This window comes from Eupeodes corollae, chromosome 3 (assembly GCF_945859685.1).
Source record: "Eupeodes corollae chromosome 3, idEupCoro1.1, whole genome shotgun sequence".
NCBI classification, from domain to species: domain Eukaryota; kingdom Metazoa; phylum Arthropoda; class Insecta; order Diptera; family Syrphidae; genus Eupeodes; species Eupeodes corollae.
This window is the reverse complement of record NC_079149.1, coordinates 26,243,796-26,307,414: the sequence shown is the minus strand read 5'-3', so window position 1 is coordinate 26,307,414 and position 63,619 is coordinate 26,243,796. Positions and strand designations below refer to the sequence as shown.

The window sequence follows — 63,619 nt, the reverse complement described above, 5'->3', positions numbered from 1 at the left end:
GCAAAGTAAGTGATCTGCGGTGCTCCAGCCGCATAAGCCGCAATCATATACATCCGCTTCCCTTGAGAGAGAGAGATGCATACAACGCAAACTTCTAGCGTCTTGAGCTTTCGCAATTCATTGTTGTATATGACTTTATAATTAATGCCTTTTCGTATAAAGAGAGCGACACCGCCCCCTTGAGTGGAATCGGGCCGGTCTCTTCTTACGATATTGTAATTTTTATGAGTCAATTTGTGTTTGTGCTTTAGCTTAGTTTCGCTAGCCATAAACACATCGGGACTGTAGTTTTTCAACAATTGAAACATATTGGCTCTTCGTTCAATCCTTATCAGTGAATTTACATTCACAGCAAGGACTTTAAGGTGCGTCTCCGGCAGCGTGCCCATTATGGTCTAACTTGCGCCAGGCCAGGCAACAAAGAGTAGAGATGATCTACCCTTTTGCCTTGCTCCTTTATCTGACTTTGCAGCCCTGTTAGTTGACCTTGAATGCTCAACAACAAGGCTACAATGTCAGGCTGACACCATTTGGGCCTAAGAGAATTTGGGATCCACGAAGTTTTGTGTTGGAGCCTGTCGAACTGTTCGACTTTTTTCGGCTTTTTGACTGGCCTGTTTTTGCTTCATTTCTTGGACCTTAGGGCAACCCCTATAGTTAGCCGGGTGCCCTTGGTTTCCACAAAGGACACACTTGAGCAGGGTCAAATCCTCAACCCGCTCCTTCCCAACTTTGCATTCTCCTTCTTTGTGGGTTTCTCCGCACCTCACACAACGCAACTGCATATTGCAATTGGCATGGCAAACCTCTGGCACTTCGTACATTGTAAAATGTCGTCGTGCCTTTTTAATGTCTCTCAGTGTACAGCTTGATTGTCGAGAGATTTGATTCTCTTGACATTCTCAAAACTGCTTTGGGGCGATAATGTTACGAGGAACATTGGCAGCCTATAACCCCCTCGTCTGGACTTCACCGTAGTGAAAGGCTTGACCCCGATAAAATCGAGATCGTCACTGGCTTTTTGGCGGAGCTCAGCTAAGAGCTCCTCCGGTTCCGTGCAGGAACTTATGCCCTTCAGAAGTACCGTCTTAAATTTGGCTGTGGCCTCTTTTAGCAACCCTTTTACTAACTTGTATTCGGCCAGTGAGAAGCACTGGACCGAATAATTCTTTTCTTTTTCGCTTAAGAGTTTAATTAAAAAATTGCCCTTAGTGGCCGACTTACATACCTGTTTTATGTCGTCCAGGTCAACTCTATGGGTCCTTATTGGTGGTATTTTTTCTTTCTTGGCTGCTGTTGCTGTTGTTGAAGTTGCTGCTGTTTATGTTGCTGCTGCTGCTTCTGCTGCCTTGGTTGTAGCTGTTGCTTGCTGCTGTGGTTGTTGTTGCTGTTGTTTTTGCTGCTGTTGTACTTGCTGCTGTAGTTTTTGGGCTGCCTCTTGTTTCAGCTTTAGCTGACTGAGGAGGGGCTCAATTTCCTCCTTGAGCTTACTGAGGCTTTGCTCGAATTGGCTGATTGCTGCCTGTTTGTCTTGCAGGGCCTGCACCAGTTCGCTTTCATGTTGGAGGTCCGCCGCTACCTCCAAAGCCTTGCTTTTCTGCGGGACTGGCTCCGATAGGATTAAATCCTTATTCGGAGACCTGAAGAGCCCCTCTCCACCTTCTGACATATATTCAGTTTTCTCAGACTCGGCGTAGTCTGAGAATTCACTCTCTGTGGTGATACCTTCCCTCTTCTCAATTTTTTTTGTTGGCCTGCCGTTTAGCCGAATTGGTTCTCTTGACCTTATTTGGGCTTTGTTTTGTCAGCTTTCTTTTGTAGGTCTTTGACGTTGAATGGTCAGATGCCTGACCTGATGTTGTTGCAGTTGTTTGCGGTACCGCTGCTGGCACCACCGTAACATCACCTGATGTGTTGGCAGAGGTATCTTTCGATACCCCTGCTTTTCTCTCCCTCTCCATCAGCTTTTCTTCCCAATCAATGAAGTCCACAATTTCTCGATTGTGGAAAAAAGCAAGAATATTTTTCGTGCACTCCGCACGGGATTCGAACCCACGACCTCTGGATACGTCTTCGGACGCCACCTCAACTAGGCTACCGATTAATTAGTAAAAATTGTGGCTTACTGTCTTCTTAAATGAAAAACCTTACAAATGCACTTTTAATTTGAAATTATCTACTATCCACTTTTAAACACTTGTTAACTCTTTGAAAGTCAAAGAACGACTGACGAGTGACGACTGACGAGTGAACGACAATTGTCATACAAATAAAACGCCTGCTACAATAGGGGTGATTGTCACAACATAAAGTAAACATTAAAGTTATCATTATTTGATTCATATTTTTGGTAATTTTCTTCGGTAGTCCTTTTGTTCGGGTGGAGGAGGTCCGAATTGGTGGAAATCAACAAAATCGCTTAAGGCTTTTTTTAGTTATAAGCGTGGTAACTAATGTCACTCTCCTTATGTACAAAAGACAAGATGATTATTGATTACAGAGATTGCAGAGTTTGTTTTAATAATAAATTTGATGACTTTTCCTACATTCGACAAATTGTTGAAATAAGATTTGACGACTCTCAAATAAATTCACACGATTGCTAAATCATATGAATGACTTTTTATTAAAAGGTGGTCCAACAATAATATAAAAAGTATTCAGATAATAATCTTAGTTTTTTCCTTAAATTTCATCTATGACAATTATGTGTGAAACTAAATATTGGCTAAGTGCTCTCCACGTGCACCCATATTTTCAATGGAGCTGAAGAACAATTAAAGTTCAACGTCATTCATTCACCTCATGATAAAAATTCCCAGGGAAATTTTATTCACAGGTAGCTTTCAAATTGTTTTAAGATAATTTTGATTCTTTAAACGTATCCTGTCATGAAATAACTTTACGGGTTTTTTAATTATCATTTCCAAAAAAAAGAAAATATATAAATATAGAATATTTTATAAAACACTTGACAAACGTACAACGCGTACAAGAACTACACATTATGCACATTATTTAATTTTGTTTTTGTTAAAAAAATGTAAAAATTAGACAAACACATTTTTTGTTTTAGACGAACGACAAAAATACTAAACATAATTTTTTTGATTTTGTTCTTAAATTTAATTATGCCTCATTCCCATATTTTGTTGTTGTTGTAGCTGCTGCTGTTGCAATTGTTGTTGTTGCATTTGCATTTGTTGTTGTTGTTGAATGTGTTGGATTTGTTGTTGGGTCAAATGTTGTTGTTGCTGCTGCTGTTGCTGTTGTTGCTGAAGTTGAAATTGTTGTTGTTGCTGTTGTAATTGTTGTTGTTGCAATTGCATTTGTTGTTGTTGTTGCATTTGCTGTTGAGCCTGGAGGTGTTGATGTTGTTGCATTTGCATTTGTTGCTGCATTTGTTGTTGAGTCATTCCAGACATAGGGTTCATTTGTGATAACTGCTGGGGTTGTTGTTGCTGTTGCTGCTGCTGCTGCTGAGGTTGCTGCTGTTGTTGTTGTTGTTGTTGTTGTTGCTGCTGCATAACTTGTTGCTGTTGTTGCTGCTGTTGTTGTTGTTGCTGTTGTTGTTGTTGAACAACTTGTGGTTGAATTTGTTGTTGCTGTTGTTGTGTTGGAATTCCCTGACTCATTTGTGACGTTGCTGGTTGATTTGCAGACAAACCAACATTGGGTTGTTGCTGTTGTTGGTTTTGCTGTTGCTGTTGCTGCTGTTGTACTTGCTCACTAGAGGGACCACAAAATATCTCTGGAGTTGAAGTGAAAATAGAGTTTAAATGAACTTACGGTTTTTCTGTATGAATATCCTCCAAATTAAGATGAGTTATAAATCTCAATCGCATTTGCAGAGCCGGCCTTAAACGCTTAATAATCGTTTCTGATTCATTTTTAATACTATCTCCAACAAAGATGTACTTTATGTGGTATCTAGTGACACAAGACAGATCTTTAACTTATAAAAGAATTGTTTTCAGAAAGAATTTAGAAGAACTTACAAGAAATCACAAATTTGGTCCATGTACTCGAGATTTTCATTCCAATTATGTTTATCCACGACTTCAAGAAGTTCGTACAAAAGTATAGCAATTCCTGCAACGGCGTTTGGCTTCTCTTGATCAATTCGTTGAAGAAACGGTCCAAAAACATGACACAAAAACACCAATTGATGTGTTGTTTTCACACAAGGTATTAACTTTTCATTTAAGTATCTTAGAAGAAAAAGAGAAAATATAATTCTAAGGCTTTAAAAGGACTAACAAAATTAATCACCTTGTCATTGTGGCTAATTTGAATCCACCCATATGATGGAAGAGGGAATGTGCCACAGCGAGAACCACGGCATACACTTTTTCTATCATTGCCTCACGAACTGTTTTGAAATTAAATAATTCAAAAGCAGAAAACCGATATGACCACTTCAACATCTTCGGTGAACTAATAACTTCCTGCAGACGATCATAGACAGTACTCCAATAAGCTTCTGGCAAAGCAGCAAGAACTATGCCAAGAGCATTGATGTAGGCATGGATTTCTTTCTGTGGTATCAATGGATAACCCTTAACTATCACATCGATGAGATTGTTGCCAACAATCTGAGGGGTAACGGGAAGACTTAGAAGCTCAACACAAGTCACATAGAGAGCGTGACTCGGGGCATTGGGGAATTCATTAAAACGCCAGTCAGTGACGTAGAAGTAGTTTTTGCCACTGATTGCTGAATAAGGGAAGATTAATAAGGAAAAAAAAACTTTGCTTGGCAAGGAACTTACTGTCAGACAAACGTCGCAGAAGACTCATATAATAATTAAGTTCCGGATTCCAGAGAGCCTCTTTACTTTGCAAATAGATTTGATATTGTTCGCTAAGAGCCCAATTCGGTGGACGAACATCAACAAGGGCCCCGGTCACTGAACTTACCAACTTCTTCTTCAATGAGGGTGTGTCCCGAAGTATCCACTCATAAAAGTGCAGGGTATTGTAGAGGTAGGTTATGGGACGATCTAGAAAAAATAACCAACTCACTATAATCCCAGGATATATATATCTTCTTCAAGAACTTACCATGGAACTTATATAGACAACCCAAATGATCAAGAATCACCTCAAGAATCTGATGAACATGTTGAATGGGAAGCTCGATAAAGCGATGGAAAACGATATCAAGAACGGGTAAAAATCTTAAACAAACATTTCCAAAGTACACTGGCAGAGGAGGATGCGATGCAGATTCATCGGGGGCAAACTTTTCGGGGTACTTTTGATGGAAAGCAAGATGCTTCTCATGCCTAAAATGTACGAACTCTTAAAATTTTATCCCCCCATCATAATTTTTGTGTGAGTCTTACCAATTATTTTGTTTCCAGTGATCTGGACTGTTGTCTTTGAAGAATTCTTGAACTCTATTTCTTAACTCCGATACTTTCAGCAGAAGTAATTGAATTATAAGGAAGCAAACCTGTGCTTCATTGCCTTCCTGGGTGCGAAGTGCTAAACACAAAACAACTCGATCAATAGTCACAACATTGTATTTCCAGATCATGTTATTGATGGTATCGACACACTTGTGAATGAAATCCTTTCCATTGGAGTTGGCAACTTCGTAAACTAAATAGTCGCACAATTTTCGCAAATGTGCTGACAATGCTCGAGCACTGATTCCTTCTAAGATTCTAGAGAACAATATTTCATCTATAAGTACCCTTCTTATGTGTACAAAAAATGCCATAGGCTATACTCACTTATAAGCTACAGGACTTATGTTTTCAGTTTCCCAGATCATTTTGAAGAGAAGACACAAGAAGAGAGGATTTGTGTTTGGTCGTATGAAATGTGCAATTATGTCATTTTCATTCGACATCGATGTCCAATTGCAATACTCTTCGTCTACTGACTTTTTAAGTTGTTGTTTATTCTCGAGGGGAGTGCTATTTTGGGTGAAGAACTCGTTTAGGGCGGGTGGGAAACACTCAAGTGAATGTTTAGCCCACGAATGGGGAGTGTTTTGCATGATATTTGAAAGAAGATCCTTACACCAAGGTTGCAATTCGTCACCTTTTTTAGAAAGAAATCGTCTATCGTTAAAGAAGAACTTGGGATCATATAAAAAAGCTAACTCTACCTGATCCAGTTATATGCATTGATCTTGCAAGGGTTAGAATTAGAACTCGATTAAGTTCTTCACTTTCACCAGATGCAAATGAGCCTGGAGTTTTTTCTGTGAAATATCGAGAAAGTTGAGGTTGGACTTCAGCAGAACCCAAGCCTGTAATGAGGCGAAGAGCAGTGGATTCGAAACTAAAAGAAAATCGTTAAGCAATAAGATTTTTAAAAAAGATGAAGCAAAAAGATAACAACTTACCATAAATTTAGTTGCATTTTGTTTGTCTGAGGAACCGATGCTAAAGAATGCAGATGGGAGAGTAACTGAACGCGATAATGAGTGGGAATATGATGAAGTCGATAGGAGAACATTTCCAGAAGAGTATGTAAAATACCCCAAGCATGGTGTTTGAAAACCGCTGGCAAAAGTTGACCTACAAGGAAATCATTGTAATTGAATTTTCAAATAAAAATAAAAAAAATGTTTACTTAAAAATCCCTTAATTCCGAGTGATTCGATTTCGGTATAGACTAAAAGTCTTGAATAAGTCTCGACTAAAGCTGGAGCTGGCACCGAACTCTTAGTTTGTGATTGTTTAATCATTTGAGTTACAAAACTATGAATTAGTGACATTTTACTATGCACAGTTAAACTATCCAGAACCACAATCGAAAAAGGTACCGAAGATATTTGTGAGACATTTGATGATCCAGGTGCTCCGACTGATTTTGAACTTCCATTCAATGCCTCAACTAAGATATTCATGGGACGCGAGAAGTATTCCTGATTGGTTGAGTAGGCATTGCAAATGAGAATTATACGGAAATCATTTCCTAAGCTCATTGACATCATTGTGTTGGGCATAACCAAGTGTTGGAGGAATCTTAATAGCAAGACAATTTTATGATTGTTTAATTTTTCAAAAATTTACTTACTCGTGATGGTTTTTAAGGGCGATGGGAATTGGTCGATTGATGGTTATATTTTCCAGTCTTGCTTTTCTCATTAAATGAATCCAGATACAAATTGGAGCCATCTAAAATGTATTGAGTATTCAATTTTTCAACTTAAAAATCAAAATGTTCGGTTTCAAAAGAAAAGCTAAATAAAGAACTAACAGCGATACAATTTTGGTGAAAATTATTTTTTGTTTTAAAGTTTGGACTTTGCCGTTTAGAGTGAAAAATAATGTCATCTCAGAGAAGATGAAGAACTGTTTCTTCCTCTTCCTCGTCCATACAGCTTCTGCAAAATTCATTTGAGAATAACTAGTCGCGTGGCGTGCTTTTCTATTATCAAGCTTATATGCGATCTGCTTAGGGGTAGCAAACACCTTGAACGTTTTGTAATCCAGTGTTGGCCAGATGTTTTTTGTGACCAGACACGTGGTTATGTTGTTCCACCTGGTGCCTGCCCAAATCACAGCTTCTTGCATTAGCAACAATTTACAAGTAGCGATTGGTATGCCAGTGTGTGCCAAACGTGGTATGATGGGCTGCACTGTACCGTTCCTGGCAATTTCATCTGCCTTACAGTTTCCTGGAATGTCTCTATGGCCCGGCACCCAGCAAAGGTGGATATTAAACTGTTGTGTTATCATTCAATCATACCTAATACTAATATACTTTCTAATAATACTTTCACTTGCATTAGCAATATTTTCGACTGAACGTGTATTCTGATGATGCACAGGAATTGCGACATTACTAACGTTTTCACTTTATTTATCGATTGTTTGCGTAGTTGGTCTATTGTGACGACCATAATCAACGCATGAAAAGTGGATACGTTTGAATCTTTTGCACTTTGGTATTTAAAATTTAAAATTAAAATCATTCAAGAGTAATTCTTGTCATGAAAATTGCTTTTTCAATTTAGCCGTTCGGGTTCGGCTTAAAACTGTAGGTGGTTTGCTTTCAGTGCTGCTGTCACTGGCTGAACTATAGTTGTAATTGTCTAGAGCGACTTTATGTCCAACACATTGTGGTTCAATGTAATTTCTAGTTGATAGCATATACTTACTTACTTACTTAAGGTGGCGCTACAGTCTTGTGTAAACTAGGGCTTCAACCAACAAACTTCTCCATCTCCAGTTTCGCACTCCAAGTTGGGTGAGGTCACTTTCCAATTGTGCGCACCACCTGATCCGCGGTCTTCCTTTACTGCGCTGTACTGTGGGTGTGGATTCGAGGACTTTTCTATGCGCTCTACGTGACCCAGCCATCGTCGTTGGATTTTTACCCTTCTGGCTGTACAGCCCGTACAGCTCGTCGTTCCATCTTCTCCTCCACTCCCCTTTGATGCATAGGGGACCGTAGATCACACGAAGAACTTTTCTCTAGAACCGACCCAAGGTGCTTTTATCCGCTTTTGTCATAGTCCATGCTTCTGCACCCTATAGCAGGTCGGGGATGATAAGGGTCTTATATAGCTACACTCTGGTCCCTCAAGAGAGGACTTTACCAATCAATTGCTTTCTTAGCCCAAAGAAACAGCGGTTAGCAAGAGTTATTTTGCGCTTGATCTCAGTGCTGGTGTTGTTTTCTGCGTTTACAGCGGAGCCTAGGTAGACGAAGTCCTTGACTACCTCAAAGTTACGTCTGTCGATGGTGACGTTTTGACCAAGACGTCGGTGTTGTATGTCCTTTCTTGACGACAGTATGTACTTTGTTTTGCCCTCATTAATCGTTAAACACATTTTTGTCGCCTCTGCCTCAATACTCACAAAGCCCCATTGACATCACGCTGAGTTCTTCCGATTATGTCAATGTCATCAGCATAGGCTAGTAATTGGACAGACTTTTGAAAGATAGTGCCTCTAGTGTTGACGTGTGAGCTCTGCACTATTCTTTCAAGCACGATGTTAAAAAAATCGCATGACAGCGCATCACCTTGTCTAAAACCTTTTTTGACATCGAAAGGTTCTGTTAAGTTGTTTCCAACCTTCATGGAGCAGCGTGAATTCTCCATGCTCATCCTGCATAAACTGATGAGTTTGGAAGGGATGCCAAAACTAGATATGGCCCTATACAGCTCGTCCTTACAGATGCTGTCATATGTGGCCTTGAAATCGATGAAAAGATGGTAGGTGTCGATTTGATGTTCTTGGTTGTTTTCCAGAATCTGCCGTAATGTGAATATTTATTCGACTGTGGACTTTGCTGGTCTAAAACCACACCGATAAGGACCTATCAGGTTGTTGACGATGGGGTTTAGACGTTCACATATTACGGCAGAGAAGATTTTGTAGGTGATGTTAAGTAAACTGATTCCTCTATAGTTGGTGCAGTTTAGAGGGTCTCCTTTTTTCAGAATCGGGCAAACAATACTGAGGTTCTATTCATCGGGCATGCTTTCTTCCGACCAAATCTTACAGATAAGTTGGAGCATGCTTCTAACCTGAGTCAGGAGGACGGGATTGTTGGCTTTCGTCGTCTATATTGAATGGATCATCCTGCCTGACAGCGGAATTCAGTTCTTCGTCGCCGTTATACAGTCTGCAGAAGTGGTCCTTCCATTTCCTTAGCATTGACTGCGCTTCCACTATGATGTTTCTACTTTCGTCTTTGCAGCCTTCAGTTCTAGGTTTATGTACCTGTGAATTTCGTTTCACCTGTTCATAAAACTTTCGAACTTCATTCCTGCTTTTAAACCTCTCAACATCTTCGGCCGCACGGTTCTCATGCCCTCTCTTTTTCCTTCTGAAAAGTCGGCGTTCCTCTCGCCTCTTCTGCTCATAGAGCTCACGAGCAGCTTATGCAGCGCCGCTTTGCGTGCCTGTTGTTTGGGTGCATTTGCCTGCTGACATTTCTCATCAAACCAGGGGTTCCTTGTTGGTGACTGCTTGAAACCCAGCACATCAGAGGCGGCTTCTCTGATTGCATTTTGGCAATGTTGCCACTGGTTTTCGATACATTGTGTTGGCGGCAGAGAACTTCGAGAGAGGTTACTTGTAACTCGGTCAGAAAAGGATTTGGCGATCTCTTGCGATTGTAGCCGTTCGACGTTGTACCTTCTCTCAGCATCTCCCTGTTTTGCCTTGGGTCTGAAAACCCGAAGTGCTACCTTGGCTACAACGAGGCATTGGTCCGAGTCGATGTTAGCTCCTCGGAAAGTTCGGACATCCATGATGCTGGAGTTGTGTCTGGCGTCGATCGCAATATGGTCAATCTGGTTGACGGTAGATTGATCTGGAGAAGTCCAAGTTCCTTTGTGGATGTTGAGGTGTGGAAACGCGTACTGGCTACCATGACGTTTCGCCCCACAGCAAAATCTATAAGCCTAGATTTGTTGTCGGAAGTGTTATCGTGCAGGCTGTTTTTCCCGATTATTCCACCAAAGATGTCTTCCCTTCCTATCTTGGCATTAATATCGTAGCTAGGACACTGCTCATATGTTTTGTCTAAGAGCTCGGAGAACAAATCTTTGGTGTTGTCATTCTTCTCTTCGATGGGGGCGTGCGCGCATATCAGGCTAATATTTCCGAATTTAGCCTTGATGCGGATGGTAATGAGACTTCTTCCCTAAGTCTGGCCCCAATGACAAAGCCGCATCCAAATAATCGCTGTTGGTTTTCTCGGAAGCAGTAACCATAGTAAATGTCGCAGTTTTTCATCCTCTTTTAGCCCGGCCTATCAGATCGTATTTCCTGGATGGCGGTGAAGTCTGCTTTATAGCAGTCTGGGGCCTCCATTAATTCTTTCCAACATTCCACGTGCATATCCGAAGCTCGTGGTCCTTAATTCGTTTGCGTAGTTTGTCAACAGTAAATCAAAAGTCCGTATCCGAGGTTTGTTGGTGCTTCCCAACTATTATAGCATATACTTGCCCTCTTTGACCGCTGAAACTATCTTCTTTGCTTATTTTGAAATGATTAAGAACGCGGCACAGTAATCATGTTATGATTTTTGAATTATGTCAATATCATCGGTGAATCCAAATAATTGAACAGACCTTTGGAAGAATTCGCATCTTTTCCAACCTTGATAGAGCAGCGTACAGTTCCCTTCGTCATTCTGCACAAAAGGATAAGTTTGACAGGGATGCCACAACTAGACATTGCTCTGTAGAGCTTTTCCCTATAGATGCTGTCATACGCGGCTTTAAAATTGATTGGGAGATAGTGGTATCGATTTGAAGTTCCTGGGTTTTTTCCGAGATCTGCCATAACGAGAATATTTGGTCAATGGTGGACATTTCTGGTCTGAACACACACTGATATGGAACTATCAGGTCGTTAACAAACAGCTTCAAGGATCGATGTTAATCTAACTAATAATGGGCAGGTTCAGACAACATAAGGGACTTCATTTGCATACAACTGCATTCTATTAACGTACATTTTGACCAAGGCAACTAGTTAGTTTGTCAAGTGTTATAAACTTTAAACTCGGAACTTTACTTCACTAACACCTACCCTCAATTGGTCGTGCAAAAACTACCAAAAATATAATTGTCTTCAAAACACTCCTCAGGTGAAGCTTGTCCAATATTACACTTATTAAGTTTGACAGGTGTCAAATGTCAGCGCTATTAACTTGAAACCACGAAATGAATTACACTATACTTATAAAAATTAAGTAGTTTTTACAGTTGGCATTTAAGTTTAAATTAAAGTCTAGACTGCTGAAAACTCATAAGGGTCTTACCTGTCTTAATGATGATGACTTATTGCAATCAGGTAGTTTAAGTGGCTCTTGTTCGGGATACAACAAATCGAAAAGTTTTAACATTGGCATGAAATTTGTGATCTAAAATTGAATTTTTAATATTTAAAAAAATTTGTATACAAAATTCAAATTATCGGCCTTAAAACTTACTGGATTCTTTTGAATACTCCCCGAAATAAATTGTAATAAAATCCACATCAACTGATCTCTCCCCTTTCGCAATTCCCTTTTCGAGAGCTATTTAAATAAAAAAAAAGAACAACAAAGAAACACCTTTTAGAATGAACTTGCGAAAAACTTTGACTATTTTCCTACCTTTTCACATAAAGACAATATTATATGTTGAAAGCTAACAAATTGAAACAAAACAAAATAAATCAATTGCGATGACAAATGCAACCAAACTGTTTCATTTGGCGATGTAGTTTCTTCTGTTGCCGTTGGATTGATGTCAGTTTCGGTCATTTCCATTGCTTTGATACACAAATTAACCAATTGCTCTTCGAGAGCATTGCATCGTTGTTTCAGTTCACGGCTCTGTTTTTGAAGATTAAGAATTATAGAAACCATTTCACGTGAGTAGGGTTGATCGAGGATATATCTCAATAATTGTGGTTGTTCTTCAAGCAGTTCGGGTTCGTAGGGTAGACTGCCTTTGAAATTGAATGTCAATGTGTTGTGATCGAGTTTCCAGGAGTTCATCATGTGATCGGCATAGCCAAAGGGTTCAACTATCGGTAGCATGTGAGGATGACCAATTATCGAGACCATTTGAGCTGTATGACGGAAATCTTCAACGAAATCGGTCATCAATTTATTGATTCTCTAAAAACATTTATTTTAAAAATTGTTGCTACATGTGGGGAAAATTTGAAGAGCATACCCAGTGAAAGGAAAATTGTTTCATGATCTCATTGGCTATTAAATACGCAGGCAGGAGGCAGTTGTTGCGATTGATTATGAAACGAAACGTATCTTCGAGAGCTAATAACTGTGGCAAGAAACTTACATTGATATTCACCGGGAAGGACTGCGACTTTTCACGACATGTCTATCCAAGAAACAGGAGCAGTTTGATGCAGTTTTGATATTTAATGTTTGTCTTAAGTTACCTTCATTATTTCTCTGACTGCTTTGTAATCCATATGAGTTATGACGCTTTTAATGAGCTTAAAACCCTCTACCCAAAAGTTCTTGTTCTCGTAGACTAGTTTCTCACATTGGAGGATCTTTTCACACAAAAGTCTACATCGAATGTGGATTTGTTAAGTTGTGAAAAACAGGGAACTTTTTTTAAAACAACTTACTTGGCCGGGATAAGATTTGCAGCAACAAGTTTAGCTAAAGTGTCCATCAGCACTTTCAATTGATTTAAATTGGCACTAGCAGCAGATCGTTGCACATACTGCCTGATTACAGTTTCTTTGGACTCCGGAGCGAGGGTATTAAAGATTGATACTATATAAGAAAGTTAGTTACGAGCGGAACACCTTTCCCATAGCAATCAAGTTTCTTACCAATATTGTTTGTAAATTTCTGAGCCTTTTCATTTTCTCCATCGGTCTTATGGACAATAACACACAAAAAAGCTTCCTCGATGTTTTCAACTTTCTATGAATCGTAGAATTAAATTTTATTTTAAAACCTAGGAAAATGTATTTCCAAACTTTTACCAGAAATTCATTTACAGCCTCCAACACTTGGGTATCCATTTTGAAGGAAAATAATGTTTTTTTTTTATTTTATAAGAAAAATAACTTTAATTTTTATTAAATTATATATTTAGCATTCTTTTAAATATTGCGGCGTTTGGTTAGTTAATAAAAAACAACATCAAATATTTTACACAAAAATTTGTTTATAATTTTGTTGAATTTTGACGTTGGTTTGGTCGCCGGGTAAGCGGTGTAAGGTGACAGATACGTGACATTTGAAATGTCACTCCAATGTGTGAGGTTAGGAACTAAAAGCGGAAGCGTTCAAATTGTTTGACGAAAAAATGAAACTATAGCACTGCCATCAGTTAAGCTCAAATTTTTTTTTTCTTTTGCAAATAAAATTCAAATAAATGAAGAATTGTAGGAAGGGCGTTTTTTCGTAGATCATGATCTAAGTTCAATGGTGTGGAGATTTGCACGTGCAATAAATGGCACCGCCATCGGTAACGTATATTATAAAAACTTTTTTGAAAATAACAAACAATACAAAAATGAATAGATTTCAAAAATAAAATTGGAGTGCTCAGGTTTTTTCCTTTTTGGCTCAAATTTCCATTACCGCAGCACGAATTTCGACTCTTGTTTTTTTTTAATTTAATATATATGTATGTATGTACAAATAAATAACAAGTTTATCAATTTTAGAGCGAGGAAACATTTATTAACTTCCCATAGGAAGTTATTGTAATGGGTCCGATTTGGCAAATTGAAAATTTTGACATTTCTCGACGTTTCAAGGTCCTACGAACGTACGTTCGTTCAATTTTTTCGTGCAATGTTTTCTATGTTTTTTTTTTTTACTGTTTTGCTAAATTAAATGTCAACTCTCAAACAAAAAATTTTAAAACTAAGACGATTCAGTACTTAATAATTTTTCCTGATCATTAGTAAAAATAATTGTGAATATTGACGTTTTCAATTTAGGAATGCTATGTTTTCTATGTTTCTTTTATTATAATTTTTTGTATTTTGCAACCCATCGGAAATAATACTAAATGGATAGAAAAAGTCTGCGTCTAATTAGCCTTCAAGTACAAAATTTCGAATTCTATGTTTTCTATGTTTTTCCAATCACCAGGGTAAGGTTAGATTGTCCGTGATGGAGTAGAACACACTTAGGGCAATTTAATGGCACATTGTGATTCCTTGAGATTTTGACCTAGAGAAGGTAATGTAAAGAGGAGGTGAAGAAGTGTTTCCTCCTCTATTACACCTGATGTTTGACTCTTTTATATTTTTTAGTGTGTGAGTGCTATTGTCAGGGATTGAGGGGACCTACAGTTTCTTATAAGCCGAATCCCAACGGCTAATTTGAGGAAGAATTTTTCATGAAAAGAATTACTCTTGGAGAATTTGTCAATTTCTCTCAAGAGGCAGAAGCGTCCTTAGTCCTTTGGGGGCCCTGAGCCCAATAGGATTTGCGGGCCAAAAAAAGTACTTATAATATTTTTTTTTTAATTTCTTTAGGTTATAAAATCATTTTATAATTAATTTGTGTTTTTTTTTTAAACACTTTTTACTTTTTAAAAAGTACTTAAAAAAAATAAAACAGATATTTTTTTGTATACTTTTATTAACTTCCCATAGGAAGTTATTGTAATGGGTCCGATTTGTCAAATTGAAAATTTTGACATTTCTCGACGTTTCAAGGTCCCTAGAGTCGAAAGAAAAGATTTTTAGAAAGATGTCTGTGCGTGCGTGTGTACGTACGTTTGTACGTCCGTACGTCCGTACGTTCGCGACGTTTTTTTCGTCGTCCATAGCTCAAGAACCAGAAGAGATATCGATTTCAAATAAATGTTGTTGTACAGATAATAAAGCAGAAAGATGCATAAAGGGCTCTCAAGAAAATTTCGTGGGTGGTTTTTTTACCAAAGCAGTTTGAAAAAAAGGTGCAAATTTTGGTTAACCCTAAATATCTTACGAACCAAAAACGCTAAAGATTTGAATTAAATTTTATATAATATATTGTAATGTGATACCAAAGAAGTATATATTTGAAAAAAATCCATTTAACGGTTTTTTTATAAATCAAAGTATGTGAAAAAAAAAAATCTGTCACCTCCTAAAAACATAAAAAAAAAATGTATCAAAAATTGTATATATTTTGTTTAAACTACTTTTATCTTTCAAGAAATATTGTTGTTAACATTCAGTAAAATTTGGAAAAAAATTGAATTGACAGTTTTTGTACAAAAAATTAAAAACCTAAAAATTATTTAACAAAAGTTGGTAAAAATGGATTTTTGACTCAAATATCGTCTAAAAAATTTGAAATATTGGCTTCAAACTAATTTTATCTTATAAGTAATATTGTTTTCAACATTCGATACAATTTTGAATAAAATCGAATTGACAGTTTATTTACAAAACTAAAACTTGGTAAAAATTTACATTCGATACAAATAGCTTTTCAAAAATTAAAAATATTGGCTTCAAACTTATTTTATTTCACAGAAAACATTGTTTTCGATATTCAGTAATTTTTTATATAAAAATCCAACAGTCCGTTTTGTCATACAAAATTTGGTAAAAATTGATACGAAAACATATATACAAACTTTTAAGCAAGACCAATCGACAGACGGGATGGGAAGTTATCAGTGTGGGTCGCATCCCAGCCTATGTTTTTATTTTAAATTAATTTTCAAAGGTCACTTTTTTACATACAAAACACGCAAAAATGGTTGATTTTGACATTTCTTAACTGTTTTTGTTCAGTTTTGCCATACTTGTTTTTTTTCTTTTGGGGATTTCTTTGATTTAAGTGTTGAAATTGCAAAAAGTACTTTGCATATACCCAAACTCGCACCCACCCCAAATCATAGAGTGATTTTAAGCAGGGGGTTGCATACCTAGTTGTTAGTACGCTGCACCGCGCTATCAATTCAAAAAAAAACTTGTTCTAAAACCTAAGCCTAAGCTCACAAAATTAAATACAAAAAAGTAGGCTTAAGTCCGAAAAAGAAAATATATATTTTTTGTGACTTAAAGGTGTTGCCTCGCCTTAATATTTAAAACATGTTTAATTGAGACCTCTACTTAACTGTAAAAAAAATCAGAAGGAAATTCGTGCTGCGGTAATGGAAAGTCGCCCCAAAAGATTTGAAATATCAAGTGAGGCCAGGATGTAGAAAAATCAAGGGAGGTCTGGAGATTTCAATTGAGGTCTGGAGATTTCATGGGAGATTTAGAGATTTCAAGGGAGGTCTGGAGATTTCAAGGGAGGTCTAGAAAAATCAAGGGACGTCTGAAGTTTTCAAGGGTAGTCTGGAAATATCAAGGGAGGTCTGGAAATATCAAAGGCGGTCTGGAAATATCAAGGGAGGTCTGCAGATTTCAAGGGAGGTGTAGAGATTTCAAGGGAGGTCTGGAAATATCAGGTAAGTCTGGAGGTATCATGGGAGATATGGAGGTTGCAAGGGAGGTCTGGAGGTTGCAAGGGAGGTCTGGAGTTGCAAGGGAGGTCTGGAAATAACAAGGAATGTCTGGAGTAATTTAAATCACATCTCGATATCTTATTGATTTCACAAGAAAACTAAAATATAAATTCTCAAAAGTAGACTTCGATATCATTTACTTAATATATATCTCTCTCTATCCGATACCCAATATCGCACTTGATGCCAAGCGTACATAATCAACCAATGAAGCAATTGTTGCAGCCATTACTTTTAATTGTTCGCAATAGTAATGTACAGCTTCTCCATATTCCCCAGATGGATCAGTATTGATTACTTTATTAACATATCCACGGAAGTCCAAGATTTTCGGAAATATTATACCAAAATCTCTAAAAAATTAAATCGTTATATTTGGCAGGAAAAGACTCACTATCATACCTTTCACCAATAAACTGAAACACCCAGTAGTAAGCCAAAATAATTGCAGTAGGGTAAATAACCGGAAATAGTATAAAAACAATCAGGCATGCTGAATATATGGCTTTTAAAAACGTAGGCACCGGCAAAGGTTCTAACCAAACCATTAAAAGATGTACGACAAATGGTTTCATGTAGTACCAAATTTTATCCGTTAGAGAATAAGTTTTCCACTGAAAATATAATAATTACATCAATAGAGTATTCGCGTATTAAATAATGAGTATTTGCTTACAATTTTTCGACGATGCGTTTGCTTGTGCCATGTTTTCCGAATCATTTTGTGTTAGTAATTTCTTGAGATGACATTTGAAAATTAAAAATTTTAATTTTTGAAAAACAAATTACTGATTTTGTTTCTGAGTTATTAAAAATAAATCGTAAACGACATCTTAGACAAAACATGATGTTTTGTGTTTTAATTAAAATATCTCTAAATATAAAATGAGGTTGAATATTTTTCAAAGTGTCAAATTGTCATGAAGTTTTGCTATTTATTGATTTCTGGCATCAACTTGATTTTTTTTTTGTTTATCAACATAACTGTCAAAAATATGTGTGATAGGAAATGTATTGTATCCACATTGCTTTTTTTCAGGTTCTAAAGGGTGATTTTTTTGAGGTTAGGATTTTCATGCATTAGTATTTGACAGATCACGCGGGATTTCAGACATGGTGTCAAAGAGAAAGATGCTCAGTATGCTTTGACATTTCATCATGAATAGACTTACTAACGAGCAATGCTTGCAAATCATTGAATTTTATTACCAAAATCAGTGTTCGGTTCGAAATGTGTTTCGCGCTTTACGTCCGATTTATGGTCTACATAATCGACCAAGTGAGCAAACAATTAGTGCGATTGTGACCAAGTTTTGCACTCAGTTTACTTTATTGGACATTAAACCAACCACACGAATGCGTACAGTGCGTACAGAAGAGAATATTGCGTCTGTTTCTGAGAGTGTTGCTGAAGACCGTGAAATGTCGATTCGTCGCCGTTCGCAGCAATTAGGTTTGTGTTTGTGTTATTCGACCACATGGAAGATTTTACGCAAAGATCTTGGTGTAAAACCGTATAAAATACAGCTCGTGCAAGAACTGAAGCCGAACGATCTGCCACAACGTCGATTTTTCAGTGAATGGGCCCTAGAAAAGTTGGCAGAAAATCCGCTTTTTTATCGACAAATTTTGTTCAGCGATGAGGCTCATTTCTGGTTGAATGGCTACGTAAATAAGCAAAATTGCTGCATTTTGAGTGAAGAGCAACCAAAAGCCGTTCAAGAACTGCCCATGCATCCCGAAAAATGCACTGTTTGGTGTGGTTTGTACGCTGGTGGAATAATTGGACCGTATTTTTTCAAAGATGCTGTTGGACGCAACGTTACGGTGAATGGCGATCGCTATCATTCAATGCTAACAAACTTTATCGAAGAACTGAACTTGGTTGACATGTGGTTTCAACAAGATGGCGCTACATGCCACACAGCTCGCGATTCTATGGCCATTTTGAGGGAAAACTTCGGAGAACAATTCATCTCAAGGAATGGAACGGTAAGTTGGCCACCAAGATCATGCGATTTGACGCCTTTAGACTATTTTTTGTGAGGCTACGTCAAGTCTAAAGTCTACACAAATAAGCCAGCAACTATTAAAGCTTTGGAAGACAACATTTCCGAAGAAATTCGGGCTATTCCGGCCGAAATGCTCGAAAAAGTTACCCAAAATTGGACTTTCCGAATGGACCACCTAAGACGCACCCGCGGTCAACATTTAAATGAAATTATCTTCAAAAAGTAAATGTCATGGACAAATCTAACGTTTCAAATAAAGAATCGATGAGATTTTGCAAATTTTATGCGTTTTTTTTTTTTTAAAGTTCTCAAGCTCTTAAAAAATCACCGTTTATTATTAGACTCGATATGAAACGCAGATGTGCAACTTAAACTTTATCCAAACAAAAATTGAGCATATTAAACATAGTGTAATAAATTTTATCAAACTTTTATTGTAAATACATTTTGGTTTAAATATTTTTGTACTTTCTAAATAAAATCCTCTTGCCTGTACAAACAAAAATTAATTCTGAAGTTTTTATATCAATTTCGCCTTTTAACTTTTATTTTAACATCTTGTTTTGTTCGAAGAACTATTCCATTTTCGAAAACTATATCATTTTCTCTTGTCACAGGAAGTAGTTCATATTGTTTAATTATATTGGCAAGCAACACTTTTATTTCCAGCATTGCAAACTTTTGTCCTGTTTAAAAGAAAAGAAACAAATCAAAAGAGATCAAATCCATTGATCCAATGAAATTTAAAAACGACATCGTTTCGATGACAGAGTTGCGTCTGTCAAAACGATATGTCAGAATGTAAATGTCATGATTATTATTTCTTACCAATACAATTTCGGGGACCAGCACTAAAAGGTATAAATGCATATGGATGGCGATTTGTGGTGTTTTGTGGCAAGAATCTATTTGGATCAAATTTCAATGGATCAGGAAAATGCCTTGGATCACGGTGTATGTGGAAAGGAAAAATATTTATTTGAGCACTTTTTGGTAAGATAATTCCATTTATGATGGTCTCTTCTACACTTTCTCGTGTAATAAAAGGTACAGATGGATACAGACGTAGGGTTTCTTTAATTACACATTCAAGATATTCCATTTTGTTGAAATCAAAAACATTTAACGATTGGAGATCATCTGAAAGTGAGAAGGGAAAATAAGTCAAACAATTTAACCTTATATTTATATAAGTTATATAAAGCCTTACCCAACTGGCTAACTTCAGCATAACATTTCTCTTGGATGTCTTTGTTAATAGCAATGTTCATGAGTGAAAATATAAGACAAGTTGATGTCGTGTCATAACCTTCGAACATAAAAGTATCGACTTCTTCACAAATTCCCTTATGGTCGATAAGATCTTTCAGTTCTGAATCGAGTAGTGTATCCAACATTGCATATCGCTTCTTTTTACCTATATCATCACTTAAGAATTTAAGGATTTTTGACATTTAGCATAAAACAGTAGAACATTTTTTTTCAACCATGATTACCTTTCGTAATTATCAAGTGCAGTTGTTTTTCGAAATTCTTCACGTTTCTTATTCACTACAGACGTAGTAAAATTATGAACTATTTTTAAGTGTTTCGAATACTCTTCGTAGTCTCCAAAGGTTTTATAAATCCAATCATAGTAATACAATGGATTAAAAGTCCTTTTAATTAATCGGGTTTCAAGCTCAGATATATGATTTCGATATTCATCACCTTCACTTAAATTGTCTAATTTCACTCCCATAGCGGTTTCTATAAAAAAAAATATATATAAAAATGCAGAATATTTAAAAAGCATACAAAATTGTTTTAAAATTACCACAAACAGTGTTGAGAGTGAATCTGGGGATTACATTAACCAAAGAAAGCTCTTTGTCAACATTGGTCTCCAAAATTTTCAGGAATTTCTGACTTTCTTCCCTTTAAAAAATTGAAATGTGAGTGGAATAAAGTTATTGTAGCCATTATTTTTTTGTAACCTACTTGAAAATTTCTATAAAAGATTGTAAGACATTAAAATGGAAGGCTGGTGTCAAAAGTTTTCTTCGTCCATGCCACTTTTTATCTAAAATTGTGCAATGTGGTTTTGATTAGTGTTGTACATTTATTTTCAATAAAAAGAAATTTAAAAGTTTTACCTGTGCTGATAAGAAGACCATCTCCAAGGAATGTACTCAGCAATGTGTAGACTACACCTTTTTTGAGTAATGCTTGACTGTTTAAAACATTTTCAGCATCTTCAGCTGTACAAACATTGTACACTGAACTTTCCAAAAACATCCAAATAAAACTTTTACCTCTGGCATATTTGACACAGTCTGTAATGTATTTGAAAGCGCCCTCTGAAAATAATAATGAATATTAAAAAATCGACAAATTTTTTAGATGGCGTTATAAGAAATTTAAAATGAAGCGCCCTCTTCATTCAAAAACATCGTTCTGCCTTGGAAAACGAAATGAATCCATATTTGTTACAATAACTCAATGCTTTTATTAATTTTATGACATTAACTTGACCAACATTTATAATAATATTTTTTTTAAAGTAATTTTGCTCAGTTCAGAGGTTTAACTTTTAATTGAGCTTTAGACATTAAATTAACTTTTATAAACAAACTCTTTGTATAAACTAACCTTTTGACAAAAATATATTAAGTGAATAACTTTATAGGCTTACTAATTACCTTTTGTAGTTAAATTATCTGTAACAAACAAAATCTACACTATGTAGACGCGTTTATATTAATCCAAACGAGACGCATGAGGTTAATGACTTTTATCTGTCCACAAGTGTTCATCAACAAAAAAACTCTAAATTATGAACAAGCAATCATGACGTATAATTTGCGTGTAGATACATACATTTTGTACGCATTCGGAATAAAATTATTTTTTAGAGAACGGTTGATTCATTAAAAAGCAAATTATTGCGTATATCTACGAGATCTGAAAGAATAAATTTAATTTCTAATTAATTCCTAGTTAGGATTGATTAGCTTAAAAAGGTTAAGGCCGAGTATAGGAAAGTAGGTGAAACATAACCGAAAGTTAATTGTTACATTAGGATTTTCCATTGGTAAACTTTGAATTAAATTTAGCAATATGGGTGAGTTTAATTTCTTGCCGGTGGAGCAAGTGTCAGAGAGTAGTTAACATGTGTTCAGTATAGTTCCTTAGGATTCTGACCTACGATTACTACCCAGCTGTCATAAAAAGTAAGATGGCTTTAGTTTAGTTTAATTCGTTTGTTTTTCTGCTGGAATTTTCCATTGGTAAAATAAGTTAAGGCAATTTTCACGTTCTATTCGATGAAATAATTTGTTTTATTAACTTCCCATATGAAGTTATTGTAATGGGTCCGATTTGTCAAATTGAAAATTTTGACATTTCTCGACGTTTTACGGTCCCTAGAGTCGAAATAAAAGATTTTTAGAAAGATGTCTGTGCGTGCGTGTGTACGTACGTTCGTCCATAGCTCAAGAACCAGAAGAGATATCGATTTCAAATAAATTTTGTTATACAGAAAGATGCAGAAAGGATCTCAAGAAATTTTGGTTAACCCTAAATATCTTACGAACCGAACACGCTAAAGACTTGAATTAAATTTATATTTATTTATACTGTAACGTGATATCAAAGAAGTTTATTTTTTGAAAAAAATCCATTTAACGGTTTTTTATAAATCAAAAAAAAACTGAAAAAAAAATTTGTCACCTCCAAAATTTAACGACTAAAATATGATTTCATCTTCAAAACAATTTTGTGCAACGAAGAATAATGTTTTTAACATCTGATACAATTTTTAGAAAAATAGAATTGACAGTTTTTTTTTTTATAAAAAATAAAAATCTAAACAAAACATTACTCAAAAGTGGTAAAAATTGAATATCGATTCAAATATCTTCTCAAAAGCTTAAAATTTAGGCTTCAAACGTATTTTATCTTATAAGAAATATTGTTTTCAATATTCTGAAAATGTTGAGAAAAATCGAAGTGACAGTTTTTTTTACAAAAAATAAAAACCTAAAAAAAATTAACAAAATTTGGTAAAAATTGATTTTCGACTCAAATATCTTTGCAAAAATTTGAAATATTGGCTTTAAACTAATTTTATCTTAAAAGAAATATTGTTTTCAACATTCGATAAAATTTTGAAAAAAATCGAATTGACAGTTTTAGTACAAAAAATAAAACTCTAAAAAAAAAACAATACTAAAACTTGGTAAAAATTTACTTTCGACTCAAATAGCTTTTCAAAAATTAAAAATATTGTCTTCAAACTTATTTTATTTCACAGAAAATAATGTTTTCGATATTCAGTAATTTTAATATAAAAATTCGTTTTTTCATAAAAAATAAAACCTACAAAAAAAAGTACGTAAAATTTGATACGAGTACAAACTTTTAAGCAAGACAAATCGACAGACGGGATGGGAAGTTATCAGTGTGGGTCGCATCTCAGCCTCTTTTTTTTGATCTCGTATTAAATGTTCAGATCCTAAGTTGAGCATACACGATTGAAAGATTGTCCAATATTGGCAGATTTCTCGTACAACATTTTAACCAAATTTCTATCAATCATGTCAAAGTCAAAAGTGACAAACAAAACATTGACAGACTAGCGTCGGCAGATTTTCTATCAAAAAATTCTCCCACTTGCAATTGTTTGTACTTGTCAAACACCTAATTGTTTGTATTTTCAAATAATTGGACTATTATCCACTAATTGGATATTGAATGATATCTTTTTTAAACACCAACAAAAGTGTACAAGATTTTGAAAATAGAAAACTATGAAAATTGAAAAAAATAAGAAGTGACCTTTTGGCAAAATAACGAAAAAGAAATTATTCGAAAATGATTTCACTTCTAAAATAAAGGTTCATATTTATTGCCATCTATAGAGAAAATTGTGTACCAATTGTTGTGTTTTCTAAAGTCTTCCGTGTAAAAATACAATTATTTCTATACAGAAAATATTTAATTGATACAAAATTGTCAATTTTTACCTAATTAGAGACTTTTAACAGTTTGTGTATACTCAGCTTAAGTTTTTAAAATCAGAAAAAGATAAAAATACTCAATTTTAAAACGATTGAAATCAAACAACAAATTAAAATATTTATACTTTTTTGTTCATTTAATGGGCCTCAATTAAATTTTAAAGTTTTTACCTTTATTAAGTAAGCTCTGAACAACTAATTATTGGCAACTGATCAGTTGCTTTCGACACCACCTGGAAGTCAGGGTAAATTGTCAAAAAGTGTTAATAAACCCTAAGAAAACAACAACCAATTTTTTTTTTAAGTTGATGTTTTCTTGCGACTGCTTACGTTTTTAAGAACAAAATAACACAAGTTGAATTATGTTTTGATACATAATTTATCTTATTTTTTAAATGATTTAATATTGATGCCCGTTGATTGAAAATTATTTTAATGAAATTAATGTTATTGGAGCCACTTTTCTCTTCTGTGAAAAACATTAAACGTCAAATCGAAAAATAATCATTGCGATTACAGAATCTGACAAATGAGTTGCGAATGGATGCAGATGGAGTTTTTGACATTTTAAATATTATAGAAAAATCAAAATTGACATTTGACTCCTTCCATAGCCTACTCATCGGATTCAGTAATCGGTGTGAATCTATGAATTTGCAATTGAAGGTTTGCCAACTGTCGTGACTCCATCTGTCAATAAACTATTTTTTAAGTTACCCGTGGATCGTCATAATTGTGAACTCTTTACTGGATTTTCGCAGTCTAATTAAAATACAGAGGCACACCCTGTGTATATTTTATTTAAAATGAAATAAAATGGTCAAAATAACTTAGGATTGAGCGATCGATAAATAGAATTAAAAGTTATCGTTATCTTTCTATCAACTACACCACTTGAAATAATAATGATGAAAAGTTCGATAAAATCCGTTTTGCAGGATCAGATGACATAAGGGACTTAAAAGTAAGGCAAGTATCTAGTATCTTTATTGGAAAGTAAGCCAAGAAAAATCTCCCTAACTATCAAGTTAAGCCAACTTATGTCAAAATGACAATCAAATCAAATGGAGTGGCGCAACAGTCCGTTTTGACCCAGGGCCTAGTGACTTACAACTCTGAACTATTCCTGTGTGCGAGTACTGTTGGCAGGAATGGAAGGGACCTACAATTTTAGGCCGAATCCGAATGGCTAGTTTGAGAAAGCACTTTTTCATGACAAGAATTACTCTTGAAGGATTTGTCAATTCCTCGCAAGAGGCAGTACCCGCGAAAATTATTTTTTTTTTTAAATTAAGGTGGCACATCAGGCAGGGATTGAACCCAATACCCCTTGCATGACAGTCCAACGCACTAACCATCATGCCACGGGTATTGTCAAAATGACAATGAATCATGTTTTTTCATTGAACTGAAAGTTGAACTTTAATATTTATTTTTTGCACAGTTCCATTTAACGATTTGTATAAAGTAATCCTTGTAAAATTGGAAAAAAGTAAGTAGTATTTCTTAACAATACAAAATGCAAGTTGTAAAGGAGTTGATGCTTGCCTGAGGAGTGTTTTGTAGACAATAATGTTTTTGACAGTTTTTGTACGATGAACTGAAGGTATAGGTTAGTGAAGTTCCAAGTTTATAATTAATGTAAGTTCAAAGAATAAAGTCCCTTAAGTTGTCTGAACCTACCCATTGCCAAAACATTCAACAATTCCAAGGCATTCAGGACCCTCTATTAATTTGACATAATGGTGTACTGTTTCAATACTCGTTATTTACATACATGTTATCGATATTTTCTAAGGAAACTCCATTTGTCAACTATGATGACATGGGCGTCGCTAAATTTAATCACCTTTCATTGTAAATGTCAAAGTCAATTTCAAATACCAATTGATAGTTCTTAAAGTTTATAATTTATGTCACTTAATAAACTAACTAGCTGCCTTGGTCAAAATGTACGTTCAAAGAATGTAGTTTATTGCAAATGAAGTCCCTTGTGCTGTCTGAACCTACCCATTGCCAAAACATCTAACACTTCCAAGGCATTCAGAACCTTCTATTAATTTGACATAATGGTGGACTATTTTAATACTCGTTATTTACATACAAGTTATCGATATTTTCTAAGGAAACTCCATTTGTCAACTATGATGGCGTGGGTGTCGCTAAATTTAATCACCTTTATTTTAAGTGTCAAAGTCAATCTCAAATATCAATTGATAGTTCTTAAATAAGTTAATAAATAAGGTGCGAATTAAAATGTAAGGGATGCAGGGAGTCTACTGTTTTAATGTCGAATCCAATCACCTAATTTGAGAACAATACCAGTGAACATTAATTAATTGGAATTGATAAAAAGATTCCGGCAAGACAGTCCTACTCAGATTAAAACTTGGCCTTTGAAAAAATAAGAAATCTGTGTTCTAAAATGTAATCAACAACTTTCCTATTGTTCACTGTCATGTCAATTCATGTCATGTAGTGTATGAACAAAACTAACAATCGAACAGAACTAAACAAAAAAGATCTCATGTAAAACCTTCGAATAAAAGGACATTAATTCAGACGCCACGTGGCTAACGAAGAATAAGAACTAAGAACTTAAAGAGCTTAAACATTTCATAAAAATTAATATTCTTATTATTTTAACAAATGTAATTTAAATAAGTATTTAAGATTTTGTTTTACTATAAGTATTCAAGTACATAACATTCACAACCGTCTGCCTCATTCAACATCATCAAAACTCTAAATAATTCCTGTTAGATTAAATTATCAAGTGCTAAACTTTTATACTTATCAACTATCAATTTAAATCTAATTATACTTCCTTATCCTAATTTTGTAATTTACTACAGACAAAGTGCTTTAAACTAGCCTAAAACCTAACGAATAGAAATAGTAACTTTTATTCATGTTTCGATAAATGCTTAAACATGCCACATTCAAAAGTTATTGTTGCACGTAACAAACATTTAATAATAAAATAACAACATAATAAAATCACATTATTTCTTCAAAGTCAAGGTTCATAACTCGATCATAATAATTCATAAGACTTCGTTTACATGACCACTTTTTATTTCAAAACAATGTCCGAACATGATAATGCACTTGTAGATAACGGTCTATATAATCATCTTTGTTGAAGCGAGAATTAATTTATTGTTTCTTCTTTTTAAAAAAAAATAATAAATGCATTTTTGTTTGTGATAAAATATGATAACCCCGAACCGAGAAACCCCCTTTACCGAATCTTGTTTATCGTGTATTCTTATAGTCCCGCTTTTAAGTGCGCAAGTCGGTTATTATTTAAAGATTTATACGACATCATAAGAATGCTATGTTATTGTTTATATAGAAAGTAAAACCTTGGCCGAGTATCACAGACACGAATTAATAAACAGTATTTCTAATTAATTGTTTTCTAATTCAACAAGTTGTGCACAAGTAATTACTCGTTCGATTTGCATTAAAAAGCAATTTCGAAAACATCTAATAAAGGAACAAAAACACTCATTATTTTTATTTAATAGGAAACACACAAACCTGCAGTCAAATGAACAATATCGAAATTGTTGCCGAAAATAGTCTTCCCCGGTATTATGGGATAGAGCTCGTTCAAATCACCTCCATCGACCCGTTTGATTCTTTTGCACAGTGCCAAAATAGAATAATCTTTATTCAGACGATAAATAAAGATTCCAAATAGGAAAATTAGCCCAATCAAAGCTAACATAGTGTTTTTCGGTTAACAATTTAATTCCAACCAACTGCAACGAACGACGCGAAAACCAAAACTACTTGATTCGAAAACCATTGAAATCGTACTGAAAATTTATAAACTGAACACTGCCACTCAGAAAATGAGTGTGGGCTTCTGCTAAGGGTGAGATCCGACGAAAGACTGAAACTGTAACTGAAGTAAAAACTTGAATTATTCAATTCGAGTCATTTGGCTCGTAGAAACATTATACGAGTAGATACAGATAATTTATAAATTTATATTAAAATAAAATGCCATCATCATCGTTGGGCATTAAAAATATATTTATTATGGATCAGTGTTTTGTAAATTATATGGTAGGTAGACTTAAGTGAATATGAAGTAATAAAGGCAGTAATTATATTGCGTTCTTTTAATCTGACACTTGAGTTTTTGATAGAGAGGAACACTTGTCATCTATACGTCAATGCAATTTTCGAATGTCAAAAACCAGCATACCTGACTTTGTTTTTTGGCGTTTTGGAATGTCAAATGTTCTTTGTTTAAGAAATAATTTATAATTGAGTTCTTTCATATTGTTTTACCTGCCGATTTAAAATGCTCCATGTATACGTCAGTAGGTCCACATGCCTTTTAAGTTGAATAGGATGAGCCCCTAATTGGTATGCGAAGTAAGTTACGATATTTTTGAGGAGCAGGGTGTATTTTTATTGTTTTTGGAAAATTTGGTCATGTCTCAGACGTTTATACCTAGAACATTGTATACGAGTACATAAACCCGAGATTGTTCTCTGTTAATAACATTTTTATGATTTTTTTTGCATGAAAAGAAAGTAAAATCTTTAAAGGCTTTTATTCGCTATGTCATTGTTTTATTTTAAAAGCGAACTGACATTTGGGGCTGTGGGGACAAAAGTGGCCCAAGAGCAAAAATAAAATGAGGATGGGATGCGACCCACACTGATAACTTCCCATCCCGTCTGTCGATTTGTCTTGCTTAAAAGTTTGTCTATATGTACTCGTATCAATTTTTACCAAATTTGCGTCCTATACTTTTATGATAAAACGGATTGTTGGATCGAAAACAATATTTTTTAGATAGTTCTTCTTCTATGATGTAAACCTACTACTGTGCATAAAAGTTTGTTTAGTATTCAAAACTACAAAAACTGAAATAAAATAAGTTTGAAGCCAATATTTTTAATTTTTGAAAAGCTATTTGAGTCGAAAGTAAATGTTTACCAAGTTTTAGTATTTATTTTTTTAGAGTTTTATTTTTTGTAAAAAAACTTTCAATTTGTTTTTTTTAACTTCCCATAGGAAGTTATTGTAATGGGTCCGATTTGTCAAATTGAAAATTTTGACATTTCTCGACGTTTCAAGGTCCCTAGAGTCGAAATAAAAGATTTTTAGAAAGATGTCTGTGCGTGCGTGTGTACGTACGTCCGTACGTCCGTACGTTCGCGACGTTTTTTTCGTCGTCCATAGCTCAAGAACCAGAAGAGATATCGACTTCAAATAAATTTTGTTATACAGATAATAAGGCAGAAAGATGCAGAAAGGGCTCTAAAGAAAATTGCGTGGGTGGTTTTTTTACCATAGCAGTTTGAAAAAAAGGTGAAAATTTTGGTTAAATATCTTACGAACCAAAAACGCTAGAGACTTGAATTAAATTTTATATAATATATTGTAACGTGATACCAAACAAGTATATTTTTTGAAAAAAATCAATATAACGGTTTTTTTTATAAATCAATAAAACTGAAAAAAAAAATTTGTCACCTCCAAAATTTTACGACTGAAATATGATTTCATCTCCAAAACAATTGTGTGCAACGAATAATAATGTTTTTGATATCTGATAAAATTTTGAGAAAAATCTAATTGACAGTTTTTTTTATAAAAAATAAAAATCTAAAAAAAAACATTACTCAAAGTTGGTAAAAATTGAATATCGATTCAAATATCTTTTCAAAAACTTGAAATTTAGGCTTCAAGCTTATTTCATCTAATAAAAAATATTGTTTTCAACATTCAATAAAATTTTGAGAAAAATCGAATTGACAGTTTTTTTACAAAAAATAAAAACCTTAAAAAAAATTTATAAAAGTTGGTAAAAATTGATTTTCGACTCAAATATATTTTCAAAAATTGTAGATATTGGCTTTTAACTACTTTTATCTTTCAAAAATTATTGTTGTTAACATTTAGTAAAATTTTGAAAAAAATCGAATTGATAGTTTTTGTACAAAAAATTAAATACCTAAAAAAAAAATTTAACAAAAGTTGGTAAAAATTGATTTTCGACTCAAATATCTTTTCAAATCTATAAAATATTGGCTACAAACTAATTTTATCTTATAGAAAATATTGTTTTCAACATTCGATAGAATTTTGAAGAAAATCGAATTGACGGTTTTTTTACAAAAAATAAAACTCTAAAAAAAACAATACTAAAACTCAAATAGCTTTTCAAAAATTCAAAATATTGGCTTCAAACTTATTTTATTTCAGAGAAAATATTGTTTTCAATATTCAGTAATTTTTATATAAAAATCCAACAGTCCGTTTTTTCATAAAGAATAAAATCAAAAATAGTACGCAAATTTGGTAAAAATTGATACGAAAACATATATACAAACTTTTAAGCAAGACAAATCGACAGACATGATGGGAAGTTATCAGTGTGGGTCGCATCCCAGCCTCTTTTTTTTTTAATTTTATCGAATGTTGAAAACAATATTTTTTACTTGCGACATATAGGAACTATATGGCAAGCTTTGCATTCGTGCAAAATTTCGAACTCGAGATTTTAATCAAACATGATATTACGATGGTAGAGAAGTCGAAAAAAGTGGGTCCCGCGATTCCGTCCGGTCGGTTTTGTCTGTCTGTCCACGCTCCTACAGCCTAAACCATTGGGTCGATTGAGTTCAAACTTGGAAGTTAAGGTTTTGAGCAGATTCACGTCAGGCGTTTTTTTCATTTTTTTTTTAAGATCAAAACTAACAGTGGCCCCCATACAATTTTTTTGGTCAAAAACTGAAAATTCGAATTTTCTCAAAAACAAACCGATAGATTTTTTTTTAATTTTCTCTAAAATTTTATTTTTTAACTTGGCTTCTTTTTATAAGAAAACTATATTTTTGTATTGCTCAGGAAAGGTACCGCTCATAGAACCGTTATTTTGTTTTCTAATTTTCTCAGCGAATTATGAACTGTTTTTAATAATTTTTTTTCTGAATAAGCTCCTATATTGCCTTAACAATATTTGATTAACAAAAATGCAATTTTTTATTTTTTGGATTTTTTAAAAAATATTGAATTTTTATTTTTCAAAACTCTATATCTCAAAAACGGGTCAATAATTTTTTACGAAATTCAAACGTAAGACGTATATTTACAATCACTAAACAATTGCATTCCAAAAATATTTTTAGAACAAAATTGGAAAATTTTATATATAAAAAATTAATTTAGAAAAAAACCGCTCTAACGATTTTCAAAATAAAAATTTGAAAAATCAAAGGTTTTTTTATTTATAAAATGACATTTAAATTTTTGAAGACAAACTTATTTTTCTGGTAAAATTTTGAATCTTAAAATATTATTTTTTAAATTATTTTAACTGTGCATGAACCCAAATTAATGCATTTGGTACACATTTATATGATATATTTAATCAACAATCTATTTTAAAGAGTCTATCAAGAAGTATTATCTTGGTAACTTTGTATGTATGGTTGTTTCACACATGATTTACTGGCCTTCGCCTATATAAATAAAATGCACGACTGGGTCGCACGAACTTGCTCCTGTATGCTAAGAGTCTGTTTAAAAAAGTACTTATATAAGATTTAAAAATATACGTGTAAAATAAGTTTGTCTTCAAAGATATAAATGCCATTGGATTTGTCAAAATAAACCGCACGATCTTTGTATATGAAAACCATAGTACTCTCATGAGCAGAACCTTTTAGGGCGACCAGATGCCGAGTCGTTGGCGTGGCGTTAGTATCGAAAGTGGAGAAATTCAGCGGGAGCGAGAGAAAAATATTATTTCCATTCCCTTAAGCAGCCAGCAGAATAAGGGAGATAGTTATTTTTCGACCTAAAAGTCTACACAATTTCCTTCATTCTATTTGAGTCAATCCTTCTATATGTTTTCACATAAAGAGCTTCCATATGAAAGTTGATGAAATTTGTTTTTGTTTTTGGAAAACAAGTAAAACAAAATGGCTTAATATTGTATCTAATAAGGGGATGAAAGATGCTTACGTCAGCTGTTTAGGATCTTTTACCGATATTTGTTTTTATTTACATTCATAAGTCTGCTTTTATTTGGGTACGATCTTTGTATATGCAAAATGGTGTCTATTATGTATAAAGCTACGATGCGATTCAACTCGTTCCTTCAAAGCTTTATTGTAACTTCATATTAGAGGAACCAGGATGGAAAATAAATAAGATAAAAAAGAGGCAGACCATGAATGTTTAAATTGTAAGGCGATCGCCTATTGGTTGTGTAGTTAGGTAGCAGATAGATGTCCAAAACGACCATAGAATAGTTCACTTGGCGTGCTTAGCTTTATGCAGATAGATAGATAAGGACATGTTTATGATGATAATGAAGGAGTGTTATTGGTGACTAGAAGGTACATACTACATTCCTTCTTAAGTTTTCAGCGCAAACATGGAGTTATTACGTTCAGTCTATTTTTTTCACTAAAGTTTTAAAAAACAAGCATACGAACAGGTACAAGAAATTGCTATTCATTTGTTGTTTACAGTCAGGCTCTTGTGCGCTTTGGATTTTAGTTATGAAGTGACACATAACCAGTAGTTGTAGAAGTTGTACGTAATACCTTTATAAATAGGTCTAATGCATATACGTTGAAAAAGTGATTCTAATAGAAAATACATATAGGTACTCTTTCTGGCCCGTTTCTTTAACTTGTACGAAGTATTTGTTCTTTTATATAGGCGAAGCAAGTAAATCATGTGTGAAACAACCTTATTCGTAAGGAATAATATTTTAAAATCACATATACAAAGTTACCAAGATAATACTTCTTGATAGACACTTTAAAATAGATTTTCATTAAATATATCATATCCGATACAGTTGAGCTACATGAGCGGCCATATCGTTGGTGTTTACAATAATTTTAGTTATAAAAATACATAAATATGTCCTAAATGCACTAATTTAGATAAAAGCTAGGAATGTAATTACAATTTTGTTAAAGTAATGCGCTCTTTCGGGCTCATACACAGTTAAAATATAAAAAAAACTATTTTAAGATTAAAAATTTCGCCCGAAAAATAAGTTTGTCTTCAAAAATTTAAATGCCATTTTATAAATAAAAAAACCGTTGATTTTTTAAATTATTTTTTTGAAAATCGTTAGAGCGGTTTTTTTTTAAATTAATTTTTTATAAATAAAATTTTTCAATTTTGTTCTAAAAATATTTGGGGTACGCAATTGTTTAGAGATTGTTAATATACGCCATACGTTTCAATTTCGTAATAAAATGTTGACCTGTTTTTGAGATATCGAATTATGAAAAAATTAAATTCAATATTTTTTTAAAAATCCAAACAATAAAAAATTGCACTTTTGATAATCAAATATTGTTAAAGCAATATAAGAGCATATTCAGAAAAAAAATTATTGAAATCGGTTTATAAGTTGCTGCGAAAATTAAAAAAGAAAATAACGGTTCTATGAACGGTACCTTTCCTGAGCAATACAAAAATTTGTTTTTCTTATTAAAAGAAGCCAAGTTAAAAAATAAAATTTTAGAGAAAATATAAAGAAAATCTATCGGTTTGTTTTTGAGAAAATTCGAATTTTCGTTTTTTGACCAAAAAAATTGTATGGTGGCCACTGTTAGTTTTGATCTTAAAAAAAAAATTAAAAAACGCCTAACGCGAATCTGCTTAAAACCTTAACTTCCAAGTTTGAACTCAATCTACCCAATGGTTTAGGCTGTAGGAGCGTGGACAGACAGACAAAACCGACCGGACGGAATCGCGGGACCCACTTTTTTCGACTTCTCTACCATCGTAATATCAAGTTTGATTAAAATCTCGAGTTCGAAATTTTGCACGAATGCAAAACTTGCCATATAGTTCCTATATGTCGCAAGTAAAAAATAAATACTTAGTACCTACAAGTTAAAGAAACTGGCCAAAGAGAGTATATGTATTTTCTATTAGAATCACTTTTTCAACGCATACACATTGTACCTATTTATAAAGGTATTACGTACAACTTCTACAACTACTGCTTACGTGTCACTTCTTAACTAAAATTCAAAACGCACAAGAGCCTGACTGTAAACAACATATAAATAGCAATTTCTTGTACTTGTTCGTATGCTTGTTTTTTAAAACTTTAGTGAAAAAAATAGACTGAACGTAATAACTCCATGTTTGCGCTGAAAACCTAAGAAGGAATGTAGTATGTACCTTCTAGCCACCAATAACATTCCTTCATTATCATCATAAACATGTCCTTATCTATCTATCTGCATAAAGCTAAGCACGCCAAGTGAACTATTCTATGGTCGTTTTAGACATCTACCTGCTACCTAACTACACAACCAATAGGCGATCGCCTTGCAATTTAAACATTCATGGTCTGCCTCTTTCTTATCTTATTTATTATCCATCCCGGTTCTTCTAATATGAAATTACAATAAAGCTATCTAAAGGAAAAAAGCTTTTAAGGAACAAGTTCAATCTATATGAATCGCATTGTAGCTTTATAGGTAAGAAACCATTTTTGATATACAAAGATCGTACACAAGTAAAACAAGACTTATGAATGTAAATAAAAACAAATATCGGTAAAAGATCCTAAACAGCTGACTTAAGCATGCAAAAGTTTGTTTCATCCCCTTATTAGATACAATATTAAGCCATTTTGTTTTTTATATAAAGTGCATTGATATAAATAAAACAAAAACAAATTCATCAACCTTCATATGGAAGCTCTTTATGTGAAAATATATACAAGGATAGACTCAAGTAGAATGAAGGAAATTGTGTAGACTTTTTGGGTCGAAAATTAATTATCTCCCTTTTTCTGCTGGCTGCTTATGGGAATGGAAATAATATTTTTCTCTCGCTCCCGCTGAATTTCTCCACTTTCGATACTAACGCCACGCCAACGACTCGGCATCTGGTCGCCCTAAAAGTTTCTGCTCATGAGAGTACTATGGTTTTCATTATGTACAATTGTACATAATGGCATTTATATCTTTGAAGACAAACTTAATTTACAGGTATATTTTTAAATCTTATATAAGTACTTTTTTAAACATACTCTCAGCATACAGGAGCAAGTTCGTGCGACCCAGTCGTGCATTTTATTTCTCTTTCATATTCTGTAAATAAAATACAAAAAGAAATAATTCTTATTTTGTAAGGAAATTGTATAAATAATATTAGGTACTTACCACGACCAAATTTATTTCAAAATGAAATATTTGTTTTGACAGCAACAATCAGCTGTTTTGTTTACATTAATTTGAGCGCTAAATGTTGCGAAAGGTTTGTTTGTTCAGTTCAACTTTGAATTGCTACTAGTTTTCGAGAGGTTTTATATAAGACTTGTGGTTTACCAAAAATGTATGCGAAAACTTGAATTTTTGGTGTAGGTTTTCGCTGAAAACCGATAGTTTCGCGACAACCGGGTTTTGGACTTGGTGTGATAAGCCTATTACATAAAAAGTACTGCAATATCAAATGGCATGATCTTGGTGGCATGTTGTTATCGCCACGATGAGAAATTACGCGGCCAGGAAATGTCTCTTGCAATAAAGCCATATTCACTCGAGTTGTGTGGCAAGTACCAGTGTAGTACCCGTGGCATGATGGTTAGTGCGTTGGACTGTCATGCAAGAGGTCTTGGGTTCAAACCCTGCCTGTGCCACCTTAATTAAAAAAAAAAAAAATAATTTTCGCGGGTACTGCCTCTTGCGAAGAATTGACAATTCCTTCAAGAGTAATTCTTGTCATGAAAAAGTGCTTTCTCAAATTAGCCGTTCGGATTCGGCCTTAAATTGTAGGTCCCTTCCATTCCTGAAAACAGTACTCGCACACAGGAATGATTGAGAGTTGTAAGTCACTAGGCCCTGGTTCACAACGGACAAAAATGTTACTGCTAAAATTGATGAAAGAAATTACAATCAGCATCTCTCTAAAGCTTCGTCAACATCCTCCAGGAACACTTATAGGAACTTCAATCACCAATTACCATCAGAAGCTAACTATTTCAATAATGAAATATCGAACGAAGCTATAAGTTGTATCTTAAGAGCAAGAGTTAAAATGTCAAGAGTTTATTCTGTCTAACTAAATATTATGTTAACCTTAATATGTTTTACTACCACCCCTATATTAATTAACACTAAATAATTGTTTTTGAATCGCAAAGTGATATCAGGATCGAAACTAGAAACAAAATATTATAAAGCACGAGTCAAGACCTAGCGAGGCGTTCTTTTAAATCGAGGTGCCGATTCTCAAAAACAAACATGCTCAAACTGATAGACATAATTAAACATGACCTTATTGGTGATGCTAGCGGTGGGTTGGGCACATCCCACCAAGTATTAAAGTCATGGCTGCAATAAGATGGCAGATAAAACGTGAGGAAATAATAAATTATATTATATAACATAAAATGAACTTATTTATTAGACGAATAATATCATTATCCATGTTTTAGTTAATAAATTTGTTAGCCAACCTAAATTTACTAATAGGACTGTATGTAATTAATAAGTGTAATAATAATAATTAACAAGTGAATCGATTTTAATAATTGAAAGAGTAAATGGTAGGCGTGTTTTTTTTCAAGAACAAAGATATTAAATGACAATCTCATTAATCGTCTTGAGGTTGCTACATTTTAAAGGTTGGTTAAATTTTAAGGGCCGATATTAAATGTTAATTACACAAACCCAATATGTTTGTTTCTGCATTTCATTTGACATTTTTCAATTCTAGACTAACTCAATTTTAACTATGTAAAGATAAACATTATAGTAACGTATTAAAGTTATAAAAATGGTTGTTCAAATCAAAATGCATATCGTGCACTTCGTGATTTAATTTATTCGTTTAAATTTGCGTGTAATCGGAAAATTTTTGCAAACATTTGAGCAAGCTGGGTATTTAAGAGATGTGAAAACACCAGCGCTTACAAGGTGCAATTGACTCAAGAACCAAAGCCTTTTGACCATTTTAAAGGACATGTCTTTCATGGTCAGAATGGTGGAAAGAAATGGCAATAGTGGATGATCAATTTCACCTCAGTGGATTCATGAATAAGCAAAATTGCCTCATTTGGGCAAGAGTGATTGTTGAAAGCCAATGCAATCATAAAGAGTGACTGTTAAGTGCGGTTTATGGGCTGGTGGCATCATATCGGTCCTTTACTATGAATGATGTTCGCTATCGTTAGATGATAACGAACTTTTAAAGGCCCGAATTATAAGATATGGACGCTATGTGGCTTCAACAGGACAGTGCCACTTACCATACAGCAAACGAAACAATGGCTCGTTTGCTCAATGGCTGTGTTATCTCATGTGGTGGCTTTGTCAATAGGCTGCCAAAATCATTTGACACCGTTGGACATCTTTCGTTGAAATCATTTTAAAGAAAAGGTGTACGTCTATAAGCCAGCAACAATTCAAAAGCTAAAGGCTGGGATAATTCGGAACATAACCTCAATATCTCTCAGAGTCATCGAAAATTTAGACAATCGGGTCCTATCGGATATCTTGTTCCATTTAGATATTATCAAAATAAAGAGAACTGACAATAATTTCCTAAAATATTTTCTTTTTCGGACTTAACCCTGCTTTTTTTGTATTTCATTTTTTGAGCCTAAAACAAGTTCTTTTGAATTGAAAACACGGCGTTTTAACAGCTAGGTATGTAAAGGGGACATGATGCCCCCCTGCAACCCCCCTGCTTGGGATCACTATAGGATTTGGGGTGGATGCGAGTTAGGGTATATGCAAAGTACTTTTTGCATTTCAGCAAAGAAATCCCCAACAAAAAAACAAGTATGGCAACGCTGAACAAAAAACATATAAGAAATGTCAAAATCAACCATTTTGTGTGTTTTGTATGTAAAAAAGTGAACTTTGAATATTAATTAAAAATAAAAATAAATGTTTCCTCGCTCTAAAATTGCTATAGTTATTATTTATTTGCGCATATATATCAAATAAAAAAACACAAGTCGAAATTCGTGCTGCGGTAATGTTAAGTTGAGCCGTTTATTTCAACATTGAAAAAATAAATATTCCGAAATTTTCACTTCAAGTTTTTTTTTAAACAAATAAAATATTTCAATCTTAATTCACTTAATGTTTTTTTTTTCAATTTTCAAAAATAAAAATGCTAGATGGCAGTGCCTTTCATTCATTGAACTCCAATCGAGTCTCGATTATAGAAATTGTCAACAAATGACATTTCAAACTGACATCTAGATTTCTCGATTCTTTTCTTTCAACATCGCGCTGATAAGCATGGCGGCCGCTGCACGGGGTCTTGTTAGTTTTTCCAAAAATTCTAGAATTATTCAATGCGGAAAGCTACAAACTCTTCCCAGTCGACAAATAACATCTTCCTCAACATGTTCCAATCGTTTTGAGTATTCAATTCAAAATGTCTTCACCGGAAAACATCATTCAAAGACATGTAAGTTGGTTGATGTTTTTTTCTCGTTCATTCAAAAAGTTACATCATTCACAAACCGAAATATATATCCTCAAACTATTTGTGATAATTTAGTGTAAAAACATTAATGAAACATTATTAAACACTATTATTGTATGAATAAGTAGAAAATAGTCTTACAAAATCATTTGTAATCAAAAAATCTCGTAAGTTTCTAGAAACAAACTTTTTATTGATTGCAGTGCTATCATCAACTACTACTGGCAATCAGCCAATAACAACACTCATTAGGTCGTTCCATCGGTCTGGTAGGTTAAACAAGAGCGACTATTACCAGACACTGGGTGTGCCGAAGAATGCCTCCGCCAAAGACATCAAAAAGGCCTACTACCAACTTGCCAAGAAATACCATCCGGATACGAATAAGGACGATGCAGATTCCGGTAAGAAGTTCCAAGAAGTATCCGAAGCTTATGAAGTCCTTAGTGACGAACAGAAGCGCAGAGAATACGATACCTATGGTCAGACAACCGAGGACATGAATCGCGCTGGTTACGGTGCAGATCCTCGGGGGCCACAAGGTTTCTCGCAAAGTTGGCAATTCCGTTCGACAATCGATCCGGAAGAGCTATTCCGAAAGATATTCGGAGAGGCTAATTTCCGTTCGAACAACTTTGATGATTTTGCTGAATCCCAATACGGATTTGGTTCGGCTCAGGAAGTCGTCATGGATTTGACCTTCGCCCAGGCTGCTCGAGGTGTGAACAAGGATGTGAATGTTAATATTGTTGATACTTGTCCAAAGTGCAATGGTACCAAATGTGAACCCGGCACAAAGCCAGGCAGATGTCAATACTGCAATGGCACCGGCATGGAGACGATATCCACTGGACCGTTTGTTATGCGGTCGACATGTCGCTATTGTCAAGGAACACGGCAGTTTATTAAGTATCCTTGTGTCGAATGTGAAGGAAAGGGGCAATCGGTATGAAAAAAATTCAAGAATAAATTCGAAGATAACAACGATACTGATAAAATTCTTGTTGTTTTAGGTTCAAAGGAAAAAAGTTACTGTTCCTGTACCTGCTGGCGTTGAGCACGGCCAAACTGTACGATTGGCAGTCGGACGGAAGGAAATTTTCATTACTTTCAGGTGAGTTGAAAATATCTAAGCCTTTTTTCTCCAAAAATTCTCCAACGAATCCAAGACGCATCAGAATTCTTTTGAAGGTTTTTAGTAGTAGAACTCTTAAACAGAGTGTATCACTTTTCTATGGGGCTTTAGATAAATTTTATTCGAAGGTTTAGATAGAAATCTTTTCCTTATTCCATTTGCAAGTCAATTGAAAAGTTAGAGTTATCATTTCGACTTAAAAATATTTCCAAATTTTCTTTTAATAAAATTTTTAAGTTGAGTAATTAGAATGTTGGTTTTTTTTTAGGGTTGAGAAAAGTAATTATTTCCGACGTGATGGCGCCGATGTACATACTGATGCCACAGTATCCGTGTCACAAGCCATTTTAGGTGGAACTATTCGTATTCAAGGGATTTACGAAGATCATGTTATCAACGTATGTTATTTCTTTTTCTTGTAAAATACTTGAGTTCTATTTTTATGAGCAATTGGATTTTTATTTAGATTGAACCCGGTACTTCATCACATCGCACGATCTCTCTACGTGGCAAAGGCTTAAAACGTGTCAATGCTCATGGACATGGCGATCATTTTGTCAATATCAAAATAGATATTCCAAAGACTCTAACAACAGAGCAAAGAGCTCTCATACAAGTAAGTAAAAGTAAAAAGATTTGATGTAGACCTTAAAATAACGTCAATTGTTTTTTTAGGCCTTTGCTGAATTAGAAAGAGACACACCCGGACAAATAAATGGCATTGCTCAGAAAAAAGATGGTAAGTCCTACAACCAATCATCATCCACGCAAACTGAAAAAGAAAATCTTTCGAGTAAATATACGCAAGGTGCAGACGAATCCCATAAAACATACACCGAACACGATGATAGTGCATTTAAAGAAAAACCATTCGATTCGCGAGTGTATTTTGGTATAGGGATACTTATTGCTGTTGTTATTATATTTTATTTCCTTAACAATGATTCCATGACCGATAATTATTTGGAAAATGGACGATTAGAGAGTTTACAAAGAAAGCAACGCGAAGAAGAATGGCAACGTGAAAGAGAAATTTTAATGCGTGAACAACAACGCAAACAATCACAAAACAACTATGAAAGTCCATTTAAATCGGCTTAAATTTGATAAATTCAAAATTAACTTAAAAATTTAATGTAGCTTGATATGATTGTGAGGGGGATAAGATATTTTTTTCTCGATTTTATTTAAAAAAAAAGAAAACTTTTATAAGACTTTTTATAAGGGAAATATTTTTATTTTTCATAATGACTTCAAGACTTATTTTTTTCACTTAGGGTGTAAAAAAGTTAAAACAACAAAATTTAAATATAATGCGTCGTTAGTTACGAAAAATATTCTTAGCTTGTGCTGCGGATTCTCCTGATTTTGATTTTTCAGTATTGAATAAATAATTGTTCTTTATCGAAAACTGCTGTTCTGATAAAATATTTTTTATTTGCTACGCGATATTTTTTAAAATAACATTTTACAGTTTTAATGATTAAATTAAATGACTAAAAAATATGTTTTTAGCTTAAAATTGCTTCCATTGCTCTATTTTTTTTTAATCGTATCATTCTTTCATCATTCGATTCCCCCTAGTTGCATTTTCAACAACGTTTTCTGTACCTTTCTAACCTTAATTCCCATATTGTTGAGTTACTTTAACACTAATGTTTTAGCAGAACAAGATTCAAAGAGGATTTGAGTTTTTCAGAAATTTTATTAAGATTTCAATCAAACGAAAACAGTGTTTGAAAAATAATAATTTTATTGATATTTAAAACGAATTTCTAAAAAACCTTTATTCTCGGAAACATTTTTAAAATGTAAGTATTTTCATAAAAAAACAGAAATATTTTGTTCCTAAAATGAAATTAAGAAAGAAACTATTTGCACTGAAAGTTTTATGGCATTTTAAAGCTAATTGCTAACAATTTTTATTCACATACGAACTTACAAAGAATATTATTTACTGAACTTTCCTTTCAAGCTGTGCTTAGATTTGTCAGTAAGCTTAAAAATTTTTGTTAAACAAAATAAAAGTCTCAACAAATTTAACACAAAAGTTTTTGCACGAATCAATGTTAATAGGTAAAGGCGTGAATTTAATTAGAGCTGCATCCAACTTTTGGAATATAAAGAAAAATGGACTTTACCAAAGTAATTTAAAAAAAAGCACTAATGACAATAGACAATTAAAATAAAATAAATTATTTAATTAGCAAACAAAAAATAATTAGTTGACCAGTAAAATAAGTCGAAAAAAGGAGCCATCCGCGGAATGAGAGATTGTAAGCTGGAAATTTGTATACAACTCCCTATTATTGTTCTAAACATTGTGTAGAAGGTCTGGGTCGAGGGTTTAGGACTTGTCAAGCATAAAACAAGCTATCATTTTCGTCTGACTCATTTTCTTATATGCTCAATCGTTTCAAGAGAGGGAAAAAAAAGTAAAGTTGCTGAAAAAAGAAAGCGGACAGCTTTTATTTTCCACTTAAAACCGCAAATAAACAACCTTAATCAAACTTTACGAAATATGGTTTATATATTTTTAATATTTCTTATTTAGGGTTAAAAAAATATAAGAAATGAAAATGTATTCGTAAGAACGGTTTCTTAAAATCTAAGTTTAAAAAAAAACACTTCATATATGACTTTCGCAAAAATAACAAAAAAACAAAAATATGAAGAAAAAAACAATAAACTAATATTTTTTAGGCTCTTTTTTACCGCATTCAACCTTTTTGACATTGATTGGACAAGTTTTTCACAAAAAGAAGCTGGAATTTTGTTCCATTCACATTTAAAGGCCAGTTCTAGGTCCGTTTTGCTTGAAATGGTGTATTTTTTAGCAGGTTTTCCAAATAGCTCCACAGGTTTTCTATTACATTTAAGTCTGGAGACTGAGGAGGGGTTTTAAGTACACTGCGACAGTTATAAAGGAGCCACAAGCGTGTGTTTTGAGCCTTGTGCTTGTGGGGCCGTTGACTTGCTAAAACAATATTCATCTATGATTCCCAATTGTTATGCACTCTGGTTTAAATTGTCTTTGGTTTATAAACACAAGATTTTTTGGATCAGCAGCGGACATACAACCCCAAACTATGACCGAGCCTCCTCCATGTTTCACAGTTGGTCGCAGATTTCGTTCCTTGAGCTCCTCATTTGGTTTTCTTCATACATAATGTTTGTCCATCAGATCGGAATAAATTAAATTTACTGTCGTTTGAGAACAAAACTCATATCCAGAAAGAAAAATCTTTGCCTTGATAGTGTAAGGCAAACTTCTTTCTCTTTATTCTGTTTTGCTGGCTAATAAACGTCTCCCCTCCGGGCAACTCTTCCATGAAAATTGCTTTTTTGTAAAGTTATTCTTACGGTTTCCGAAATGACATGCTTATTTAAATATTGTTTTACCTCAGCAGTTAACTTAGGTGCATTTATTAGAGGAAACTTCTGCACTTGCTTAATAATTCAACGCCCATCGGCAACACTTAATGTTTTTGGTCTTCCAGATTTTGAGGAATTTTCAACAGAATTTGCTTCTTTATACCTTTTTATAATGTCCCTTACAGTAGAGGGACTTCTTTTTACAATTTCTGCTATATTGCGAACCGATTTTCCTTTTTCAAAATTTCAAAATGTTCAATCACAAGTTTTCGCACTTCTATTGATGTGTAACCACGTTTTCTTTCCATCTTGACTTCCATTTTGAAATTGTAATTTTTTATTTTCGCCTGACATTACAAAAAAGTAACGGCATACTAAAATGTTCAATTAGTTCCGTTTAAATAAAAGGAAAGTGCAGTGCTGCCAAGTGTCCGATTTCTTTTTTTAGATCAAAATAGAGGTATTTGGAATAAAAAAATTAAGTTATTTTAGTTTTGAATGGAATCAACATTTTTTTCTTCGTGGATTTGAAGTGCAAGGTCACAAACCTTTGAAAAAATATCCATATGAACAGTTTTGAACATAATTTTACTGAAATATTTTTAAGAAACGACGAAAACATTAGGTGTCCATTTTCTTTTTTAAGCAACTGTATTTTATATTTGCAAATTGTAGGCTTTGGCCTGATCTTTCACCGATAGGATATGTTTTTATTTAGCAGATTAACCGTATTAGTTTTTAAAAAAACCATAATGATTAGGACATAATTTAGAACTGTTATGGATCTAGACCTTTTCTTGAAATTACATAACATCGATTCAAGTATGTTGTTTATTTGGAACTAGTGACAACATTTTTGTAATTGGTTCCAGAAATATATTTTGGAAAAGCCAGTCCTATTACTGAAGGTTTAAATCATGTCCTTAACATTATTGTATTCGATAATAGTCACCGTTTAGTTAAAATAGCTTTTGTCACCCTTAAGAATGGTGATGGAAATGTAAGTCACTAAGCTCGATGTCTCAACGGACTGTTCCGCCGCTTAAATTATGTATTTATTTTTAAGCTTAGATAATTTGTTAAGCTTACGCATTTTCAACAAAAAGAACTTTGTTGATTACCAACTTTAATTTTATTACTTGCTCTCTATCTCTGAAAAAGTTGAGAGTATTAACAAATCTTGACAAATTGTATACTTGACTATTTTGGTAAATGTCTATAGTCGCGACCTATGGCGGCCCAAAACTTACCTTACAATTTCTACGAAAAGGAGGATATAAACAAATTTCTTTCTTCTTGGGGTGAACCTCTTATTTCACTGGACTAAATGTATCCTTTTTTTAACAATAAATCTCATATCATCTCTGTAACTAAATGAAGTTCATAAATAATTCTTGTGTTATTGAATACTAACTTTTTTGCATAACGTTTAAAAATAATCCCAATTTCCCGATATCTTCCCTTATTTCTTATTTATTGTCACCTTTGTTATGTTTGTTATGAACACATAATATGTTCTGGTCTGCACTTTGCGCCCAAAATTTAATTTTGAGAATTTTAACATAAAATATTTAACCTATACACAAAAAAGTCTTATAATTGTTATTAATTTTATTATTCGTTTCATTGAAGGCGAAAAATCAAGTTGAAGTAATTCTTCCCACGATAAAGCCCAAAATTCAAGAATTGTTTTTAAGTTTGTTTTTATATATTTTTTTTTAGTTTAATTTAATTATTTTATATTTATAAAATACAAAATAAAAAAAAAAACACAAATTTGTTAAATTTTAATGTAAATAAAACTATAAATTAGTGAAATAAATATAATAAATACAATTATAAGGCTTTGATGAGTTTTTGTATCTTATTTTATTTTGTTTGGTTTGGTTGAAAAAAGGAATCTTTTTTGTGATTTATTTTTTGCAGGAACAAAAGAGAATACATTTGATCCAAATAATCTAACAGAGGCTATTAAAGCAGCTTTAAAAGCTCAAAAATTATCTGCTGAGAGTCATAAAAAAGATCCTGAGCCTGAGCCTAGTCAAGCTAAACAAACTGATCAAAATGAGAACCAAAAAGAAAATGAAAAAGAAGCTGAAAACATTCAACAAAAAGATAAACCAGAAGAAAATCGACAACAACAAGAAAATACAAATAAACAGGAACGAAGTAAAATGTAATAAAAGAAAAATAGTATTTCCTTTTTGTAAAGTTAAAAAAAAATATATAAATAGGTACATAACTAGTTATTGTATGCAAGATTTTTAAAAAAAGAACCTTTATGTTGAAAATAAGAAACTTTTCATAAATATCGATCTTGTTATTGTTACTGTTTGTTTGTTGGAGGTTCTGTGAACTTATCAAAACCAAACAATTCGCGTTAAATAAAGATAAGTAAATAAATTAAATATATAGCTTCTCTAAAAATGCAAGGGAAATTCTGTTTTTCTTTTTTTTTTAATGAAAAAAGTCGAGATTTATCATTCAAATTTTTATAATATGTTTCTCTAAGTGATATTTGTTGTTTATAATGATCTTGCTTAAGTTTTTAACAATAAAACAGAGCTGCACGAATTATAAAAATTGTTTGATTTTGTCAAGCAGGGAGTCATGACTCCAACTGACAACATTACAGTGGTGTTCAAGTAGTTTTCATCCTCCTCCTCGATGCAAGTATTATTATTTGTATAGTTTTTTTTTTATAGTTGACAGGCACTCAAGGGGTTATTTATACCCTTAACATGTTTAAAGTTTAAACACAGTGCGAGCTTTAGGAAAATAAGGAAGGATGAAAGAGGAGATACTGATGCACACTCAAGGGCGGATCCAGACTTTTCATCAGGGGGGGGGGTCACACACTTAGATGAGTTTTTACTCACAGCTTTAAAATGTTCTTTAATGTTTTGTAAAGGATGCTAACAAAATTTAATAATTGCTAAAATGACAACTTTAGTTATCAAATTATTAAGAAACACTGTTGTCCAGCAAGTTATGGTCTAACTATTTAACTTGGATGACTCATATGAAAGCATTCCAAGATTCGAACAGTTGTCTAAGTATGCCATATTTAAGAGCTAAAATACAATAGCTTAGAGGGTTGTTGGTGCATTTCGGTCAGAAATGTAGGAAATTGTTTTGAAACGTTGCTTTTTTCCAAAACCAAAACACACTTTTCTTGTTTTCATTTCATAAAAATCCAGAAAATGAGAGAGGATATGTAAAAATGTCGGCCTTTTTTTGACGTAGTTTTTTCGAACTCAATTTCCGGGAGTCTCTTGTTACTATCGTTATCAATCTGCTTACTCGTATTTGGATCTTATAAAGGCGTCAACAAAACTTAAAAATTGTAGAGACAAAAAGGTTTGGTTCTTGAATTTAAGGCAATAGTTGCATTTAAGAACATAATTTCTTTAAACAAATTAAATTTAAACAAAGTAAGGTAAGTAAACAAATAATTTGGGAAGAAAAGTTTTGTAGTACTCACGTTTCAAAGCTTTTATATCAATAGATATGAAACGTTTATTATGTTTTTCACTTAGCCATTAGTTTAACAAAAGTGTTACCTACTTGATTTTTTGGGACATTTGTATTATTGAAATTCATATTTGAATCTCAGTTTTAGAACATCCAAAGCAAATTCACTTTAAAAGTAGATTTATTTAATTTTTTAAGATCTTTTGTGTTCAACAGAAAAAAATATTGCCTATATTTTAAGATTTAAAAATGTACCTCCAAAATAAGTTATTCTCAAAAATTTAAATGCCATTACTTACTTACTTAAGGTGGCGCTACAGCCCTGTGTGAACTAGGGCCTCACCCAACAAACTTCTCCATCTAGCTCGGTCCCTGGCTAGATGTCTCCAGTTTCGGGCTCCAAGTTGGGTGAGGTCACCTTCCACTTGTGCGCGCCACCTGATCCGCGGTCTTCCTCTACTGCGCTGTCCTGTGGGTGCCGATTCGAAGTCTTTCCGGGCCGGAGCATTGGTTTCCATGCGCTCTACGTGACCCAGCCATCTTAGTCGTTTGACTTTTACCCTTCTGGCTAAGTCTACGTCGCTGTAAAGCCCGTACAGCTCGTCGTTCGTTCTTCTCCTCCACTCCCCTTCGATGCATACGAAGAACTTTTCTCTCGAACCGACCCAAGGTGCTTCCATCCGCTTTTGTCATGGTCCATGCTTCTGCACCGTATAGCAGGACGGGGATGATAAGGGTCTTATATAGCAACACTTTGGTCCCTCGAGAGAGGACTTTACCACTCAATTGCTTTCTTAGTCCAAAGAAACAGAGGTTAGCAAAAGTTATTCTGCATTTGATCTCAGCGCTGGTGTTGTTTTCTGCGTCTACAGCGGAGCCTAGGTAGACGAAGTCCTTGACTACCTCAAAGTTACGTCTGTCGATTGTGACGTTTTGACCAAGACGTCGGTGTTGTATGTCCTTTCTTGACGACAGCATGTACTTTGTTTTGCCCTCATTAACCGTTAAACACATTTTTGTCGCCTCTGCCTCAATACTCACAAAGCCCCATTGACATCACGCTGAGTTCTTCCGATTTTGTCAATGTCATCAGCATATGCTAGTAATTGGACAGACTTTTGAAAGATAGTGCCTCTAGTGTTGACGTGTGAGCTCTGCACTATTCTTTCAAGCACGATGTTAAAAAATTCGCATGACAGCGCATCACCTTGTGTAAAACCTTTTTTGACATCGAAAGGTTCTGTTAAGTTGTTTCCAACCTTCATGGAGCAGCGTGAATTCTCCATGGTCATCCTGCACAAACGGACGAGTTTGGCAGGGATGCCAAAACATGACATGGCCCTATACAGCTCGTCCCTGTAGATACTGTCATATCTGGCCTTGAAATCAATGAAAAGATGGTGGATGTTGATTTGATGTACTTGGGGTTCTTCCAGGATCTGCAGTAATGTGAACATTTGATCGACTGTGGACTTTCCAGGTCTACAGCCACTCTAATAATGACTATCAGGTTCTTGACGACGAGCTTTAGATGTTCACATATTACAGTAGGGAAGATTTTGTAAGCAATGTTAGGTGGACTGGTGCCTCCATAGTTGGTGCAGTTTAGAGGGCCTCCTTTTTTCAGGATCGGGCAAAAAATACTGAGGTTCTATTCATCGGGTATGCTTTCTTCCGACCATATCTTACAGATAAGTTGGTGCATGCTCCTAACCAACTTATCTCCAGCTGCTTTAAAGAGCTCGGCATTCAAGCCATCCGCTCCATCGGCTTTATTAGACTTCAATTTAGATATGGAAATCTTTACTTCGTCTAAGTCGGGAGGACGGGATTGTTGGCTTTCGTCGTCTATGTTCAATGGATCATCTTGCCTGACAGCGAAATTCAGTTCGTCGTCGCCGTTATGCAGTCTGCAAAAGTGGTCGTTCCATATCCTCAGCATTGACTGCGGTTCCACTATGATGTTTCCACTTTCGTCTTTGCAGCCTTCGGTTCTAGGTTTAGGTACCTGTGAATTTCGTTTCACCTGTTCATAAAACTTTCGAGCTTCATTCCTGCTTTTAAACCTCTCAACATCTTCGACCGCACGCTTCTCATGCCCTCTCATTTTCCTTCTGATTTTTTGTTTGTATCATCTTTTTGCCCTGCCCATCCCATCGTATTTCCTGGATGGCCGTGATATCTGCTTTATATCGGTCTAGGGCCTTTGCTAATTCTTCGGCCGCACGTGGTCTGTTAAGGGACCTAACATTCCACGTGCATATCCGAAGTTCGTTGTCCTTTATTCGTTTGCGTTGGTTGTCAACAAAAAATCCGTCCGTATAAGAGGCTTGTTGGTGCTTTGCAACTATGAAAGCTTTTACGTGGCCAGGAAGTCACCCCGACGCACAACCCCCAACCTGGAGGGCCAGATGCTTAGTATAACTCCAAGGATGGGGAGCCGGATAAAACCGCTCCTTACAGACCTGGGCTCCGAATAAGTCGAAGAAGCCCTATAAGGTGTTCACTAAGTAGTTCAACCTTACTGGAACTGTAGACGCCACCGTTGATTCCATCTCGGGAATTCCTCCGCTGCCGTCTGGATAAGGAGAGGTGCCTTAGTGGAAACACCTCTCCCCACCTCTCTCGTTTGCTGCCCCCAACTACTTTCCACTGGGGTTGGAACCCAATCTCCAGTTGAGGTACTAGGCACCCGATGTTCACCACGGGGAGGTGAGAGTAGGAGTTGATAGACAGAGGTTGGTTTTGAGAAAAACCTGTGGACGCTTGTGTCCTCTTGAATGCACATGTCTACCTTTTGAACATCTGCCCAAATATGGGAGTTATATTCCAGTTTTGGACGAATTAAGGCTTTTTAAATTACGGCCAGATAAGAAGGGGTCCAAAATTTCTTGCACCGTAGGAGAAATCCTAAGCATCTGGCAGCATTTTTGGCAATATCGAATATGTGATCATTCCATAAGAGGTGATCTGTACATATACCGATACTGAAGGTTGATTTTATTCCATATTGGAGAATGTTATTAAGATCTGAATTCAATGAGCTTATCATACGCTGCCGTTGATAGTCCACATCTGAAAGACAAGAATGCCTATCTTAAAACCAATATGAGAAGTTAAAGGTACTGTATTGTCAGAGACAAACGATCATTTATAAAAATAAGGAAGAGAGCCGGAGTCAAAACGTAGCCCTGGGGCACACCAGCATTAATAAGGTTTGAACCCGTAATGAAAGATTTGAAAGGCTCTCGACAAGAAGCTTGGAGCAAAACTCTTAATAAATATCAAGTGCAATACAATAAAATAAAAAAAGGTTAAACAGACTTTGAAGAACACCTATTCAAAAAAAAGGAGTGATAGTATTCGACAAATTGTTATTTTCAAGATATTTTAGTATGTATTCTACCAAATGTAGGATCCTTGTTGAGTGAGTTAAAACAAAGGCAGGAACATAAGATAACATTAGCCTAAAAAATTAATTCTTCAAACATTTACATATATCGTAGTTTTAATAGACAGCAGAAATTATAACATTTTTTGTTATTATTGTGCATTAAATAAACGTGGAACTTTGCTTGAGATCTAATATTGTTGTGTTAATATTTCAATTTTATTGTGAACCACAGTATCGTAATAATTTGTAATCAAACATCTCTATCAAAATAAGATACTGAACGTGGTGCCTCTGATTCTTACTAAAAATCTTATCAACAACAACACAATAATCTTAATTAGGTTAATGGATCGCACAAGGTTAAAAGATGCAACCTTTTTTTTTAAGTAGATGATAGAAGTTCGTTCCGCTTTACTAGTAATCATTTAGTTAATCCGATCACGTACCAAAGAAACAATAGGCCTTTTTTAATGTTAAAGATGAGACTACAAGTCTTGACACTAGGTATTGTAATTATGTAATAATCTTTGTTATTGTTGAATGGGAGAAGTAACTTGCAATTTAAATTTGTATACCTTAGTTTAAAGTGACCTATTCAAGGATCATTAAAAGCAAAAATGTATTGTGTCAATTTTTGAAAAACCCCAAAGGTTGTCACCATGTTCTTTGTTTCGAAAGCGCATTTCGTATGTTAAAGTATGCAAATTTTTTTGCTTCTTGAATGAGGAAGGTTTTAAATTAAACAACAGGGAAATAATGAATGAACCTTTAACTTAAACTGCAATTCTCTTACCCAGGGCTTTATAATGACTCAAAAGTTTTGGCGAATTTGTATGTGGGTGGAATAGGAACGGCGAGAAGTTTTGAACATAAGACTGCCAACACTAAAAACTGCAAATAAAATTTAAAACACAATTTTAAAAATAAACTATGTGACATGTGTAGTTCTTCCTCTTTTACTCAAGAGGTCATCGGTGCATCGCTAAGGAATTTATCGTCATGTTGAAGGGTAAATTTTGTTTTAAAAATTCTTGGACCGGCATAAGGAATTTTGTGAGAATTCCAGTGTTATTTATTCAAAGATAAACAGAGGTATGTGGTGAGAGTACAACAACGAGTCCCATTCAACGTTTAAGACATAGACATTAGAATGCGTAGGTTCAGACGAATAAGGGACTTTAAGATAAGGCAACTTTCTAGTATTAGATTGTTCAGCAGTCAACAAATGTACTTCTAATTAGGGCAAATTTATTGGAAACTCGACTGGAAACTTAGTCAAGAAAAATCTCCCAAACTATTAAGTCAAGTCTACTTATGTATGTCAAAATTACGGCTTACTATGTTTCCTTTATTTAACTTATAGCTCAACTTCATTACTCCGTAATTTGTTTATTTTCTACACAATTCTGTTCAATGTTTTGTCTAAAAGGGTTCCTTGTCAGATTGGATAAGCAATACGTTATATTTGTTTACAATACAAAATTGAAGTCGTGATGGACTTGTAGCTTTGATAAGGAGTGTTTTATAGTTTAAAGCATTCAACTGAAGGTTGAGATTATTGAAGTAATGTTCCGAATTTAAAATTTATGACACTTGACCAACTAACTAGTAGGCTTAGTCAACATTGGTCGCATTCACAAAGCTAATGGCTACGTAGTCAAGGGATTCTGATTGGCTAAATCTAACTAGAAAAGTAGTTTAAATTTCCCCTCCGACGACAAAGTTAGTGGAGAATGGGCAGGTTAATGGACTTCATTTGCAGTCAACTTCATTCTTTGAACGTAAATTTTGACCAAGGCAACTAGTTAGTTTTTCAAGTGTCATGAATTTCAAATTCAGAACTTTACTTCGCAAACCTTTATTTTAAGTTCATAGCACAAAAAGTACCAACAAAATTATTGTCTACAAAGCAATCCTCAGGCAAGCTCCAAGTAAATCACGATTTGTATTTTGTATTGTAAAGAAATATTAGGTATTTCGTTCCCAAATTTACAAGGAACCCTTTTACAGAAAGCATTTAATGAAGTTATGCAATAAATAAATCATAGAGTAATAAAATTCAGCTTTCATTTGGATGAAAAAACATTATCAACTGTCATTTTGATAGAAGGAGACTTGACTTAATAGTTAGGGTGATTTTTCTTGAGTAACTTTCCAGTCAACTTTCCATTAAAGTAGCCTTAATTGGAAGGTAATTTTTTGGCACCTGGCCAATCAGATACCAGAAACTTGTCTAACTTTCTAGTCCCTTATGTAGTCTGAACCTGCCCAATGATTTTGACGTTTCACAATCAGCTGCTCGGTAAAAACACACGAATTCAAAGAATCATTCAAATTGTGTCTTAAATTTGATTTTATTGAATTTAAAAACACAAAAGATAAGTTAAAGTTATGAAATCAAAAATGTTTCTAACTTTGTATATGTATTAGCATATATTTATATTTTATATATTTTAGCTACGTTATATGTAGGTGTCCTGACTGGGCATTGCTTAATAGGAAGGCATACTATTCGACTTGGAGCCGCTGCAAATGATTTTTGTAGGAGTTGCGTTGCGGAGTTGAGATTTTTGACGAGAAGGAGGAGGAGACAATCTCTCATCTTCTGTGCACATGCTCTGCTTTATCACAAAGACGTAGAATCCACCTCGGAGACTATACTCCAACGATTGCAGCGATCTAAAAAATTCTGACATTATTTGTCTCTTACGCTTTATTCGGATCTCCAATTGGTTCGACAAGTTGAGCTGATCAACTGATCCATGTGGTATCACAACGGACCATACTTTGGTCTAAGTGTGTTGGACTTCAAAACCAACAGCCACTTTAACCTAACCTAACCTATATATTTGCATTTGCCAATAACATGACAGTTCCAGATTGACTAGCTTTGTCACAAAGCTAGTGGGCTGTGGGGGGAAAGGGTGACTCAGAAGACGGAGTTAAAATAGTTAAAATCAAAACAGGTCGGAATGCGAATCTACACTTTGAAGCATACGAAATATATAGGTTCGTTGTAGCCATAGATGTGTCGAATTCAAAATGTTTGCATTTCTCCACGTTTCAGGGCCCCATTATTGTATTTAGTCGCCAAAGTTATAGTGCTCGTACCAATGGCTCATATGCAAAAAGATAAATTGAAGGTCTTAACTCACTTTTCTAAGTGGTATGCCAACAAAAATAAAGAGACCGAGATCGATCTGAAACTGTGAGTTCAAACTCAAAGTGTTGGAGTGTTGAGATCTATCTCTCGAAAGAAGCTCTAAGTGTGAAAGTTCTAGTTTTGATATGCAAAAAGATGAGCAAACGCTCGATTGCATGTGAAACGATCTCACAAATTGTTAAGGATGGGTGTTCTCTTACCCAGTTGATAAACTATCAAAATGGACGAGTTGCTGAATTATGTCGATACAAATCGAGTTTTTAAAAATCTAAGATGTCCAATTGGTTCAGTGAAACAGGTGTGCAATTATTGACAGAAGAGTTTTTGGGCCCAATCCTGGAAACACGCGGTGGTGCTTTGACTCATTAAGAAAAAATGAGGATTTTTGTGCGTTTTCAAGAAGATCCTGGATTTCAAAGCGGTGTTAGTAAAGGCATTAGTGTCAATCAACCAACTGATTCCAAAGCCAACCCGACTGAGAAAAACCGGAATAAGTTCAAACAAGCTAGAAAGACATGTAATGGTCATATTCGTCTAACCAAATTTTTGCATGATCAGAAATTAAGGCAAAAAATACTACAATGTCCCAAAGGCAGTACAAATTTCTGGTCATTTGTAAAAAAACGTACGAAACACCACATCATCCTCGGTTCCATCGCTCGTCCACAATGACACTCCCTATGTAAGCTCGATTGATAAAGCCAATTTGCTTGCAGCACAGTTTGCTGTTAATTCGACGCTACCGGAAAGTGTCATGAGTTCTCCTGTTCTTGAGACCGTAAATGATTTTATGGGATGAATCTTCTTTCGCACTCGTGCAATTGCAAGAGTACTGAAAGACCTTGACATACACAAATCCGCTGGCCCGGATAGTATCTCAGCAATTGTTCTAAAGAGGTGTTCTTCATCGCTGACAAAACCACTGCGTAAACTTTTCCATCTTTCCTACTCTACAGGTCTCTTTCCAAGCGGATGGAAATATCTCGAAGAACGGAAGCTTCTTAATGACCGACAGTATGGTTTTCGTAGCAATAGGTCCACTTGTGATCTCATGGATCATTTCACCGAACAATGGAACAAATCTTTACATCGTTTTGGAGAAAGTAAGATTATTTCACTTGATATTGCAAAAGCATTTGATAGAGTTTGGCACCAAGCTCTCTTATCGAAAATGCGTGCTTTTGGTATTGGTGAATCTCTTCTTCGTTGGATTAGAAATTACCTTTCTAACCGTTCAATACAAGTTGTATTGGATGGTTTCAAGTCTGAAATTCATAAAATAAATGCTGGTGTCCCCTTGGGCTCCGTTTTGTCTCCGACTCTCTTCCTTATACATATTCATAAACGATCTTTTTTCTGTCACTTCTAATCCATTAAACTGTTTCGGCGATGACAGTACCCTCAGCTTTTCATATTCGTTTCTAGATTCACATCCTTGTCCTTCGGATGTGGAATTTCAACGGCAGTGTATCATAAGCTCATTAAATTCTGATCTTGACAGCATTGTCCAATGGGGAATCAAAAACAGTGTAGAATTTAATGCTTCGAAAACTCAATGCTGTCTTATGGAATGATCACATATTCGATATCGCCAGAAATGCGGCCAGGTGCTTAGGATTTCTCCGAAGATGCAAGGAATTTTTCACCCCTTCTGATCTGGCTATAATCTACAAAGCTTTTATCCGTCCAAAGCTTGAATATAATTCGCATATATGGGCAGGTGCCCTAAAACTAGTTAAATCTCTTGGATAGGATTCAAAAAAGGGCTTTAAAAATGATAGGCGACAGAACTATAATCGAAACATTTACATCACTAGAACACCGTCACAATGTTTCATGCCTTTCGTTGTTTTATAGATATTTTTTACAAACAATGTTCTGTCGAATTAGCCAGTTGCATTCCACCTCTTAAACAATTCAGCCGTAATACTCGCTCTTCTAGGAATGCTCATCAGTTTACCCTTGAGCTCAATTTCGGGCGTACTGTCAAGTATAGAGATTCTTTCTTAAATCGCACATCAAAAATGTGGAATGCTTTGGCCAACTCTGTTTTTCCCTCCCATTTTGATGTTCAGAACTTTAAGACCAATGTGCACCGGTATCTCCTTTTAAATCCTTCCCTATTTTTCTAACGCTAGCAATGTGTTTAAATATAAACATATAAAGGGTACTAATAAACCCTTGAGTGCTTGTGAATTTAAAAAAAAAACAAAAATTTTAACTAGGTAATGCCAAATAGTCATCAAACTTTTCTACCTGCTACCTGCGAGTTATAAAAGAGGTGCTTAGGTACAACATATCATCTCTCTTCAAAACTGATTTTGATGTACAGCTAACTTATCTGGATGAAACACATATTCAAAATTGAGGTCATTTGATTTGTTGAAGATTTCGTTTTTAAACCAAAATATGTTGTCTACCTGTTATGAAACTTAGCCTCGAATACTTATCTAAACTAAATATCAACAGCAAAAATATTAACAGCAAAGTGCACTTCCGCTAAGCTTTGAAGTTTAAACAATAATTTAATCCGCGTGCTAACAAAACTCATGACAATTTGAATATCACGTACTTATGTAACTATAATCGGCACTTCAAGTGACATCGAATAGTGCGTAGGGAATACATAATTAGTTTTATTTTCCATTAGTTAAATGAATCGCATAAAAACACAGCCTCCATAATAGTTATTTGGCTCACATAACCTATCAGTTTAATTAAGTACTCGAGAATTATAGATAGAAATAAAAATTACAATTAAAATTAAAACAAAAACCTTGCATCAATCCAATAGAACTTTATTGTAGACCTTCAATTAACGAAAACCTTAACCACAAATAAAACAAAAACAGTGCTTAGAGGCTTGAAGTATCTTTCAAATACTCTGTACATTAGGTACCTACATACTTAATCCTATGGGAAGATAAGGTGGTTTAACATAAAACTCAAGTTCAAACAATTTATAGGAAACCACAATTCCCACTAAAACAACAGTAGACAGTGTCAAAAGCTGTCAATATAAATACTTTTAGTCTAATTCAAAAGATTTGAACTCACATAATAAAAGTCAAAGACTTTTCAAGCTAATTTATTTATTTCGTTAACATTATTTGGTGCAGTTTTATCAAAAAAGTTGACTGTTGCCTTTGCATTGCATGATGCGTGTTTCAAAAGGGTCAATGGAATCATCATAGTCATAATCTCAGACGAAGTGAGATTCACCTCTGTCTGATGGAATAGAGCAATCAACGATACCTCTCTCTGATGTCATGTCGGTAGAAGGTATGTCGCTTCCCAATGTTATCATTTCGAAATGATGATGACGTCCGAAAGCTATATTACGGTCATTACCTTTTACTTTCACTTTAAGTAAAAAGTGACACCCATGAGGTTATCAATTGCGTCAATATAAAATGACAGTTGAACGCAATAAAATTTGGACGGATCATTGGATTATCAAAGTGAGGAAATGATGTTGCATTTAATTATTACAAAGATAAGTGGTGTAAGTACTTATATGATTAATGTACTATTATTTTATAACTCAATTAGGAATAACCAAAATGATTATCACTTTAAATGATAGAACTAATTAAAAGTATTAAATGCATGTCTTGACCTTGACAATGAGTAATGAATGTATGAAAACCATAAACCTCTTTAGACTAATCATATAATTATTATATAGAAAAATGCTGACTCAACAAAATCTTGATGATGATTCCGACAAACAGAATTAAGAATTTATATAAATTCTAATTTTACAATGGGAATGATTGTAATGAAAATTAAAATCGTGGCATTAATTATTAATATTATACTTAAGTATGTCTCAGAGAGTGGCAGTGCATATTCATTAAGATGTTATGCTAAAAAAATATAGGTGAGCAACATTTTTTTATTTTTGCGGATGTTTGAATGAGGATAGTATTTTATTTTCCCATGATTATCCTAAGCAGGTGAAGTTTTTAAATATTTATACATATTCGTTTTCATGAAACAATTGTTATGTCAATTAAATAACTTAAGTCAGTTAAAATAAAATTGAATTGCAATTTATGTATTGAAATTTAGTCAATAGCAATTATGGTATATTTTAATTTGTTATGATTGATTTTTAAATAAAAACAAAACATTGAAGTCGTGGGAATATTGAATTTATTTTAATCCCTTATTTTCAATTTAAAAAAGTGACTTTTAAGATTTATCTTTCAAATTAAGTTGTTTTCTTGCTTTTGAAAAAATTCAAAATGTATGCGACCCAAAATAAAAATTAAAGTTGTTTTGCATCCGCTTGCATAAAATATAAAAATCTGCAAGATATCCATTTTTGTGAAACTCTTACCACCATATTATCGTTAGCTAAGGTAAAACAAAGTATGTATAGTTCTTAATTTTAAAATAATAAATATTTTTGTTCTAAATCACCTTTTATGTAGTAGGCGTTTTATTTGAATGACAATAATCACACAAACAAATTGGTAGGTACTGCAAAATGCGTTATAAAGGGTGTCCCAAAATTAACGCAAGATTTGAATTTGCCGCCATTTGTGCAGTGAAGTGTTGGCAACCCTGAAAAAAAAGCAATTTGACAGCTAACAGTATAGCGTTACACGATAGAACAATATGTCTTCATTATTAAAGAATATTTCAAAAATAGTGAAAGCTTGGCGGCTGCAGTTCGAAGATTTCATACAAAATATGGTCGGAATAGTGTTTTAACTTCGTCAACTGTGAAGAGATTAATTGAAAAATTCATGGAGACTGGATCCGTTGCAGACGCCAAACACACTGGTCGTTCAAAAACAAGCCGTTCAAATGTGAATGTCGAAGCAGTGCGTGAGAGTGTTGCTGACAACCCAGGAACCTCAATTCAACGTCGTGGACAAGAATTGCAAATTTCAAGAACCTCTCTACAGCGTATACTCACCAAAGATCTGTGTCTTCATGCTTCAAAAAATCAAATGGGGTGGCGCAACAGTCCGTTGTGAACCAGGGCCTAGTGACTTACAACGCTCAACCATTCCTGTGTGCGAGTACTGTTGTCAGGAATGGAAGGGACCTACAATTTATGCCGAATCCGAACGGCTAGTTTTGAGAAAGCACTTTTTCATGACAAGAATTACTCTTGAAGGATTTGTCAATTCCTCGCAAGAGGCAGTACCCGCGAAAATTAATTTTTTTTTTTTTTTAAATTAAGGTGGCACAGGCAGGGATTGAACCCAAGACCCCTTGCATGACAGTCCAACGCACTTTTTTTTTTTTTTTTATAAATTCATTTTTATTTATTCCATCTTAAACCTATCTTAAAGCTAGACAAAAATTCATAAAACTAGCCTAATTATCCATAACTTACAACTAACTTAATGGTCCCATACGGACACTCTAAGCTAAACTATAACACTAATTACTAATGCCTTTCGGCCTTAAGATCTATTTTACTTCAATTTAAATTTTATTTGTTTTGTTTTTATTAGAAAATTTTGAAAAAACTAATATCAATAACCTTTTTTTTATTTATTTTTACTTACAAACTACTTAAAATAAGGTCCTTAAATAAAACTTAAAAACTAACTTAAACTACCTATTCTACCTATAAACTACTTAAAACTAGAACAACCACAGCAGCAAATCTAACTATCTAACATTTTGTTTTTCATATTTTGTTGTCTTTTTTTTTATTTTTATTTTTATTATTTTTTTTTTTTTTTAATGTTTTTTAATGTTTTTTTTTTTTTTTTTTTTTTTTTTTAATTTTTTGTTTTTTGTTTTTTTTTTTTTATTTTTTTTTTTTTTTTTTGTGCCACCATGCCTATTCTACTTAAAACTAAACCCTAAACATAAAACAAGTATGTAAGCCGGCCAAGGCTTAAAACCCCATCCCGACTACCCAATATCAAGTGCCGATTGAAGCCACCAAAACTGGTTCTCCTGCTTCACCCTATCAGTTCGGTCCCGTTCGGACACAGCCCTACTAAACCGAAGGAGCTCTGCTCCGCCTTGTGCCATGACGTCCCGATTGTACAGGAGTCGCCTATCCACGGTTCTTCGTCTGACGTGGTAGATTAACGGGACTGCCAATCTATCCTGTATCAGACCGCATTTGTCTAAAAAGAGGAATGCCTCTGGTGGAATGAAGCCGCTCAAGCGTGCACTCTCTAAATACTCGTCGTTCGGATAGAACGCCCCGAAAATTAAATTGTTGGTCGAAGACATAGCTCTTGCAATGTGACCTCGAACGAGTTTTATCACGAAATTGTCAATTCTGTTGATTCGAGCCCCGTTGTACAGGACCTCGTTTGAATAGTAATGCACATAAGAAGATTCGGCTGTTCGATATAAGCCGGTACAGCGTCGTAAACACTGCCGCTCGAACACCCGAAACTTCTCCATCTGGGAAGGGGCAACGTTGAACCACACAGGACAACCATAAACGATCATTGGCCGTATGAGGGCCATGTAGCAAATTACCTTCACTCTGGGGTCAAGCCGACTGCTAAAAAACAGTCGTTTCGTCAGAGCGAAGGCTCCTCTGGCCCTGGTCAGAGCAGCATTTATATGTCTGTCGAAATATAAATACTGATCTAACCAGAGTCCAACGCACTAACCATCATGCCACGGGTCTTCATGCTTACAAAATTCAATTAAAACAACAATTGAAGCCTAATGACCATGGACAGAGAAGAGAATTCGTTGAATGGATTATTGAACATCAACAAATGGACCCTGATTTTTCGAGCAAAATCATCCTAAGCGATGAAGCACATTTTCATCTTGATGGCTTTGTCAATCGCCAAAATTGCCGCATTTGGGGTTCGGAGAACCCACATGTGATAGTCGAAAAACAAATACATCCACAACGCGTGACTGTATGATGTGGATTTTGGGCTGGAGGCATAATTGGGCCATATTTTTTTGAAAATATTGCTGGTCAAGCAGTGACTGTTACTGGTGCTCGATATCGCGACATGATTACACAGTTCTTTCTGCCAAAATTGGATGATATTCATTTGTCCAATATGTGGTTTCAACAAGACGGTGCCACATGTCATACATCCCGTGAAACAATTCAATTACTGCATGAGACATTTCCAGGTCGTGTACTCTCGCGTTTCAGTGATCAAAATTGGCCTCCTAGATCGTGTGATTTAACACCATTAGACTTTTTTTTTATGGGGTTATTTGAAATCACAAGTCTATGTCAACAAGCCCACAACCACCCGTGCATTAAAGGAGGAGATTCAACGCTGCATCAACGAAATTCAGCCACATTTTTGCAGAATGATCATGGAAAATTTCAACAAAAGAGTGCGCATGTGCATGCAAAGCCGGGGAGGCCATTTGTCCGATGTGTTATTCCATACATAACCCTATCCTATGTACTTTACGAGTCAATAAAAATATAACTATCAAAAGACTAAAAACGGCGTTTTCTATTTAATTCAAATTTTGCGTTAATCTTGGGACACCCTTTATTAGCGTTTTTCTTAGCGTTACGCTACTTGACATTTGGAGGTTAGTGGAATCCAAATTTTTGATCGGCAAATGCCATTTATCGCTATTTTAGCTGTAGTTTTAGTTTCCTTGTTGAAAATTAAATAAAAATGCAAGTTTTTCTAATGTTTTACTCATTGTTTTAGTATTATTAAATTAGTTTTTGCTAAAGGGTGAAAGTTCAGAATCCAGATGAAATGAAAAGGCTCACAGAATTAATGGAATTAAATCCTTCATTGGCAACAAATTTTAGAGGCGCCTCAAACAGAACAAAAAAAAAACAATTGGGAATTTGTTGCAAATACATATCCTCAACTCCTTGGGGCCACTGCTTAGAACGATAAAGAAGTGGCAAAAGGGCTGGTTTGATGCCAACTTTAAAGTAAAATATCATTGACTGTTTCCTTCTTGGTCGGATCTGAATAGTGTTATTAGAAAGCGTTCCAGGAGTTAGCCTTTATTCAAGCTATTCCTGTTGTAGTAACGACTGTAGTGCGCTTCCATAATTTCGAGCATTTCTTTGAGAATGAGGCTCATCGTTGGTTTTGCAACTCCCCAATTTGAAGTCATTGCATACACCTTTTTGGTAGCTGCCTTCAGCAAAAAATATAAAACTAGTGGCACCGATAACATGCTTTGCCTTTTCAGTAGCTTTTATTCAATTTTATTTAATAGGTAGAAAAGGAGTAGTTGTTAACCTAAAGTATATTATATGTCTTGAAATATAACAAAATAGAATGATTTGTCCAATGAATCATCCTTGGATGTATGTACATATGTACTTGTCCGTACTTACTTCTATTCTGGTAAATGTAAAAGATTTGATGTCCATCTTATTCTTCTTCCTTCTCTCTATAAGTTTAGTTTTTATACTCATCCAATCTACCCTCCAATCAAGAGCTTAAGTTAGAAGCGTTATTTAACAAAATAAACAATCCAATGCTATACATTTGTGCAAATTTTATTTAAATTTTAAAATTGAATAATCAGCAGTTTATGTGGAATGTGTGTGGATTGCAAATAACAGCGTTTAAGCAACGCAATATGGACTCTAAACGCCACGAAAGTGACTCGACTCAAAAAATGACAACTGTCGTTTAAGAAAAAGGCCTTTTATAATAAGGGTGAATACCTTTCCAATATTTTGGAAACTCATTTAGTGTTCGGAAATTCTATAAGCTTGTTTATTTTTGTATTTTTCGAAACCATAACTACATGGTTTTCAAAACTCTATTTAGATATAATTTTTGTTGCTGAATACAAAATTGTTTTTTTTTTTTTAAGAATGTTTTATCATAAATGCTTCAGATTTACATTAAGGTTTATGTAGGATATATTTGGAAAGTGAAGAAGATACATTATATAACCAAATAATATTTAACCACATTACAATTTGATGTCTCAAAAACCTCCCTTGAACCTGTATTTGAACTTAGGCCACAACAACCTTTGAAAAATTATGATTTAATTGCCAATTAAAAAACCTAGTTAACCAGTATAATCAATTTTGGCTCTATCTCCAAAAACCCCTTTATTTTCAGACTTAAACAAGCTTAGGACATATTTTTCTAAAGTTCTTTTAATTTTAAGAGAGTTTGCAAAAACGGAATTTAAATTTTTTATAAATCACTTTCATCAATTATAATTTTTTTTAGATAGCAACAACGAAATATGCACAACTGGTTCACACGAACTTGCTTCTGTATCCTAAGACTCTATTTAAAAATTTGATTTAAAAAAGGTACTTGAAAATAAGTTTATCTTCAAAAATTCAAAATGCCATTGAATGTTTAAAAAAAAATGGTTTTGTCGAGTTTATTATGATTTTGCGGCCGTGCATTACATATTAATTTAATATTTTTTTATGTCTGGGGTGTTTTCGAATCTTGGAAGACAGCAAAAATACCTGTGTTTTGTTGGAAAATCTATCAAAAGTATAGTAGAATTTTACACGAATAACAAAAACAAATATCCGCTGTATGAATAGTAGCGATAAAAGTTAAAGTAGAATCTTACTACGGACGGGTTTTTGACATTTATACGAGTCTCGAATGGATCTGATGTGATTTCGTTCTAAAATGTTTGTACGATTGAGATTGCATTCGTATTTCCATGGCTGTGTTCGTTGAGTTGTTGTTCATTTGGAAACATATGTTTTCCATTGGGGAAAAATCAATCTATTACTGTTGATAATATTTAGTTTTGATGGTTAAAAATGGATCCCCGACTGGAATCGAGGCGAATCAAGCTCATTTCAACCCGATTCAGGTATATAAAGAATTGAGGTGAGCTTCAGGCTCGCTACAACACCACATGTTAATGTAATAGTCTACGAACAAACCCCCTTCTTGAAGTTTTTATTTTATTTCAGGTTGTTTCGATAAAACTTTAAAATCGACTCTCACATTACACAGACGTTTTTTCTTAATTTTAATAGTCAACTATTAAAAATCAGCTTTCACGATTTTACCCCTGGTCTGAATTTCGCAATTTTTTGTTTTGAATTTTTTGAATTTGATAAATTATTCTGGCAAATATTCAATTGTATCAACTTTCAAATATAAAAACTGGACTGCTGCGGATCGTTTTGTTTTTGGCAATTTCTCACTATACTATAAATCAAAAAAACACGACTTTTATTCTTATAGCTACCCTATTTGTCTAAAGCCTTTGAAATAATTTTGCAGATACCAATCAAAGTTTATCTTACAGCAAACTCTTTGCTCACTCCAAAACAATCTGGGCTCCGGAAAAACAGCAAAACTTCGTGCGATAAGGACGATGTAACTTTCTTAGTCTTGAAGTTTTGTACATACTTCGTCCTGTTTTTTCAAGGGTCACTATTCTTTATCTACTAAGTCAATGAACTTCAAAGTTTAATTGATATTGTTCCTGTCATCTGTATGCCGACAACTTTCAACTTTACTTCAATTGCCCTCGTGGAATCTTTGAGCATGATACCTCTAACATCAATGAAGACCTTGACAAAATTTCATACTTGGTTTAGTTTAGTTAGTTTCTTGGACTGAACAATCAGAATGCGTAGTGATTTCCAAAAAGATTATAAATCTCTCTTACCTTCTCTTGTAGTTATGATAGTAAACGTAAACTTAATGTTGATTTTAATAAATAATATCGAATGTTTTTGGCCTAAAAAGTGTTCTTTGATAAT

At 34.2% G+C, this 63,619-nt stretch overlaps 4 protein-coding genes across 5 annotated transcripts; 1 reads left to right on the top strand and 3 right to left on the bottom strand.

Annotated features, from left to right (window-relative positions):
* Nucleotides 1-2,945: 2,945 nt before the first annotated feature.
* On the bottom strand, nt 2,946-13,908 carry LOC129952349 (mediator of RNA polymerase II transcription subunit 23). Its single transcript, XM_056064899.1, has 20 exons — nt 13,446-13,908; nt 13,290-13,383; nt 13,080-13,230; nt 12,885-13,017; nt 12,656-12,823; nt 12,088-12,597; nt 11,923-12,009; nt 11,752-11,853; nt 7,039-7,139; nt 6,592-6,986; nt 6,362-6,536; nt 6,122-6,297; nt 5,742-6,054; nt 5,349-5,672; nt 5,065-5,288; nt 4,773-5,003; nt 4,273-4,717; nt 3,999-4,211; nt 3,790-3,930; nt 2,946-3,729 (listed from the first exon to the last, which is right to left on the bottom strand). The coding sequence occupies exons 1-20, from the start codon at nt 13,482-13,484 to the stop codon at nt 3,126-3,128; spliced, it is 4,626 nt and encodes a 1,541-aa protein (XP_055920874.1). The 5' UTR covers nt 13,485-13,908; the 3' UTR covers nt 2,946-3,125.
* Nucleotides 13,909-16,979: 3,071 nt separating this feature from the next.
* On the bottom strand, nt 16,980-18,566 carry LOC129952357 (uncharacterized). Its single transcript, XM_056064907.1, has 3 exons — nt 17,607-18,566; nt 17,333-17,544; nt 16,980-17,283 (listed from the first exon to the last, which is right to left on the bottom strand). Exons 1-3 carry the CDS (start codon nt 17,649-17,651, stop codon nt 17,088-17,090), a joined length of 453 nt encoding a protein of 150 aa, XP_055920882.1. The 5' UTR covers nt 17,652-18,566; the 3' UTR covers nt 16,980-17,087.
* A 790-nt stretch (nt 18,567-19,356) lies between these two features.
* On the bottom strand, nt 19,357-27,867 carry LOC129952354 (probable cytochrome P450 4ac1). The gene is made up of 8 exons (XM_056064904.1): nt 27,489-27,867; nt 21,078-21,281; nt 20,923-21,004; nt 20,759-20,859; nt 20,439-20,691; nt 20,153-20,370; nt 19,771-20,082; nt 19,357-19,628 (listed from the first exon to the last, which is right to left on the bottom strand). Exons 1-8 carry the CDS (start codon nt 27,676-27,678, stop codon nt 19,468-19,470), a joined length of 1,521 nt encoding a protein of 506 aa, XP_055920879.1. The 5' UTR covers nt 27,679-27,867; the 3' UTR covers nt 19,357-19,467.
* Nucleotides 27,868-38,193: 10,326 nt separating this feature from the next.
* On the top strand, nt 38,194-45,354 carry LOC129952351 (protein tumorous imaginal discs, mitochondrial). Of its 2 annotated transcripts, none has more exons than XM_056064901.1 (7): nt 38,194-38,394; nt 38,616-39,358; nt 39,426-39,526; nt 39,816-39,945; nt 40,014-40,163; nt 40,223-40,286; nt 44,849-45,354. In XM_056064901.1, the coding sequence occupies exons 1-7, from the start codon at nt 38,223-38,225 to the stop codon at nt 45,100-45,102; spliced, it is 1,614 nt and encodes a 537-aa protein (XP_055920876.1). In that variant the 5' UTR covers nt 38,194-38,222; the 3' UTR covers nt 45,103-45,354. The 2 variants fall into 2 exon arrangements, with proteins under 2 accessions (XP_055920876.1, XP_055920877.1); XM_056064902.1 differs by lacking the exon at nt 44,849-45,354 and adding an exon at nt 44,555-44,764.
* The last annotated feature ends 18,265 nt before the right edge of the window (nt 45,355-63,619 follow it).

Excerpts from the sequence above, each read along its gene's own strand:
- LOC129952351 (XM_056064901.1), top strand. The coding sequence starts at position 38,223 with ATGGCGGCCGCTGCACGGGGTCTTGTTAGTTTTTCCAAAAATTCTAGA. Across the intron at positions 39,359-39,425 it reads GTGAAGGAAAGGGGCAATCG|GTTCAAAGGAAAAAAGTTAC; the intron begins GTATGAAAAAAA and ends TTGTTGTTTTAG. Across the intron at positions 39,527-39,815 it reads GAAATTTTCATTACTTTCAG|GGTTGAGAAAAGTAATTATT; the intron begins GTGAGTTGAAAA and ends GTTTTTTTTTAG.
- LOC129952357 (XM_056064907.1), bottom strand. The coding sequence starts at position 17,651 with ATGATTCGGAAAACATGGCACAAGCAAACGCATCGTCGAAAAATT. Across the intron at positions 17,545-17,606 it reads AAACGCATCGTCGAAAAATT|TGGAAAACTTATTCTCTAAC; the intron begins GTAAGCAAATAC and ends TTATATTTTCAG. Across the intron at positions 17,284-17,332 it reads TTTCAGTTTATTGGTGAAAG|AGATTTTGGTATAATATTTC; the intron begins GTATGATAGTGA and ends TTAATTTTTTAG.
- LOC129952349 (XM_056064899.1), bottom strand. The coding sequence starts at position 13,484 with ATGGATACCCAAGTGTTGGAGGCTGTAAATGAATTTCTG. Across the intron at positions 13,018-13,079 it reads GCAAATCTTATCCCGGCCAA|ACTTTTGTGTGAAAAGATCC; the intron begins GTAAGTTGTTTT and ends CATTCGATGTAG. Across the intron at positions 6,987-7,038 it reads GCCCTTAAAAACCATCACGA|ATTCCTCCAACACTTGGTTA; the intron begins GTAAGTAAATTT and ends CTTGCTATTAAG.
- LOC129952354 (XM_056064904.1), bottom strand. The coding sequence starts at position 27,678 with ATGTTAGCTTTGATTGGGCTAATTTTCCTATTTGGAATCTTTATTTAT. Across the intron at positions 21,005-21,077 it reads TGGTCTTCTTATCAGCACAG|ATAAAAAGTGGCATGGACGA; the intron begins GTAAAACTTTTA and ends GCACAATTTTAG. Across the intron at positions 20,083-20,152 it reads TGCTGAAGTTAGCCAGTTGG|ATGATCTCCAATCGTTAAAT; the intron begins GTAAGGCTTTAT and ends TCTCACTTTCAG.